Here is a 58,503-nt window from a genome sequence, read left to right on the forward strand (position 1 = left end):
CCATGTTGGCCAGGCTGGTCTTGAACTCCTGGGCTCAAGCAATCCACCTGCCTCAGCTCCCAAAGTGCTGGGATTACAGGTGCAAGCCACCTCACCCGGCCAGCTTCATTGTTTTTAAGATGCAATTCTAAGAACACGTTTTCTATAGACAGAATTGCTATCCCCGTTTACTCTTACTTCTATATGCATTCTGCCAACCAGGCAGAGCTGCAAGGGAAAATATTTTAAATTAATAGAATACATAATTTTTCTCCTGCCAGGAAGGTGTGCGTATCCAGGCAGCAGGCTTCGAGAACAAGGACAGCTCTACTTATCCTGGAGCTTTCATGTGGTGGGAGAGGCGCAGTGCTGTGTCTGTCCCAGAGCAGAGCACAGAGCAGGGCAGGCTGCCCCTCTGGAGGTACGTGCTGCTGCCTTTGTTTGCTTCTCAACTGGATCCTCGTGTGTGATTGGGGTCTCTGATTTGTAGTACACTCTCTACCGTACAACAATACTCCCTTATTCAATTGTCAGCATAAAAATTCATCTCATTACTACATATGAGTCTCTCTCTCTCTCTCTCTCTCTCTCTTTCTTTTTGACAGAATCTTCCTCTGTCACCCAGGCTGGAGTGCAGTGGTGTGATCTTGGCTCACTGTAACCACCACCTCCTGGGTTCAGGCGATTCTCCTACCTCAGCCTCCTGAGTAGCTGGGATTACAGGCACCCATCACCTCACATGGCTGATTTTTGTATTTTTAGTAGAGACGGGTTTTTGCCATGTTGGCCAGGCTGGTCTCAAACTACTGACCTCAGGTGATCCGCCTGCCTTGGCCTCCCAAAGCACTGGGATTACAGGCATGAGCCACCGTGCCCGGCCCATACGAGTGTTTTCATATTCTCTACTATTTTGTTGAGTTTTTTTCCCCTACAGTATTGACTGATAACTGATTCTTGGTATACTAATTGAGTTATGCATTTATTTAATATTGATTATAATAATAGCTGGTATTTATTGAGCCAAATGCTGGACGGAGCACGGAGGTCATTTTATCTAATCTTCATGACTATCCCACAGGCTGCTGTGTACAGCTGTGCAGTTTGTGCCTGGCTGAGGGAGGTACAGGAGACTTGGTGGGGCTAAAATCTACTCTGGTCCCCACCCACGATGCTGTGTGCTGGGGGAGAGGATACACCCCCCTGGTGGGAAGGAGACGTTTTCTTCTCATAAAGGAGGCATCCAGAAGTGGTCCATTTGGAGCCTTGGTTACCCATGAAATAGACATATTACTATCCCCATTAGGCAGATTAAGAAACTGAGATACAAAGAAATTAAGAAACTTCCCTGGGTCACACAGCTGGCAGTAGATAGAAGGAGGAACTCAGACCAGGAAGCCTGATTCAGATACAGGTGCTTAGCCTCAATGCTGTTGGGATGATGTCTTTTCTGCTGCCTGGGAACATTCAGTCTTACTCTGTAAGCACCTGGAAGACAGGCACCAACGTCCACAGGATTCGCCTTAGGTTCTGTACAGCACAATCTGCCAGTGAGTGTGTGGAATGCATTCTTGACACTAAAGGAATCGTTGTTCAGATTCTATGGACAGAGAGCTCCAGCTACCACACCCAGCTGCTTGGGATTTCACAGTGCAGAGAGGTGGCACTGAGAATGGTCAGAGAAGTGATCTGCTGAAAAAATCAAGCCCTGGATTCTCTTTTCTAGGATGCACATGGTTCTAGAGTCTGGAAATCAGGCAGCTACGCTTGCTCAGAGGAAGGATTTGAGCATCAACTGTCCATCCTCCCATCTCCCACACACCCACCCCTCACATCTTTGTGGAGCTCTGAAAGATCAGCATGTCCATAAAATCTATCTCCCTTCTAAATGTGTGACCAAAGTTTCACCATTTAATGCCTTTCCTTGGGTTATCATTGCCCCACCTGCCACCATCACCCTCCCATTTCTCCCCACTTGTTCCTTGATGCCTGAAATTCCTTTAATATGAAACAAAGCCTTTCATTTCATAAAGGGTGATGAGGCTTAACATGCAAGCACCCCTCAGAAAGGCAGTGCATTGATTTAAATTCACACCATGTAACTTAGGTATAAATGAGTGATCAGGTTTTTCTCTGAGAGAATGTTTTGATGGGGAAAGGCAGAGAAGGGAATAAGGACACTAGAAAATGCAGGGTTGGAGGAAGTGCAGTCTAGAGAGAGAAATGCGCAGAAAGGACAGGCTAGGCCCGCCCAAGATGAATCTCTGTGGCATCAGCTGACACCTAGCGCCTCTGCCTCCACTGCTCCCTGAGTGGCTCCTGTGACGCTCCTGTGGTGCTGGAGAGAGGCGTGGCCTTCATAGGGAGTCAGATCCTGATTTGATGCCCAGCTGTGTAGCCCTAGCAAGGCACCTAACTTCTCTGTGCCTGGATTTCCTCACCTGGGGAATAAGAGTAATAAAACGTATCTTGCACATCTGCTTTGGGATTGTTTTTTAAATGTGATGAAATACACAGAAAATTTACCATCTCAACCATTTTAAGTTGTACAATTCAGTGGGATTAAGCACATTCCCATTGTTGCATAACCATCACCACAATCCATCTCCAGAACTCTTTTCATCTTGCAAACGGAAACTCCATACCTGCTGAACAATAACTCCCCATTTTCCTCCTCCCTAGCCCCTGGCAACCACCGCTGACTTTCTGTCTGTGAATGTGACTACTCTAGGTACCTTATATAAGCAGATCATGCAGTATTTGTCCCTCGTCACTTATTTCACTTAGCATAATGTCAAGGTTCATCTGTGTTGTAGCATGTGTCAGAACTTCCTTCCTTTTCAAGGCTGAATAATATTCCATTGTATGTTGGGACCACATTTTGTGTATCCATTCATCTGATGATAAACACTGGATTGTTTCTACCTCTTGGTTGTTACAAATAATGCTGTTATGAACATAGGTGTACAGAGAGCTGTTTGAGCCTCTGCTTTCGTTTCTTTGGGGTGTATATATACATGTATATTCAGAAGCAAAATTGTTGGATCCTATGGTAATTCTGGTTTTAATTTCGGAGGAACTGTCATTGTGTTTTCCATAGCAGCTGGAGCATTTTCCGTTCCCACCAACGGTGCGCAAGTGTGCCAGTTTCTCCATATCCTTTCCAACACTTGATGTTTTCTGGGACTTTTTATACTAAACATCCTCATTTTAAAATAAGAGCTAAATAAAGCTGTCCATGGACACATCCAAAAGTCATACTGGGTAAATCCAACTAGAGAAAACTTGAAGAAGAATGTCCAACTTTATGATAGATTGTCCTGAAGGGCACAAGGATTGATGTAATGAGTCACGCAGCAAACATGTTGAAGTTCCTCCCTGTCCTTTCTACTGTTGCTGCCACCCTGTTCCACAAAGTCTGTCACTGCCACACTGCCACACTCCTCCCCCTCCTCTGCTGGCCCCATGCTACGCTGTCATGGCCCCTGTATCCCTTTCCAAACACACCCTCTCATCTGACCCGCCTATTCACCTGATTTTTGAAGAGAAATTCTGGAATTCTGGTGAGCAAATTTCTCCACTTCATTATACAGATGGTGAAAATCACCTTGCACATATTAGATGCTCAGTGAAAGGTAGCTGATCTCATAGTACCTGCTTCATGGAGGTGTTGTCAACAGTAAACAAGTGACTGCATGCAAAGTGCTCAGAACCCTGCGGGCGCTCACTAAGTGCTCTCTCGAGCTTAGCTACTTCTACTGTGGTGGAAGTCACGGGGAGCCTAGTGTAGAGAGCCTAATCACTTTTTAACAAGAAAAGTTGCCAAGTGACCTTTGGGTCCAGGTGACCACGGAGAGTCAGTCGTCTCAGAACAGATCATCTTGAACTTTTCCTGAAACTTGAGAGTGCTCCCCGAGTAAGTATGCAAGTGTCAGGTGAACAGGCATCCATTGCTTAACAGGATCTTTTGTGAGTTGACAAAGCCTGTTGTCCTCAGTATTCCCCTTAGTAGGGGAAGGAGGTTAATAAATTTGTACGGGGGGCTGGGCACAGTGGCTCACATCTGTACTCCCAGCACTTTGGGAGGCTAAGGCAGGTGAATCACCTGAGGTCAGGAGTTCAAGACCAGCCATGGCAAAACACCATCTCTACTAAAAATACAAAAATTAGCCAGGCATGGTAGCGGGTGCCTGTATCTCAGCTACTCGGGAGGCTGAGGCAGGAGAATCTCTTGAACCCGGGAGGTGGTGGTTGCAGTGAGCCAAGATCATGCCACTGCACTCCAGCCTCGGCTACAGAACGAGACTCTGTCTCAAAATAAATAGATAGATAGATAGATAGATAGATAGATAGATAGATAGATAGATAGATAAATTTGTACTGGAATCAAGGAATCTCTTGGACAGAAAAAACAAATTGAGAGCTAACTCTTCCATTTTGAGACTCCATGCTATCAGGACTTCTATTCAGAAGGTCCCCTGACTGAATCTGATGACAGAACAAGACCCCGTTCCAGAGAGGAGCTCACCCAAAGGGAAGGGTCACTAGGAAAGCAGAGCAGGGTCCAGGGGCTCGGCAGGAGATGAAGGAGGACGGTGGCGGTCAGTTCTGGTATCTTCCAGGGCCCTGCAGGGCAGCCTCTCCAGACTGGAAGCAGCCCACAAAAGCAGTGGAACAGAAGCAACTGGTGGATTCTCTAGCTTTGTCTAGCAGCCAGTTTGGAACTGCTTGCATCACCAGTTTTTGCTTCTGAAAGAGACATGTTGAGAATCTTTCCATTTACATGCCTAACACTAAGCACATGCCTGGAATAAGGCAGGTACTCACTGCAGTCTGTGGGACAAGAGTGGGTCTGGTGTGGAGGACCCGACAATGGGAGCCTGAGCATTTCTTCTCTTCCTATCTCTGCCCCAGCAGCAATTCCTTTGTGGCTATCTCAGTCTGTTCTGGTTGCTATAACAAAATACTTTAAACAAGTAATTTATAAACAACAGAAATGTAGTGCTCACTGTTCTGGAGGTTGGGAAGTCCAAGATCAAGGTGCTAGCAGATCTGGTGTCTGGTGAGGGCCTGTTCCTTACAGATGGTGCCTTCTATGTGTCCTCACATGGTAGAAGGGGCCAGGAGGCTCCCTTGGGACTGTTTTAAAGGGCACTAATCCCATGCCTGAGGGCTCCACCCTCATGACCTAATCACCTCCTACAGTCCCCATGTCTTAATACCATCACATTGCAGATAGGGTTTTCAACGTAGATTTTGGGGGGACACAGACATTTGGACCCTAGCAGTGACTGTCCACTGAAGGGCTGTGGGGAGAGTTAGCCTGTTGGTATTTGAGCACACCGGACCCTTTGGACAAGGGCCCTTCTCAGAGAAGAACACGATGGTAATTGTCTTCTCGTCCACATGAAATGTCATAGTTTCACTCTGCTTTTTTAGTGCTTGAAATTATAGTTTTTAAAAATGTAAAATCAAGGTTTGTCCAAGGAATAAATCCTTTCCCTTTTCATTTCTTTCCATATATTAATGCTATAGAATAGAGAGTTTCTAAGCATTAGATCCAAATGGTTTGGTCAGTTTTGTTTATGGGAGTGGGATAAGATATTCTCTATCTTCTTATGCCTTTTTAAAAAATACTAAGTGATATGGTTTGGCTGTGTCCCCGCCCAAATCTCATCTTGAATTTTCACATGTTGTGGAAGGGACCTGGTGGGAGATTATTGAATCATGGAGGCAGGTTTTTCCCATGCTATTCTCATGACAGTGAATAAGTCTCATGAGATCTGATGGTTTTAAAAAGGGGAGTTTCCCTGCACAAGCCCTCTCTTTGCCAGTTGCCATCCATGTAAGATGTGATTTGCTCCTCGCCTTCTGCCATGATTGTGAGGCCTCCCCAGCCTCATGGAACTATAAGTTCATTAAACCCCTTTCACTCTATAAATTACCCGATGCTGGGTATATCTTTATCAGCAGTGTGAAAATGGACTAATACACTAAGTATTATAGACTGAATGTTTTATCCCCCCAAAATTCATATATTGAAAACCCAACCCCCAATATAATGGTATCAGGAGGTAGGGCTTTTGGGAGGTAATTAAGTCATGAGGTGGAGACCTCATGAATGAGATCGGTGTCCTTATAAAAGAGACCTCAGAGAACTCTTCAGCCCCTTTTCTACCATGTGAGGACACAATGAGAAGATGGCCACTATGAACCAGGAGGTGACACTTCACCAGACACCAGATTTTCCAGTGCCTTGATCTTGGACTTTCCAGCCTCCTGAACTATGAGAAATAAACGTGCGCTGTTTAAGCCACCCGGTCAATGGTATTCTGTTACAGCAGCTGGAATGGACAATGACACTGAGTGTGATGGTTACGTATTAACTTGGCTGGATTAAGGAATGTTTGGAAACCTGGTAAAGCATTCATTTTGGGTGTGCCTGTGAGGGTATTTCCAGAGGAGATTAGCATGCGAGTCTGAGTGGAGTAAGTGGGGAAGAGCCACACTGAATGTGAGTGGGTACTATTCAATCTGCTAGGGGTCCAGAGAGAACAAAATCAGAGAAAAGGTGAATGGGTCAATCTGTCTGCTGGAACTGAGTTATACTCTTCCTCTCCTGTTATTGGACAAGGACTCCAGGCTCTCAAGCCTTTGGACTCCAGCATTTACACCAGTGGCCTCTGGGTTTTCAGGCCTTTGCCCTTGGCCTGAGAGTTACACCATCAACTCTCCTGGTCCTGAGGCCTTCAAACTGGGATTAAGCCACGCTACCAGCATCCTGGGGTATCTGGCTCACAGACAGCCTGTCACAGTACTTCTCGGCCTCCATAATCACGGAGGTAATCCTATTGATTCTCTCTGTGCAGAACCCTGACGAATTCACTGAGCAAACTCTAGGACCTGGCAAACACACATGCTCCCCTTCTAGATTTCTAACAGCGTGGAGAAGGCTGACCCACATCTTGACTATTCTATTTATTATCTGTACAGCAACCCTTACCATATAAACACAGCACCAGGCTGTGGCACAGTCACAACCCCATCCTTTTATTGTTTACACCTTTTTTTCCCTTCTTGAGAGTTGTCAAGAGTTGTGCAAAGAAAGCAAGTTACCTGTGTCCCACCCAAGCATGTAGAAAGAACAGATGGCAACAGGGCAAAGGAGGGTAGGGGTTGGGGGGCTGTGGCGGGGCACAGGGAGGGGGCAGTAGTAACATCCACCTGGAAGGGAGACTGCTCTGGGCTTGACTCCTCCACAGATGAGCTGTGTGACCTTGTAGAAGTTACTCAGTATCTCTGAGCTTCAGAGTCCTCAAAGGTAAAGTGGGAATGACAGTACACACACTTCACAGGACTGTTTGGAGGATGAGATGCGCTCAGAGGGAGTGTAGGGTAGGTCCTTAGTGAAGAGTTGCTCTCCTGTGACGGCAACTCAAAAGCTGTATGCGTTCACCTGGGCCACCTGTGTTTCACCGTAACTGCCTCAGGCAGGTTCAGAGGCGGTTTCTCCTGTCCAGGACACCTTCTCTAAACAGTGTCCATCCTCAGGCTGCTTTTCAGCCTGGGGCCCCAGCAGAGGCTTCTAGGAGGGAGCCACGAACTCATTCCCTGAAGCGCCTGCCTTTCTGCTCATGATAAATTTAGACAGGAGGCGAGTGGATCACCTGAGGTCAGGTGTTAGGGATCAGCCTGGCTAACATGGTGAAACCTTGTCTCTACTTAAAATACAGAAAATTAGCTGGGTGTGGTGGCGGGTACCTGTAATCCCAGCTATTTGGGAGGCTGAGGTGGGAGAATTGCTTGAACCTAGGAGGCAGATGTTGCAGTGATCGTGCCACTGCACTCCAGCCTGGGTGACAAAGTGAGACTGTCTCAAAAAAAAAAAAAAAAGGTAGACAAGAGGAAGGCCCAGCCAACAGCAGCACTGAAAAGCAGCACTTCAGCACCTGGTGTTCTTCCTACAGGGCCCTCAGGTCGCACACCCAGGAAAATAGTTGGTGGAGAACTGGAGAAAAGTTTCCCTTCGTTCTCCCTGGCAGGCTGTATTTCGGAGCTGGTACTCGGCAGAGCATCTTCAGGCCTTTCCCAATCCATTTAAGGACAACAAAGAGAAATGAAAACTATTTCTGCTCCCGCTCCCCTTGCTCTCCCTCCTAGCTCCTCCCCTTGCCATTCTTCTTTGCTTTTCTGTTCCCATTTCCTAACTCCAGTAGCTCTTTCAAAGTATCCTGGTACCAACTAGACCACAGAAAATGTTATTTTTTCCTACTCTCCAAAAGATGACTCTAATAATAATTTTGAAGCAGAAACTTCAAAGCCAACGTAATACATTTTTAAAAAAAGCTTCATTCTTTTAAATGAAAAAGTCCTATATGTTATTGTGAAAAAAGGAATCAAATAGTCCATATGTATATATCATAAAGCCCTCCATCCTCACTTATTTTCCCCAATTGCATTCCCTTGAAGTGAGCACCACTAAACAGTTTGGCGTACATCTTTCCAGATATTTCTAACTTGGTCACTGAACAGATACACAGTGATTGCCTACAATATTCTAGGCAGGGCAGTGTGCTAGGTCCCCTGGGGCCCAGTGGTGAGCAAACACAAATCTATATGTTGGGCTGGGTGCAATGATGCACACCTGTAATCCCAGCACTTTGGGAGGCTGAGGTGGGAGGATCCCTTGAGACCAGGAGTTCAAGACCAACCTCAGCAACACAGGGAGATCCCGTCTCTAGAAAAAATAAAAAAATTAGCCAGGTGTGGTGGTGTGCACCTGTAGTCCCAGCTACCCAGGAGACTGAGGCAAGAGGATTGTTTGGGCCCAGGAGGTCAAGGCTGCAGTGAGCTATGATTGCACCACTGCACTCCAGCCTGGGCAACAGACTGAGACCCTGTCTCTTAAAAAAATCGATATACATATCTATGTGTGTGTGTGTATGTCACATATATTAGCAAAAAATAAGATAATACTTTTCATTAAATAATATATCTGAGTCACTTTTTCATGTTAGTGGCTCAGATAATACATATTGATGATTTTTAATAGCCGCATCATATTCTGTTGTAAGGATATACCAAAATGCAAACAACCTGTGTATACTGTGTTAACAACGAGCTGCATTCTCTCTGCTTGTGGAATGTTGAGCAACCTGCTTCCTGTATCCTGTTTGAGCAGAACCTGGTACAGTCTGAACAGGGATGCTCTGGGGCCTGTCCCCAGAGTAGAGAGATAGCCGGTTGAGTGGACTGACATTTGGACCCCTTCAACAGGCAGACAAGTCCAGCACCAGGTGCCTGCCCAGGGCGCCCAGCTGGCCAGTGACATGGCTGAGTTCGTACCCAGGTCCTCCTGACTCCAAAGCTCCAGCTAACACCGCTCCCATCACCCCCTGCTGCCCGGAAAGGCAGTTGTGTCTTCTCTCTCTCTCTCTCTCTTCACATCGCTGGGTATCATCCTGCCTGCCGCGCTCCTTCATGCAATACATTCTGCAGGCTACTGATTAAACAATGGGAAGGGAAGGGGAGAAAATAAACTGGAGGTCAGGAAAATGCAGCCAGAGGTTAGAGTGCATGCGTGCATGTGTATGTATGTGTGTGTGTGTTCTTAAAATTAACCACTTTTTTTGTGCCTGACAATAGGGTGGCCCGTGCACAGGCCACAGGCATGTGTGTACACGTGTGTCCAGGGGCATGGTCAGTGAGCCCCCCGCTCAGTGGTTATAGGCAGCAAATACTGATGTTTTAAGCAGTTAGAGGAGATGCAAGAAGCTCCGCTCCCTCTTCCTCCCCATTATCTGCCCCCAATCCCCTCTTTGATGCTGCTAATGATTAGTCATTCTTAACCCTCAAGTTCAATATCCTGCCGGAGATACCCTCCCAGGCGAGGGCACTGCGACTACACTGAGGTTCGGCCCACTCCTGGGCAGCTTCTTAGCTGGGTGGCGAAAACAAAAATGCCGCCTAATTGGTCACTGGCCCTTTCTCATGAATGAAGGAGGTTTCTGTTTTAAGAAATAGTGACTCCTCAGCCGTTGATTCACTGCCCACAGGGAGATTTTGAGCAGAGGCTTCCTAGGCTCCGTAGAAATTTGCATACAGCTTCCACTTCCTGCTTCAGAGCCTGTTCTTCTACTTACCTGGGCCGGGAGAGGGCGGAGGGAGGCCCAGGGCGACCCAAGGTGGAGAGAGACGAGAAGCCGCCGAGAGCCGACCACTCTCCGGGCCCGGTCTGTCTGTCCGTGGTGGTTCTAAGGTAAGTTTCTCGGAGTTACCACTTGCCTGGTCTTATTTCGTCACCTCTGACCTATTTTCCAAAGCACGCTGTTTCTCCTTTACTGAGACGTTCTGCCTCTACTTTTCTCTGTCTTCCTCTCCCCTCCTTTAACTTGTTCGCACAGAGACCATCTTAGCTGAGAAAATGACAGTGGAGTTTGTGCTGCAAGGATGCGTTGCTGGTATAGTATTTCAGGCCAGCGAGCCCCGCCGAGTTAACCCTTTGAGGAGACGAGGCTCGCACACGGGGACAGCTCGGAGCTGCCTGGGAACCATTCGTTTGGGTACTTAGTGTCCCCACACGTTTCTATCAAGAATTCAAGCCCCACTTCTCCAAGGAGAGAGCCAGGGATGGCAAAGATTAAGTAATTGGCTTTCAGCCCCAGAACACGTCAGTGGCAGAGTTTTCTCGAGCCCTGTTTCGTGCAGGGGGAAAAAAAAAAATCAACAGCACATTCTTGGGCCAGGAAGTTCTGCTGAGCTCTGTGCTGGCTCTGAGCCGCCTCCCGGCCCCTCTCCGCAGCCGCCCTCCAGTCTTCCCAGGCTGGCGCTGGACGGAGCCTTTGGGAAAAGGGGAAGAAATGCCAGAACTTGATCTTAGAAGCTAATCAAGCTTCTTGTGACTTTCAAGTTCAAGATGCTATCTTACAATAGGGGGCTTTTTTTTTTTTTTTTTTTTTAAGGAACAGGAGAACAAGAGGCCAATTTTTTTTTTTAAAAGGACAAGAAACTTGGTTTCAAGTTCTTCACTTCTTGTGGTTCCATGACTTAGGCAATTCACTCTGACTCCACTAAGCCTGGATTTCTTCATCAGTAAATTGATGGGGGGTGGTGATCTAACACGAGTGTGTCGAATTCCCTATAAAACAAAGCCAGGATAGTCCCAGAGGGGTAGTGGTAATGGGTGGTCTTCAAGACTTGTTTTGTTTACTGATTATTCGCATATTTTAATTTTACCTCCCACTACCAGTTGGTTACCCCCTTGAGGAAAGGACTTTTGTTTCCTGATATTTTTCTACCCCCCAGAATTCAGCATGCTACCAAATGCCTAGTAGCACCCCGCTTCCATGTCAACTGCTTTGATTTCTGTTTCACTCGTCTGCTCTCAAGGCAAAAGGTAAAGCAGCAGTCAGGGTGAAAGTCCGGGAGAGGCTGGGGGACACGTGTCTCTGCCAGAGGGCTGCCTGGAATTGAGGCCTTATGATTGGCTCTAGCCAAATAGGAGAAAACAGGGAGTTTCTCGAATTAGTTCATGTCCCATTTGGGTTACCCAGGAAGGATAGTCCGTGCTATTCCCAACAGAGTCAAGGCAGGCCAGAGAACTGGCAGACAAGCCCAGCTCCAGAAGCCAGAGTTACTGCTGTAGCTGGACCTGGAAACCACTCCTCAGTTGGACCAGTCACTGTGTGTGGGGCCTTTAATGGGAGGGGAAGGGAAACTGTGAAACACATCCTTATACCATGTAAGGGTGATGACACTGATTAGAGACATTATTAGATGGCGGATACACAGAATCCTTAACTTTTTCCAGACCGTGACTTAAAAAAAAAAAGTTATTGTTTCTTTTTGGCAATTACCTGCCGTCAATACAGTTCAAGTAGGCCCTAGCTGACCGGGATGGGCTGGTGCAGAGCTTTTGGTATTGCTAATCTGTTTTTGTGGGATGTCCTGGTGTAGTCCATGTCATGTTTTTAGGCATTTCTCTCTATTCCCCTGGGATGAAAGGACAGGAATTTCAAGATAGTTCACCTGCAATGAGTTCCTGATTTTATTTTCAAACAATGATGCACCATTATCTGAAAGCAGGCTAACTGTTGTGCACTTGCCAGCCTCGCTCTAATCCTTAAAGGCCACACACCACAGTCATTCTTAATCTGCTGCTGCAGCTACCAGTCACCCCATGACGGAGCATCAAAAGATGGATAATGTAGTTACTCTGCTCTGTTCATTGCGTGGGGTGGGCTAAACAGGAGTGAGGTCTGGGTAATGTACCAACATGTCGGATAGAAAGGTTCTTAACTCAGGGTTACTCATTTTTGGAGGGTGTAGGGACAGGAAATGTTAAAGCCTGCTTCTCCCGGGATTAAGGAGTTAGTGACTTTCAAATGCTCTGAAAATAAAAAGAAGAGGAGAAGACAGTCATATTTGCAGGCATTCTTCCAACAGGCATTCAGAAAGATTATGGTGGGGTAGTTTGTCTAAATTAAATCTATGTTTTACACATTGCAGAATGGCAATCTCAGGAATATCCTGAATTCAAATCATTTTTCTGCTGCAGGCAATTTTAGATTAGCTTCTAAAAACATATATGAATTGCAGGCAACTGCTGCAGGAGAAAAAGAGAACACAGATGAGGCACATTCAACTTTAAATTCCTTTCAGATCCAACGAAATGACCCCTAATGTTTGATCACATTTCCTTATCAAAACAATCCTGCAGTCTGAAGGGTTTTTCCGTGAGAAAGTGTCTGAGGACTGGAATCGAGAAGCTGCCCCCTGGGCCTCTCCTGTTTCTTCCGAGTGCGTTGTCACCAAGATATTTTTAGTTCATGAAACCCAGGCTGTCCTTTCTCCCACTGACAGTCTTTGCCTCCCGTGTCCAGCAGGCCTCCTAGGAGCACACACGTGCTTGGCCGTGACTAAGCTCACTCTGTAGCTGTGTGTACACACCTTGTGTGTGTGCGCGCGCACCTTGTGTGTGCACAGACTTTCCCGGATACCAGAAGTCGTAGACTGGCTGAAGAAGGGTGGGCTTCCATCCGTGGGGTGATCCTTAGGTCTGTGCTGGTTTGGCTTGGCTCCCTGATAAGGCAGCTGAACTCAAGCGGAGGGCCAGGACTGACTGAAGTTCCCAGCCTGTGCCCCTCTCCTCGCACCCCTCAGACCGAGGCTGCCTGGGTCTTGGCAGCCCCTCAGCAATGAGGGATACTGGTCTCCGCTGTCTCATTGTTTCCCTGCAGTCAGGATGCCAATGTTTTTTCCCTTTCCCCTTCCCAGAGTCAACAGGTCTCCCTCCCAGCTCTGAACTCTCTTCCTACTCTGAGCTGTCTGTCCAAACTCTTCCTGGCCTCCCAGCTTACCCTATGATCCTCTTGCCTTTTACCTATATTCATTCTTTCCCTTCCCTTCCAACTGCCCCTTCTCATACCCAGCACTACATACAAATTACAAGTTAATTAAGTGTCTCTCCTACACCAATAAAAGGCAAATACAAAAAAATCCTTCAGCATTTCCCCACTTTCCTTACTTCTCTTCCATTCTCCTTCCTTCCTTTCTCTCCCTTCCTCTTCCTCTCTTGATTCTTCCTTTCTGCCCCTTCCTCTCCTTCACTCCGTGGCTGGGGCTGAATTTGGGATCACACGTGTGCTTAGAGAAACCATCTTATCTGAAGAAACAAAAAACCAAAAACCAAAACAATGACAATGACAAAACAAAACAAAAAACAAACAAAAAACATGGACTGGTTTGAGGTTGTTCTGTAAATGTTTATTATAACTTCTGATGTGATGGAGTCAGTGTGTTCCCATTAGTCCTTCTCCTCCTCATTTAGTAGCTCAGAGGAGTCCCAGAGCAAACTTCCTCAAATCAGGTCGGTTCACACTGCACTGCCTTCAGCCTGATGTGAGTCTTACTGTGCTGGGTTATGTCCAAGGGCCAGTAAATGTTCCCTTCCTTCCAGGGCTCACCACTGTTTGAAGTCCTCTGGCAAGCCCAGTGGAAGAACTTCTCTGTTTGGGAAATTCTGCAAGTAAACTTGGAAGTATTTGTTCACTGGAGTTTGAATCTGAGCCAAACAGTTTACTCAAAACCAACCTTCCACTCAACAAAACAGCGTTATGAAAGTTTGCATGCATTTGGGCAGTAAACAAAGGACATTAATGAGTTTAAATACATACATTTTTAAATCCATGACTTTTGGACATTTATTAAAAAGATTACTCTCTGGGGAATGAAGTAAGGCCTTGGGAACCTTGTAATTGAAAGTTTCTGATCGAAAGTAGATCTCAGGATCCTCCTAGCTGTAAATGTATAGATTTCTTTTTAATGTCCACCTGAAATATTCATGCTGTGTGTCTCCAGGACTCTTCAAACCTATTCCTGACTCAAAAAAACCTTAAGAAAAAATCCAAGCAGTTGTGATCACCAAGGCCTGATTATGGAGGAGCTGTTAATACGGTTTATTAATTACTCAGGCTGCTCACTCCTGCCCTTCCTCTGTTCCTTGCTGCGCTATTTGTCTTCTTCTGGGGACATAACACCTTCATTAAATCCCATCCGTCCTTGCCTTAGAGTTGTCCCCTGGAAGATAGCTCCCCTCTAGATGCATCACCATTTATCATCACCCTTTGTTGGTGCTCTGTCAACCAGTTTTCAATTTATTTTGAATTCAGTTTATGATTAAAATTTAATGAGATCCAATCAAATGCTTTTCTCAAATCAAGATGCCTCTGCAGCCTCATCTGTATCCTGTATTGTAATGGCGTGAAGGAAAGCCATGGCAGATTTCCAGCCTGGTGATGCTGTACAGAACACAGGTGGCCTGCTTCCATGCCTCCTCAGCTTCAAGGCAAATGGCTCTGAAGCATATTTATTCCAGAATCTGCTAGGGGTTATGCGGGTGGCTTCCCCATCCCCTTTTTTCCCTCCCAATAGCTGAACCAGTCAGTGCTCCCAACCGAGATGCAAGCAGTTAAGTGCACAGGCTCTGGTGCCAAACCGCTTAGATTTGAATCACAGCTCTGCTACGGAATAGCCATGTGACCTTGGAAAAGTTACTTACCTTCTCTATACCTCGCTTTTCCCTTTTCCCATCTGTAAAATAAGTCTGACAATAGTACCTAGGAAATTAGAGTGGGTGTGAGGATTAAGTAAATTAATACATCTATCATACTTGGAACAGCATTTCCCACATAGTAACCGTTCAATAAATATTAGCAATGATTGCTAACAAAGAGTAAAGTTTCTTAAGTATGTCAGTTTCATTAGGTTTGTATTTTGGCTTATCAGCATACAATCTGTATCAACAGTAAACTACAACCCTAGAGCCAATGGTTACCATGACCTGTTTTTAGCACCAGCCTGTTGCTCAGAATGGTTTTTATATATTTAAAGGGTGTTTTTTCTTAAAAAAAATAAAAATAAAAAAGGAGCAGAATATGAAACAGACACAGCATGTGGCCCATAAGGCGTAAGCTATTTACTATCTGTCCCCTTTGCAGAAACAGTTTGCCAACCCCTGATTTATATGGCTTAATGGAAAGAGCTTGGAGATCTAAAGGCTTGATTTGGCTTCACCCATCACTTGTTAAGTGACTATGGAAAAGCTTCTCAATGTGTCTAAGCCTCTGTAAAACAGGAATGGCAAAGTGGTAACACTTACCCTGCTTATGGCCTAGGCTTGTTTTAAGGACCGAAGGAGATGATGTGTATCAAATGTGCAGGAAATGACTCATATATATACATGTTTGTTAAAAAGATATGGTCTCTATACATTAGCTTCAAAGAATAGTATTAGCACCTGGGTGTATTAGCACCAGGGAATACTGTCTTTAAAAAGAGAGCTCCAAAGCCAGATAATAACTGCAGTTGTAGCTGCATTAAAAATAACAAAATGGCCATTGCTTTTTGAAAGCTTGATATGGGCCCGGCTCTACATTCAACACTTCATTTACATCTACTCTTTATCCTCACCACACCCCTAAGGAGAAGTGTTGCTCTTTTCCCTATTTTGCAGATGAGAAAAGTGAGGCCCAGAGACGTCAGATAACTTTGTCAAGATCACAAATCTAACCATGCAGCTAGCTGGCACAGGGAGAATTTAACCCTAGGGAGTCTGAACCCAGAGCCTTTGCATTTAAGTATTGCATATTTTCCCACATCCTAGGAATATGTGTCAATTTAGGGTAAGCCCATCTGGAAGGCAGAAGCCACAGTTCACTGTGGATGTGGGCATGAAGCCTGTTCATGTGTGCCCTGGGAGAGACTTGCTTCCCACACAGGCCACGGTGGAGTCTAATGGACCTGAAGAAAGGGAGGCAGGCATGATGGGCGAAAAGCTTTTTGATGAACTGTGAGATCAGAAAGGTAGCGTTGTGAAGACTAAGAGGCTCTGATTCAAAAAACTGGTAAGTTAAGGAAGATTGTGCTAGAAGAGGAAAAGATTGCTAGAAACAGACATGAGCAAAGAGTTGGAGGCAGCTCAGGGGGGTTGACTGAGAGCTGTGTACAGAAAAATTAAAAAAGAGAGAAGGTGAAGCATGGGAAAATCTGTCAGTGGGACGCCAAGGGAGCATTGTCACATGGAAGTCAGGCTGCTGACATCTGGATGTGATATTATTCGCAAAACTAGGCAGCTTGGGGCAGAGTAGAGGAGCCCAGAGAAAGGTCTCAGGCCCGAGGAGGCAAAAAGGAAGACAAAGCGAGGGACCTGGAGAGAGAAACTGACAGATTTGAGGAAAGATGCCTGTCCGATCCAAAAGTTAGAACCACAGCTCACAGTCCAAATGGTGATGAGAGTCCAGAGATGAAAAGCTCCTGTCAGGGTGGGTGCAGTGGCTCATGCCTGTAATCTCAGCACTTTGGAAGGCCGAGGCAGAAGGATTGCTTGAGTCCAGGAGTTTGAGACTAGCCTGGGCAACATGGCGAGACTCCGTCTCTACAAAAAAAAAAATTAACCAGGCGTGGTGGTGCATGCCTGTGGTCCCAGCAACATGGGAGGCTAAGGTGGGAGGAATACCTGATCCCAGGGGGGCAAGGTGACAGTGAACTGTGATTGCGCCACTGGGCAACAAAACCTTGTCTCAAAAAAAAAAAAAAAAAAAAGCCAGAAAGAAAAGCTACTGTCGTCTTTGGGGTTTAGTTGTGTGTCCCTGGGAATCACCTCTGTCCCCAGCTCACGCGCACCCATGCTTACCCCAGGCACGTGTTCTCAGCCTCTCCTGAATGGTTTTTGATATTTGAAGAGACATGTTCACTCTCTCCTGGGCGGTCTCATGAGTTCCTCATTCGCATTGGTTCTTAATGTTTGTGAGCATCAGAATCACGAGCAGAGCCTTTCCTTTTCATTTTTTATCTTTTAAGTCAATATAGGCGCCCTTGTGACAAAACTTAAATGGTATAAAATGTTCTGAAAAGCAAACCTCTTTCCTACCGCATTCCTAGCCATCCAGTTCCCTTCCCAGAGGCAACCACTGTTCCTCATTTGAGATGGGCAGATATACGACCTTTTATCATACAAAGGAGGGCATACCCTCCTTTGTGCTACTCTTGGATTTTTTTAACTTAATACATCTTAGAGATAGTTCCATTTCAGTTCACACAGCCCTTCCTCATTCTTAAAGGATGTGGAGTGCTCATTGTACAGATACACTACAGTTTTAAACATCAGAACCTTTAGACATGTGGGTTGTGTCCGGTCTTTGCTATTATAAACACTGCGGCGTTGGCTGTTTTCATAGCCTCTTCATTTCATACAAGGTATACATACCTCTGCAGGGGAAATTCTTAGAAGTGAAATTACTAGGTCAAAGGGCATACGCTTTTAAAATTCTGATAGTTACTGCCAAATTGCACAGATTACATTTCCCTTGACAAAGTATGAGAGAACTTGTTTACCTGTGAGACTTAAACAAAAATACACTAGTCTTTTACATACGATAAACAAAAATCCTCAGAGTCTCTGGGTGTGGGGCCTGGGCATCTGTATCGGGAGCCTCAGAGAGGGATTCGGAGCCAGGAACGCTTCTGGGTTTCCTCCCCCTCCAGCCCTGCTTTCCCCCGAGGATTTGCTGGTGAGCCTGAGACGACACAGGGCACTGCCAACATGGAGGCTCCCAGGGTCCTAGTTGGCAGGTCTCCTGTTCCCCTGAGGAGTCGGTGCTTGCTCCCTGGGTCATGGCTGGAAAACAGGGCTTTTCCACTTCAATCCAGGTGCCGCCCTCTGGTCATGCTGGAGCAAAGGTCATGCCAGAGTTACAAGCACGTAAATATGGAGAAAGCCTGGAACAAAAAAAGGAAAAACAGAAAAATGGGTCAGGTCAGAACAAGAAAGAACCAGGCTCACATGCACAGCTGTTCCATCCAGTTGTATATCCCCAGGACTCACCTCTGTCCCCAGTTCATGCCCACCTGTGCGTACCCGGAGTACACGCTTTACCCTCTGCTGAATGGTTTTTTGTATTTTAAAAACACAGTGGTGAGATACCGAGTGTTTTGTTTTTTTTTTTTAATGTTTAGTATTTTTACACTATTGTCATTAAAGATAAAACAGATAAAACTGCCATCCCTGACATAACCCATTAATCTGTCTGTGGCCCCCTGACGTGGCATTTGTAATTGTTCTCTATGACTGCCTAAGGAGAGTTGGCAGAGTTGCCCATTTTCTGCCAGTTCAGGCAGGGGTCTGAGGCCGGAAGGGGCCGTGTGGTAGCGGCAGGCATGCCCCACCCTTTTCTGTTCTGGGCGGAGCTCTGCAGAGGCACAAAGACCAGCACCTCCCTGCCTGCAATCTAAGAGTAGATGCTCCCATCATGACTGATGGCATCTCCTTTATTCTGCAAGTAAGGATTGTGGCCAATCCTGCCCATGGGCAGGACCTTTGGGCATGGCCCAGACCTAACTTTGGTGCTTGACACATAGTGGGCACTTAACCAATGTTCTTGAGAGGAAAATAAAAGGAGAGGGAAGGGTCGGTCACCCATGTGGCATAATTTTAAGAACTCTGAGGACCAGGCCCACCAGATACTCCTTGCTCCCCAACATTGTTGTTGATGACATTCTCGTTGTCACTGATCCAGCTACATGGACCTGTCTGTCCCCTCTCTGAAACAGGCATCAATTATTTATTCATTCAATGAATCTTTATTGAGCACCTACTATGTGCCAGGTGCAGTTGTAGGTGCTGACAATATAGCTGTAAATAGAACAGTCAAAAATAATGCTCCTAGGCCAGATGTGGTGGCTCACTTACAATCCCAGCACTTTGGGAGGCTGAGGTAGGAGGACTGCTTGAGGTAAAGAGTTCAATACCAGTTGGGGTAGCATAGTGAGACCTCATCTCCACAAAAAAATTTTAAAAGTCAGGCACGCTGACCAGCACAGTGGCTCACGCCTGTAATCCCAGCACTTTGGGAGGCCGAGGCAGGCGGATCACCTGAGATCAGGAGTTTGAGAGCAGCCTGGCCAACATGGTGAAACTGTTTCTACTAAAAATACAAAAATTAGCTGGACGCAGTGGCGCACACCTGTAATCACAGCTACTCAGGAGGCTGAGGCACAAGAATCGCTTGAACCTGGGAGGCAGAGGTTGCAGTGAGCCGAGATTGTGCCACTGCACTCCAGCCTGGGCGACACAGCAAGACTCCATCTCAAAAAAAAAAAAAAAATTAGGCACAATGGCGTGCACCTGTAGTCCTAGCTACTTGTGAGGCTGACATGGGAGGATCCTTGAGCTCAGGAGTTTGAGGCTGCAGCGAACCATGATCTAGGTACTGCACTCCAGCCTGGGTGACAGAGCAAGATCCCCATATCACAAAGAAAAAGAAAAGAGAAAACTGCACCCTTAGGAAGTTTATATTCTGGGAGAAGGGAGAGGTGATGAGCAAACAAGAGATAATTAGATATTTGTGTGTATCATATACATTTGGGTGATATATAAGTCAGTGATAACTGCTGGAGAATAAGGTAAAGCAGGGAAGGGAGATGGGAATGAGAGAGCACGACCAGCGAGACCTCCTTGAGGTGACAGCCAAGGAAAGACCTCACGGAGAAAGGAAGCCAGCCATGCCGCTGTGTGGGGGAAGGGTACTCAGCCCAGTTTTTTTAAAAATTATTTTTATCTTTTGAGACAGGGTCTCGCTCTGTCACTCAGGCTGGAGTGCTGCGGCACGATCTCGTCTCACTGAAGGCTGGACCTCCAGGGCTCAAGTGACCTCTCACCTCAGCCTCTCAAGTAGCTGGGGCTACAGGCGCACACCACCGCACCTGGCTAATTTGTTTCATTTTTTTGTAGAGACAGGGCCTCATGATGTTGCCAAGGCTGGTCTTGAACTCTTGGGCTTAAGTAATCCTCCTGCCTCAGCCTCCAAAGTGCTGGGGTTACAGGCGTGAGCCACCACGCCTAGCCCCAGACCAGTTTTAACTGCAGAATTCCCACCAGAGGATGACCTCAGATTTCCAGTTCTGTGAGATGACTGCCCTCATCGCTTTTTTTTTAAAGCCTCCTCCAAGCCCCCTGATGGCTCCTCAGCTAGAAGAGTGGAATATGCGACTTTTTTTAATGTGGGTGGAAAAGCACTTCTAAGGTATTCACATGGGAAAACCCAGGGAGAATGTAAATAGTTGTACCTGAATGGGATTGAAAGCGAATCCCATGACAATAGAGTACAGGAATTAATCCTGCTAGTCAGCTCACTTTTTGCATCTCTTTGCCTCGCGTTCAGCTGTGGGCCCACAAGTGCGTGCAGAAGATGACACAACACTCAGCTAGGCCTTGAAAAAATACTTTTGTTTTCCGACCAGCTGAAGAGCATGTTGTGTGGCACATCCAATTTCATAACTGTGGAAAAATTGCAAGAAAGAATGGGAAAAAATGGTGAACTTTTTTTTTTTTTTTTGAGATAGGGTCTCGCTCTTGTTGCCCAGGCTGGAGTGCAGTGGCGCAATCTCAGCTCACTGCAACCTCCACCTCCCGGGTTCAAGCGATTCTCCTGCCTCAGCCTCCTCAGTATGGGATTACAGGCACGTCCCACCATGCCCAGCTAATTTTTGTACTTTTAGTAGAGACGGGGTTTTGCCATGTTGGCCAGGCTGGTCTCGAATACCGACTTAGCCTCCCAAAGTGCTGGGATTACAGGCCTGAGCCACTGCGCTCAGCCGAACATTTTTAAAATAATAAACAGTTGCGATATTTACTGGTGTTTTTGGTAGGCTCTTGTTCATTTTTATAAGGTCCGCTCACTTTAGCTGATGAGGTCCCCTTTTCTGCAGAACCAACGAGCAGAGGACATACACAGCCTGAAAAGGACAAGGACAGGGAAAGGGAGAGATGGAGGGAAGGAGGGAAGGCCAGCCCGAAATTAGAAGTTGAGTTTTCTGTTGTGTCGGAAAATGGAGCAAGGGTCGTCGTGCGGCAGGTGGGTAAGTTTGATACCAAGTGGGAGAAGAGTGTCAAAGAGCATTCATTTGGCAGGGAGTGGAGAGGTATCTTTCTGGAGGCCGTTAAGTACATTTGGTGGCAAACTGCTGGCCCCATCTGTGTGTAAGGGGAGCATTTCAAGATGCATGCTGTCATGATCGCATTGGATTGGGTACAAGGGCCAAGAGAAAGTGAATTCATGCCCTCCGAAACTTGTCTTAGAACCATAATTTGTGTAACCTGACTTTAGGCACAGTGAGCCCTCAGTCAGTGTTTGTGGTTGAAATGCGACATGGATCCAAAGTAGGAATTTTTAAATCCAGACACAATCCCTTTTCTCCCTCTGGTATTTGAAGTATGCTATGTACTAGCCTTGCATAGAATAACCCTCTGGGATTTCTTCTTTTTCACTTGCTTGCTCTTTTACAACCCCTGCTCTGCAGCCTCCTGCAAACCCCCAGTTGCTCCTGTGCAGTCCTGTGGACTGCCTTCTTCCTCCCCGTCCAGTCAAGGCATCACCTCAACCAGTTTAATGATGAGAGAGGGCTGGTTTTCTTTCTCATTGTGTTAGGTTAATTAAGAGTTGTTCTTCTTACAGCTAAAAGCAGTATTGCCTGGACTGTGGGCTAAATGCTCTGCAGGCTAAGGTCTAGTTTAGCGAGCCTTGCTGGTTCAACTACATCACAAACCAGATGGTCACGGCTACCTTTGTTGCAGGCATAGTGCCCAGAGGGAATTAAGTCCTCCAAATGACCTAAAATTAGGTAGAAAATGTCACTCTGACCTTTTTTCGATATGTTTTAAACTTGGGCTTTCTTTCTTTGCTTAAAAGAAAACACTTTTCTTTTTTAAAATTAGGCAATAGTCAAATGGAACAAAATTATAAAAGTTCAAAAGGTGAAAACTTCCTCCCACTGCTCTCCCCCAGCTTAATTCCATCCTCAAAGGCAACCAGTGTAGCAATGTCTATGATTCTTCCACACGTTTTATACATACGCAAGCAGATACTGCACATACAAACACACACACATTCTCCTCTCATTTTTTACACAAAATAGCAGCATAGTATGCACACTGCTCTGTGCGTGGCTTTTAGAAAAAACTCACTTAATACATCTTAGCCATCATTCCATATCAGTTACTAAGATTTACTTCATCATGTATTCCAAGCACACACGAAGGAGCCCACATTATGATAATTTCTCTTTCCTCAATACTTGGCAGTTGATTTTCATCTGTGTTTTCCCCTTGCTGGTGAATGATTTCTACCACAGGATGGTCCCATCATATTCTTTGAATTGCCTTCCAGATAAAATATCTTAATAAGCATTAGTGCTTTTGCCTGGAGGATAAGTAAACAATTTTATGGATTAGGGCTCTGCAGGCACATTGGTGTCTCAATGTTAATTTAAACCACATCCTGAATGAGGTCCCTTAAGGTCATAAAGTGAGGACTCCAAGAATTGATCTGTCTTCTAAGGCTATGGCATGTTTTCTCTTGTTGCAGAAACTAGAATGAACCGAAGCATTCCTGTGGAGGTCGATGAATCAGAACCATACCCAAGTCAGTTGCTGAAACCAATCCCAGAATATTCCCTGGAAGAGGAATCAGAACCACCTGCTCCAAATACAAGGAACATGGCACCCAACAGCTTGTCTGTACCCACAACGCCTCACAACTCCTCCAGGGACTTTTCTCAAGCTCACGCAACCCTGAAGCTTGCAAATCACCCGCGGCCTGTATCCCAGCAGGTCACCTGCCTGCGCGCTCAAGTTCTGGAGGACAGTGAAGACAGCTTCTGCAGGAGACACCCAGGCCCAGGCAAAGCTTTCCCGTCTGGGTGCTCTGCAGTCAGCGAGCCCGAGTCTGAGTCTGTGGTTGGAGTCCTCCCTGCAGAGCATCAGTTTTCATTTATGGAAAAACGTAATCAATGGCTGGGATCTCAGCTTTCAGCAGCTTCTCCTGACACTGGCCATGACTCAGACAAATCAGACCAAAGTTTACCTAATGCCTCAGCAGACTCCTCGGGCAGTAGCCAGGCGATGGTACAGCGGCCCCAGCCTCACAGGAACCGAGCAGGCCTGGATCTGCCAACCATAGACACGGGATATGATTCCCAGCCCCAGGATGTCCTGGGCATCAGGCAGCTGGAAAGGCCCCTGCCCCTCACCTCCGTGTGTTACCTCCAGGACCTCCCCAGACCTCTCAGGTCCAGGGAGTTCCCTCAGTTTGAACCTCAGAGGTATCCAGCATGTGCACTGCCTCCCAATCTTTCCCCACATGCTCCATGGAACTATCATTACCATTGTCCTGGAAGTCCCGATCACCAGGTGCCATGTAAGTGATCTTTACCTCCTCAGGGCGTTCTGGGCTGGGTGACTGAAGAAACAAGGGCCTCACATCAATGCTTTGTGTCACTAGACTGGGATGAACAGATCAGAATGCAGGGAGGGCATTCTGCTTCACCTAGGGGCTTTCCATGTGTGGTTGGATTTGCAAAGGGCCTTCAGAGAATGCTTTTTCTCTCTTTTTTTTTTTTTGAGACAGTGTCTCGCTGTCACCCAGGCTGGAGTGCAGTGGTACAATCTTGGCTCACTGCAGGCTCCGCCTCCTGGGTTCACGCCATTCTCCTGCCTCAGCCTCCTGAGTAGCTGGGACTACAGGCACCTGCCACCACGCCCGGCTAATTTTTTGGTATTTTTAGTAGAGACGGGGTTTCACCATGGTGAGATCAGGATGGTCTCGATCTCCTGAGCTCGTGATCTACCCTCCTCCGCCTCCCAAAGTGTTGGGATTACAGGCGTGAGCCAGCGCGCCTGGCCGAGAATGCTTTTTCTTAGCCTAAAGCCTGTCCCACTGGAGTCTTCTTCTCTAGGGACCTTTAAGGACAAAACAGGTTCCTCTGTCTGGATTAGTTTAACAAACCTGCCTAGAAGCAGAGAGATGACCCAAGTGAGTTCTAGAAAATGTATTTTTTGTTCTGATCTTTGGGCATGTGGGTTCTTCCTTCTCTTCATGTTTCTTCCCCATCTTAGATTTGGCAGAGAAAGGGCTTTTAGTGAAAAACAAAGCAAAACAAAACAAAAAACCAGAAGATGCCCAGAATGTCATTGAGACTCTGGGATTCGGGCCATTACATGAAAATGAGGTTGCGTCTGTGATTTTGCTGCTTAAACCCTTTTGGACACTTGAGCCATCCACAGCTACCCTACATTCCAGCCACTCTAAGACTGGCAGTCCCCCTACTTGTGATGGTTCACATCTCCATGTGTTTGCCAGGCTCTTCTCTCTATCCGGGATGTTCTGCTCCCTCTGGTGTGTCTGACCCAGTTTCGATATACCTTTTAAAAAAACTGCTTTATCGAGATCTAATTTACATACTGTAAGGTTTATCCTTAACCCATTTTAAATACAAAATTCAATAAATTTTAGTATTTTCACAGAGTTATGCAACCACCATCATACACATTTTTTGAGACTTAGCTCAAGCGTCCCTCTGAAAACCTCCCCAGATCACGTTCTCCTTCAGGTCCTCTCTCTCCCTCCTGCTCTGGTCCTGTTGGGACACCTAACACCAGCATGGCATCTGATTATATACTTGTCTCCTCTCCTTCCAGACTGCAAGCTTTTGTGCATCTGCAAATGCAAACATGTACGTACAATTCGTAATTCCCCAGCATTTAAGCACAGTGTCTGGCACATACTAGACTCTCAATAAACTACTTCTGAAATAATAATATGTACCAGTGCAGTAAGCATCTCTGAAAGTGATGAAATCTTAGATTGAGATAAAAGATTCTATCACCTTTTTTTTTTTTCCCTACCACCATTCTTGATGTTAAATCTCCGCTGAGGCCCCTGGAAAATAACAATAGGGCTTTACAGATGAAACACAGATGTGATATTTTTCTTAGCAAATAAACGCTAGACATAAAGTAGGTCAAAGAGTGTAAGAAGTGCCTGACCAAAGGCCTGATGCACAGCTTTAAAATAAATTATAGAAATAATTACAAATGCTGTAATCAACCATAATTTACATACTAGTACATGTATACTAAGTATAAAGCTTCCTAAAGTGAAGAGAGCAACACAGTAATTCATAACTCAAAAAAGGAAAAAACAACAAAGAGGAGATAGAGAAATGTAACTTAGAAGATGCTTGGAAGAAATAGGTAAGAATGAATGTGAGATCAGGAATGAGGGTGGGGGCTGGGGAAGCAGGAGGGTGTGAGGAGAATGGGGCCTTGGGCTGGAGAGGGAGAAAGAGCCCGTGATGCCTAAAACTGGGACGTGGTGTATAAATGTTGGGAAGTCAACAGGGTGGGAGCACATGGATGCCACCGCCTGCTCTAAGCGCCCAGTCATAGGGTGGGTGTGGTGGTGGATTCCCTTAAGTATGAATCACTGAGAACTGAATGTTGGCAAGGTCAAGGCTGTATTTCTCAGTGATTGCCAGGTTTAAAAGGAATAATTTGTGAGAATAATACCATAAACTACTTTTTAACATTCTGTTAATCTGCATTTAAAGGTAAGTTTTCACCACGCATGGTGGCTCATGCATGGTGGCTCACGCCTGTAATCCCAGCGCTTTGGGAGGCCGAGGTGGGTGGATCACTTGAGGTCAGGAGTTTGAGACTAGCCTGGCCAACATGGTGAAACCCTGTCTCTGCTAAAAATACAAAAAAAATTAGCCAGGTGTTGTGGCAGGTGCCTGTAATCCCAGCTACTCGGGAGACTGAGGCACGAGAATTGCCTGAACCCGGGAGGCAGAGGTTTCAGTGAGCCGAGATTGCGCCTGGGCGATGACAGAGTGAGACTCCATCTCAAAAAAAAATTTTTTTTTCTGATCATTATAATATTTGGTCACTCCTAAAATTGAAATAATGCCCAGAAGTTCAAAAAAGAAAAAAAAAAAGTTTTCATATTTCTGCCACCCAAATAAAATTCCCTATTAGGGTTTTGACATATTAATTTTCAGTGTTTTTTTTCTTTTCATATATTTTTAATCTGAAATTAAAATAATTTTCAGTGACATTGAGTGTACTTATTCCAGAATCATTTAAAACTGCTTCATCATATTTCATCAGATGAATCTACCAAATTATTATTAACCTGTTCTTTATTGTCAGACATTTAAAATAGTTTCCAGTTTTCTGATCCAGTAAGCAATGATGTGGCCAACATTGCATACATACGTTTTTAACTGCACTTCCGATTAACCGCTTAGATTAATGCAAAGAAGTGTGAATACTTAAGTCAAGGCTTTGTGATACAGTCCCAAGCAGCTGACTTTGACTACTAGCAAGGGAAAGCCTCATTGTGATAGACAAAAACAGCACTGACTCATTGTTATAATGGACCCTCTGGAAAATACTTCCCACTGGAAAATACTTTTCCTGTTGTTGGAGCTGAAACGGCGCCATTGGCAATCCAGTTTTTGGAGGTGAGCGTTGTCCCGTTGGGGCAGGTTCCTTTAAAAGGCAAACACTCCTGACTGGGAACACTTTTTGTCTCTATTGCCCCAGGACCCGCTTTCTTTCAGCATTTCACCATCCCCTTGCTCTCTGTATTATTTCCTTCTGTTAAGGGGTTGGGGAGAGACATGTAGGATCCTGGGGGCAAAAAGAGGTGTTGAAAGGCAGAGGGAAGAGAATGGGGATAGGAGAGGGGAATAATTTACAGAAGATATACAAATAGCCAATATGAGAATTAAACCAAGCTCAGCATTATTAGATTTAAGAAGTGCAAAATTCTAAAATATACCTTTTCCCTGATTCATTGTGCAAAAATTAAAAACTTTGGACAACATCCAGTGTTGGTGGAGTTACAGAGAAATGAATATTCCCAGTCACTCTTGATAGGAGTGTAAATTGGTGCAATCTCCCAGAAGGCAATTTCCCTATCAAAATTTTATATGTGCTTCCTCTTTGGCCCAGCAGTTTCACTTACAGGAATCTATCCCATAGAAACATTAAACAAGCACATACAAATACAAGAACAAGAATGTTTATGAAAGCATTGTTGCATTAGAGTAAAAACAAAAACAACTACAATGCCTAGCAATAAGGGGCCAGATAAGTCATTTGTGATTTATGTATACAATGGACTACTAGGCCCATGTTGCACTGAATACACCTTCTGACATCAAAAAGATTAAGTTTAAAGGCAATAGCTGCAGTGATGATCCCATCCATATATATATATTTTAAACTATCTATGTTTATATATACGTATTAAGTCTAGCAGGATCTAGTGGTGATCTTGGTGGGGAGGGGAGCAGGGAATTAAGAGGAGATAGGTATATTTTCCTTCTAATTTCATATACTTTTGTTGATTTTTAAAAATAGCAAATGGCTGGGTGCGGTGCCTCACACCTGTAATCCCGACACCTTGGGAGGCAGAGGAGGGCAGATCACTTGAGGTCAGGAGTTCGAGACCAGCCTAGCCAATATGATGAAATGTTGTCTACTAAAAATACAAAAATTAGCCGGGCATGGTGGCATGTGCCTGTAATCTCAGCTACTCAGGGAGGCTGAGGCATGAGAATCACTTGAACCCAGAAGGTGGAGGTTGCAGTGAGCTGAGATCGTGCCACTGCACTCCAGCCTGGGCAACAGAATGAGAGTCAGTCTTAAAAACAAAAACAAAACCACATAAAAAATATAAAAATAAAAATAGCAAACAGGTATTACTTCTATAATTAAGAAATGAGTCAGGACTGAAAAGAACAAAGGAAAACTGAGCACGTACAGAAGGCAAGCTTGCCCCAATTCACCTTGCATGTCCCTTGGCCCTGGCTCCCATCTCACCACAGAGAAGCGGGTCAGGGTTGCCTGTGCTGATGGCATTTTTGCAGGGCATTGCAACCCTAGAATATTTATGAGGCCTCCAGCAGCAATGACTCCCATGAAGGTTGCTGTGAGGATTAAATGAGATAATGTATTAAAGGCACTAGGAAAGTGGCTGGCTGGTGGTAAGCCCTCAATACTAACAGCTTTTAGTTATTATTGTTATTATTTAAATGCATCCTGCAGCCCAGTTCTGCAGGGTGCTCCTCTACTTCCAGATCCCACTCACTGGCACAGATTTTAAGCATTCAGGGCAGGTGTACAAATGCTTAGTTTCATGTCAGGGCTATAACTGCACTTAATTGCCAACAAAACCACTTCAAAAGAGCTGTTCACCTAAGGGATGCTTGTGCAGTTGGAAACCATGGCTACGTGGCTCTACTCGGCTTTAGAAGAGCATTACTTCCTTACCCATTAATGAATATATAAATAAATAATAATCACCATGCAAATGGCATATCTAAGCTTTTTGCAAGGTAAAGCAAAAATGGTTATTGGTCACCTCTTTCATGTGAAAAAAAAAAAAAAAGGTTTTCAAAGTAGGTGAAAATAAGAAAGGGAATAAGCCTGTGTTTTCTCCTCACCCCACCCCCTGGAAAAGTCGGCCTCCTGCTGCCTCCGAATCCTTCCACTGAAGGTCACCAGCATGGAGTTCATGGCTGTGCAATCAAATGAAACTCATGATGCAAATATTTGGGAAAAGAGGGAATTAAGTCTAGAGAGCCCTCATTTTATTATAAAATTATTGCTTTCTCTACCAAGGAGACTGAATAGAATAAAATTATGGGTACATGGGTACAATTGTACCTGTGGACCAAAAAAAAAAAAAAAAAAAGGGATGATTTGTATGCTGGAATGCATGCACAATTAAAGTGAGGGAAAAAAAGAAACCAGATGGAAGAAATGATAAAGAAGGAGTTGCCTTTCAGGAACCACAGCTGCTTACAGCTGTGGGAGTTCCTGCAACAGTTTATATTGGCCATTTTGTTTCCTGGCTAAACTGATTGCATTATATCACGATGTTTTTTTGACAACTTGAAAATCAGATTTTATTTCTCTCTCATAAACTCTTTTAATACCATTCTTAATAAGGAAGAAAAATGTTGCATGTTGCGACTGATAAATGGAAAACCTCATTTAGGATTTGGTTTCCACATTCCAAGTGGTAAAAGCTCAGTAACACGAGGATCGTGTGTACTCAGGCCAAGAAGATCACAGGATTGACAAATAACATACAGTCCTGGGCGCCCATTCGTGATTGTGCAAGATTTTCATTTCTGCTTTGTGATTAACACTGCCTCTGAACTGAGGAGTTACCATGCTAGCAAATCATTTGTCTGTCACGTCACCCACCTTCCCGCTCCTACAGAATAAACTCTCTTGATGGAATTGTAGGCACTGGGGACAAGTCCGCAGGAAAGCTATTTTTGAACAGGGATTCTCAAGTAGGTGGCTGTCGACTCATATGTCTCCCCTTCTCACACACTAACTAGTGTGGGTTTGTGTTTAAAAACAGACACCCACAGACAGGCAGATTTTCTTTCTCTCTCCATTTATTTTGAGGTACTCCCAAGGGAACTGTATCCTATTTATCTTTGTTCGCCAAGTGCCTGGCCATCGAAGTTCAATAAATATTTGTTGAATGAATAAAAAGAAATCTGTTCTCTACTTCCTGGGGAAAGGAGTGAGCCTTAATCATGAGTAGAGTCTTTGTGATATGAAGCCTTGGAAAAGCCATTTTTTTTTTTTTTTTTTTTTTGGTCTGGGAGGGAAGCAAAGAAGGGAGTCAGTGAAATTTGGAAACAGAACCTGTCCATCCACTTATCACTTTATTCAGCAAATAGTCATACACGGTCCTTGTTTTCATGGAATTCACAGTCTACTGGAGAGATGGATAAGAAATAGAAGTCAAAAACAGAATGACAAATTATAAGTGCTATTAGGGAAGTAACTGTTGGAATAGACATTAATAGACAGGTTGGCCAGAGAATGTCTCTTTAAGCAGACATCTGAGCTGAAACCTAAAGGATGAGAAGGTCAAGGAAGCAAGGAGCTAAGGAAGCAGGGAGCTTGATGTCATTAAGATATCAAAAGCAAGCCAGTGCGGCCTAGCAGAGTGAGCAAGGAGAGAATGGTGTGCTAGAAGATGAAGGCTACACAGGCCGTGGTGAGGAATCTGGATTTTTATTCTGAGTTAAACTTCTTTACGGAAATGGAAAATTGAACTCTATAATTCTCAATACGGAACTTAGAACAGTACTTGACGTGTAGCAAGTGATCAATAAATGTTAGCCCTTATTTTATATGTATAGTATCCAAGTAAATTAGCAAGCCTTCGTCATAGTAATTGGAAAAAAATGATTAAAGCTTGAGCAATGAAAAAAATGATTAAAGCTTGAGCAATGAAAAAGATGATCATTTACCTGATAAACATAGTTTTTATTTAGCAACTTTTCTTTTTTTTGTGTGTGTGTATTTCTTTTTTTGTAGAGATGGGATTTCACCTTGTTGCTCAGGCTAGTCTTAAACTCCTGGGCTCAACAGATCCAACCACCTAGGCCTCCCAAAGTGCTAGGATTACAGGCATGTCCAGCCTATTTGGGAACCTTTTCCATACAACCAGTCAAATTCCAGACAAAGCTGGTCAGATTCCACTTACAAAAGGGAATGCTCATTTTTTATTGATCCATTGATATTCAGTTTTCCTTTGTTTTCAACAATAAAAGGACAGCATGGAAGACTATATTGTCAGTACCCTAATTTTAGAAATTGATGAGGTATATCATTTTCATCTGCTCACATAAACTGGCATAACTTTTTACCACAGGTGGCCGTTTCTGAAATGAAAGTTACAGCTAATCAAACACTTAGCCCCACATGCCTTGGTGATTTTAATGATATGATTTGTTGCTATGAGACAAAAACATGTTGTGCGGGAAATAATCTGTTAGAAATCATATGACCTTGATTCAAAGGCTTTTGATTAACAGCACTAACATCCGCTTTCTGGAAAAGAAATAAACCCTGTGATTAGAGCTTGGTAGTCCTTTTAAAGCAAATAAAACAGTATTAGCCATTCATTAATGGATATAGGAAGCAAAAATGGCTTCAAACATTAAAAACTTCCCAAGATACTTTCAGCTCTTTCCTCTTAAACGCTTTTAAGGCCACTGGCAAAGTTTCTCCTCTTTTACTTTGTCTTTCTCCTTCCTACTTCTGGAGGGAGACACCAGTTAAACCAAAAAACCCCCAAAACAGATGGACAGCAGAAGAGAATTAAGATAGTCTAGAGCAGTGGTCCCCAACCTTTTTGGCACCAGGGACCAGTTTCATGGAAGACAATTTTTCCACGGACTGGGGAGGGGGATGGTTTGGGGACGATTCAAGTGCATTACATTTATTGTGTACTTTATTTCTATTATTGTTACATTGTAATATATAATGAAATAATTATACAACTCATCATAATGTAGAATCAGTGGGAGCCCTCAGCTTGTTTTCCAGCAGCTAGATCTGGGGGCGATGGAAGACAGTGACAGATCATCAGGCCTTGGATTCTCATAAGGAGCATGCAGCCTAGATCCCTCATGTGCGCAGTTCACAACAGGGTCTGCGCTCCTATGAGAATCTAATGCCGCTGCCGATCTGACAGGGGGCAGAGCTCAGGTGGTAATGCAAGTGGTGGGGAGCGGCTGTAAATACAGACAGAGCTTCACTTGCTCACCCATTGCTCACCTCCCACTGTGTGGCCTGGTTCCTAACAGGCAACAGACTGATACCAGCCTGTGGCCTGGGAGTTGGGGGCTCCTAGTATAGGAGACCCGTGCCCTAGAAAGTATTAATAGATTGTGCAGTCCTAAATGGCTTCTCTTTTTCTGTAAGTCGGCTTTGTAACTATTGAGCCTTCGTTCATTCATCTATTGAGCGTCCCCTGGGTGCCGGTGCTATCCTTGGAGACATGGTAGCAAGAGGACACAGTGTATGTTTTCACAGAGCTTATGTTCTAGTAGGGAAGGCAGGCACGAAGTTGACAGGTAAAAGTCATGCTTACTTATGCAAACCCATGATGGGAACTATGAAGGAAGCAAAATAGGGAATGGGATAAAGTAACTGGGCGAGGAGGCAGGCCTCTTTGGACAGGTGATATTTGGGCTGAGTTCTGAATGGCAAGAAGTCAGTCTGAAAATCTAGGGCAAAAACATTGTGGACAAAGAGGGTGGCAAACTCAGGATCCCAAAGGAGAGGACAAGTTTGGGATATTCAAGATGAAGCCAGAGCTTACTGGGCCAGTGAGAGTGTCGTGGGAGGCAAGATCTATAGGGGCTGGAACCTGATCAAGCAGGGTAGATTGTAAGTGCAGTCCACCAAGACAGTTCTATCTACAGCTGGGTTTGTAAAGGGTCTGCTCACACAAGGCTCATCAAAAAGCAGGGCTGGCCCCTACCTGGGGGCCTGATAGCAGTGGCATTTTTTGCTTTTTTTTTTTTTTTGAGATGGAATCTCGTCCTGTTGCCCAGGCTGGAGTGCCGTGGTGCCATCTCGGCTCACTGCAAGCTCTGCCTCCGGGGTTCACGCCATTCTCCTGCCTCAGCCTCCTGAGTAGCTGGGACTACAGGCGCCCACCACCACGCCCGGCTGATTTTTTGTATTTTTAGTAGAGACAGGGTTTCACCGTGTTAGCCAGAATGGTCTTGATCTCCTGACCTTGTGATCCGCCCGCCTCAGCCTCCCAAAGTGCTGGGATTATAGGTGTGAGCCACCGCGCCTGGCCGTTTTTTGCTATTTTTTAAACTGAGGGAAAGGAGCAGTGGTGACCTGCCCTGTTGCCCTGAAACTGCAACTGGTGATCTGGACCCCTTGGAATATATCCGCCCTGCCCTAAGAAGGCTGCCAAGGTGAAGCCTGTGCAGTAGACCTTGTCCTAGACCATAGGAGTCTCTGTGGGCCTGTCTTCCATTCTGAGAGCAGTCCCTTCAAGTCCTGGTCTCCTTTGTCATCCAGGTGCAGGGATAGACCTACGTGGATTCGTTTCTCCTCCTCCCCCTCTTTAAACCCCTACTACTTGTCATGACCAGGCCTAAGCAATATCAGGGCAAGGGTCACGGGGTCCTGCCAGGAGGCAGTCTGGGTTGGAGGGGCATGGTCACTTTTGCCAGAAGCAGCATGATCGGAAGGACCCAGGTGGTGTCATGGGTCAAAGGAGACAATAATAGATTGAGTCCAGGGAATCTGACCACACTTGAGAGACTAGCTTGGGCACGTCGCCAGGTCACCCAAACAGTTTCCTGAGTCTAGGCAATGAGAACCTGGAGGAGGCCACACTAGTGAACGTACACATTATTTGTCTTTTGTTCTGTACTTGAGGCCATCATTCCTCTGAATGTCCCTTTGAAAATGTAGATGGCTCCTGACTGCTTTACCAAACTAAGAATACAGTTCTTTTTTTTTTGTTTTTGAGACGGAGTCTTGCCCTTTTGCCCAGGTCGGAATGCAATGGCACAATCTCAGCTCACTGCAGCCTCCATCTCCCAAGTTCAAGGGATTCTCCTGCCTCAGCCTCCCAAGTAGCTCGGGTTACAGGTGTGTGCCATGACACCCAGCTAATTTTTGTATTTTTAGTAGAGATGGGGTTTCACCATGATGGCCAGGCTGGTCTCGAACTCCTGAACTCAGGTGATCCGTCCACCTCGGCCACCTGAAGTGCTGGGATTACAGGTGTGAGCCACCGTGCCTGGCCTTAAGAATCAATTCTTAGCCACATTCTCACCCTTCCCATTTTGATTTCAACCTACCAGTCACTTTTTTGTTTACTTGCCAGTTTTATTTTGCTGTACATCCCTATATGTATCCTATCTACATGGCAGGCAAACTTGATTATTACTTTTATAATCAGCAAAAGAATTTTAAGATCAATGAGGGTTAATCTTAAAAGAATCAAAAGAATTTTAAGATCAATGAGGGTTTTTTAAAAAAATAAACAAAACCACTTCCTTCTTGTCCTAACTAGTTATGCCTCCTCCTGGATCGTCTTATGCTTATGTGGGTAGCAGGGGCAGTGCTTGGATCACTAGGAGGTGCTCATTGTTCATCTTGCAGGGCTACCATTTGGCTCTTTTCAGTCCTCTTGCATCTCTCACATTTCCCAACACCTTACCCTCTTTGGGCCTGGGCCATTCCCTCAGAGCTCTTCCCTCTCACCCTTACTTGGTTCCCTGCATCTCTCCTCTGGGCTTTTAGTTCTATTCTTTTGCCTAGTCAGGCAGGCTGCCCTTCCCTGGGGACCCTGCTGCTCCTGGTCCTGGCTGGGACCCACTTTTTCCCAGGTTGCACATTCACATAAGTCACTGCCAGCTCTGGCTTTGCTCTGAGCCCAGCCCTCTTCAAACAGCCCTGGCTCCAATTGCAGGTAGGCTCTAGCAGGAGAGGACCAAGGAAGTTGGAGGATGTTGCCAATGGGTTGGCTAGTTCCCAGGAGGATGAGCGAAGTTTTCATTCATTTACCTCTTCTTAAGAGGGAGTGGGGGCCGGGCGCGGTGGCTCAAGCCTGTAATCCCAGCACTTTGGGAGGCCGAGATGGGCGGATCATGAGGTCAGGAGATCGAGACCATCCTGGCTAACACAAAAAATACAAAAAACTAGCCGGGCGAGGTGGCGAGCGCCTGTAGTCCCAGCTACTCGGGAAGCTGAGGCAGGAGAATGGCGTGAACCCGGGAGGCGGAGCTTGCAGTGAGCCGAGATCGCACCACTGCACTCCAGCCTGGGCGACAGAGCGAGACTCCGTCTCAAAAAAAAAAAAAAGAGGGAGTGGGGTGTGTGTGTGTGGGCACATGCACGTGTGTGTCCACTTGGGGGAGGAAAGGACAGAGCAGTGATTCTATATCTATCATACAGATAATTTTTCCTAGCCTTGGATTTGGGACATGAAGGAAATTATGGTAGGAATGGTGGTGTGAAAGAGGTTCTTCATGGTTGGATTTTCCTAAGAATCTTACGAAAAGAGGAGCCTGTGTAGAGTTTTTTGAACAGTTTTTTGAGCTTTCCAGTTAGAATACCAAACTGGTGATTTCACATATGTTTTTATTTAGGACAAAAAAAAGTGAATTTTGTGAAAACAGTCAAGTAATCAACAACAGAGAAATATGGCAAACATCGCAGAGGTGGTAACAGATGTCTGGACCCCTCAGCTGGTATCAAGACACAAATGAGCATGGAGCTTACGACTCCTTTCACACGAAGGAGCTAGAGTTGATGTTCCCTGTTCTCTTTGTCGTCTTCATCTACAGATGGCCATGACTACCCTCGAGCAGCCTACCAGCAAGTGATCCAGCCGGCTCTGCCTGGGCAGCCGCTGCCTGGAGCCAGTGTGAGAGGCCTGCACCCTGTGCAGAAGGTTATCCTGAATTATCCCAGCCCCTGGGACCAAGAAGAGAGGCCCGCACAGAGGGACTGCTCCTTTCTGGGGCTTCCAAGGCACCAGTAAGTATGACAGGCCCAATCTTCAGGCATTTTTTACATGGAAAGGAATTATGCCAATGCAAGGAAGATGTAACAGAATTCTCTATAGGTTTGCTAATCCACGTTAGTGAGCAAGTCACACAGTGGAACGCCCAATATAGACTTTTCAGGTCAGGAGGAAATGGAAGCTGATTGACAAGGATCTCTATCAGACACAGAGAGCCACTAGTGACTAGTCGAAATTCTGTTGAAGGAAAGGTTCTTCAGATGTTCTCCAAGTCACACCCCTTTCTTTTATTTTCAGATCATCTGAATTTTTAATCCACAAAATAGATTTTTGTTTTTACTATGACTGACTTCCACTGTAGCCAGTTCTTTATATATCTAGTGTCTATTCCTGTTTAAGCCTATTTCTTACTTTAAAATGTTAAATTCAATTAATTTTTGGTCAAAATTTAAAATGACCTGTTCTTTTCTTTTTTTGAGACAGCGTCTTGCTCTGTCACCCAGGCTGGCGTGCAGTGGTGCAAACTTGACTCACTGCAACCTGTACCTTACAGGTTCAAGCGATCCTCCCACCTCAGCTTCCTAAGTAGCTGGGACTAGAAGCACGCGCCACCATGCCCAGCTAACTTTTGTATATTTTGTAGTGATGGGATCTCCTTATGTTGCCCAGCTGGACTTGAACTCCTGGGCTCAAGTGATCCACCCACCTTGGCCTTCCAAAGTGCTGGTATTACAGGCATGAGCCACTGCGCCTGGCTTATTATTTTCTTTTGTAATAAAAACATTCATACATGTTGAGTACCATTATTAGGTCTCTCCTATGCTGCTTTAGAAAAACAACTCTGTATTTTCATAATTTCAGTTGTCTAACTCTTCAATCTTTTTTTTTTTTTTTTTTGAGACGGAGCCTTGCTCTGTCGCCCAGGCTGGAATGCAGTGGCATGATCTTGGCTCACTGCAACCTCTGCCTCCTGGGTTCAAGCTATTCTCCTGCCTCAGCCTCCCAGGTAGCTGCATGCCACCACATCTGGCTAATTTTTGTATTTTTAGTAGAGATGAGATTTCACCATATTGGCCAGGCTAGTCTCGAACTCCTGACCTTGTGATCTGCCCGCCTAGGCCTCCCAAAGTGCTAGGATTGCAGGCGTGAGCCACCATGCCCTGCCTCTTTCATCATTTTTTCCCCTTATTCTCTTTGGATTTTCCTTTTCTCTTAATTTATGGATCTAAAATATATAGATAAAACTCATGTAAATGGAGCGTCCTGATTTATGACAATATTTGGAAGAAAGTAGATTAAATGTTTACTTTTGCTCAAAAACAACTTTTATATACCACTGTAAAACTAGATTCTGTTTTTACTGCATAGACTAAAATACGAAGTTACTATTAGAGTGGATTTTTCAGAAATACAGAAAGTGGTAATTAGTTTGAAAATTTCATTGAAAGAAAAAAAGTCCACTTTATTAACAATGGTGAAGAGGCACATATCTGCTTTCTCTTTTGCTCAGAAGCCCACAAACCCTCATATTTTCTTTCAAGACAGATCCCTTTTTTCTCTTTTTCTTTTGAGACAGAATCTGGCCCTGTCACTCAGGGTGGAGTGCAGTGGTGCGATCTCGACTCATTGAAACCTCTGCCTCCGGTGCTCAAGCCATCTTCCAACCTCAGCCTCCCAAGAGTAGCTGGAACTACAGGTGCCTGCTACCATACCCAGCTAATTTTTTTTATTTTTTGTAGAGAAGGGGTCTCACTTTGTTGCCCAGGCTGGTTTCAAACTCCTGGCCTCAAGTGATCCACCCACATCAGCCTCCCAAAGTGCTGGGATTACGGGTGTGAGCCACCGTGCCGGGCCAGATCCCTTATTTTTCTAAACCATAAATACATGGAGTTTAAACAATGAAATTAGGTAAAATGTGATTTTACAGCAGGATAGGCACTCTTACAGAAGAAATATCTAAAATTCCAGGGAAATAAATAAAACGTTAGCATCTTTATGAAATAAGTTTGGTGTTGAATAGGAAAGAGAATAGTAATTTTTAAAATAAACTTTTATTTTGAAACAATTTTAGACTTACAAAAGAGTTGCAAAGATAATATAGAGTAATTGGTTTTGTAGCATCAATTTAAGCCCGCTCTGGTCTTCTTGATCTATTTTATCATTTTAGGATAATGAAAAATAAGTTCAGGTAAAGGAGCTAGGCTGGGCATGGTGGCTCACACCTGTAATCCCAGCACTTTGGGAGGCAGAGGTGGGTGGATTGTTTGAGCCCAGGAATTTGAGACCAGCCTGGGCAACATAGCGAAAATCCATCTCTACAAAAAAATGCAAAAATTAGCCTGGTGTGGTGGCACATACCTGTGGTTCTAGCTACTCAGGAAGCTGAGGCAGAAGAATTGCCTGAACCCAAGAGATCAAGGCTGCAGTGAGCTGTGATTGTGCCACTGCACTCCAGCCTGGGTGACAGAGTGAGACTCTGTCTCAAAAACTAACAAACAAACAAAACATACATACACATACACACAAACCCATCCAACTGAGGCTGGGCATGGTGGCTCATGCCTGTAATCCCAGTACTTTGGGAGGCCAAGGCAGGAAGATCGCTTGAGGCCAGGAGTTCGTGACCAGCTTGGGCAACATGGTGAAACCCCATCTCTACCAAAATAATACAAAAATTAGCCAGGCGTGGTAGCTCATGCCTGTGGTCCCAGCTACTCAGGAGGCTAAGGTGGGAAAATCACCCAAGCCCAGGAGGCTGCAGTGAGCTGTGATTGAGCCTGGGTGACAGAGCAAGAACCTGTCCCCAAAAAAAAAAAAAAAAAAAAAAAAAAGAAAAGGCAAAGATGAGTTCTTACTATGTTGCCCAGGCTGGTCTTGAACTCCGAGGCTGTAGTGAGCCGAGATTGCGCCACTGCACTCCAGCCTGGCAACAGAGCAAGACTCCGTCTCAAATAAAAAAAAAAAAAAAAAAAAGAAGAGAAGCTAGCTAAGTCTCCTCTTACTGATAGTTTGAAAGAGAACTTTAATTCGGAAAGTTTACTCTGTCATTAATTTCCATGGTGTTGTTTTTATACAGAAGTTTTTGAATATTATCAAGGCTTTAACATTTCTTTATCATATAAGCAATCATCTTCTATAACAACTAAGCAACTTTTGAAAGTTTTTTTGGTATAAAATAATTTAATGCAAAATAACTGGAATGGGTTTTTCTTGGAGAAATAAAAAAAAGAAAAAGAGAAAAAAAAATGGAATGGGATCCCCCCATTAGATGAAAGCTTATGTTATAGAAATTATTTTCTCTATATTAATAAAAATATGAAATAAAAATAATCTTAAGCATTCATATTTTCAAAATATAGTACAGTTGAGATTCTGTGTAATTTTATTTCAAATCCTGTTACATAAGACTTTTAGAATTCCCGATTACTCTTTGGGTAAAAATATGAAAAGCATAAGCAACAATCTATAAAAACCGGGCGTATACATAGAGATTTTGTAGTCAAAACATTTTTTTAAAATTTATAATATGACACAATTTCAAACACACAACAAATAACAACATCCATGTTCCCACTACCCAGATTTTAAGAATGTTAACATATTGTCACATTTGCTTCAGAATTTTTTTAAAGAAATAAAACATTATAGAGACAGTTTTAGTCCTACCACCGGTTCACGCAACACCACAGAACAGGGCCACTAAAGAGCCTGCCTCCTCTGGCAGCCAGGAAGGTGGAGAATCAGAAAGCAACACCGCTGTGACCACTGCAATGGTTGGATCAGTTCTGTGCCAGATAGATCTCCACTGGCGAACAATGGATACCCATGCCCTGCCCTCGATGCTTGTGAAGCTGGTAACAGGACACTGGGAGGCTTTCTGGGGAAAACCCAGCACCTCATCACCGTGCTTACCAACAAAAACCACAGAAGCAGCAGAAGCGTGCTCTCCATTTCCTTCTGCCCTGCAAATCTCACACGAGGGCATCTGATTGTTCATCTCAGCAGAATGCTCGTGGGAATACTGGCAACCAAAATAATAAAGATGCTATCTAATATGGTAACAACTTCTTTAAAGGGTCTTCAAAATCAGATTTCCATTTATATGTCAACAGTACAAATACTTCTAAATCTACATGGCCCTCTTTACCTTTTGATACATAATTGAATGTTACCTATTATGAGCTAAAAGTCATGTCTTTTTATCTGAATGCCTATAACATCAACCATCTGTGTCACCTGTCATACTACTTTGTTTTGTTGGTGACCTTGTCTGCCCTGTGCATGAGACTTGTTTTTCCAATTAAACAAATCTTGAATAGAGAAATCAAATCCTGCTTCCCTCTTTGGAGTCAGAGCACAGGCCTTCACATGTGGCAGCCAGCTGAATTGCTTATTGACTAAAACTCCATGGAGCTCCCTTCTTCCTTCTGTCTCAGATAAGAAATAGAGGCAGAGGAGAGATAGCCCACTGAGATCTTCCCATAGTTCTAAAAGGCTTTCTGTCCCTGAAGGTTTGCCTTTGTAAAGAATGAAAATTGACTGTAAATGTATTCCTTTCTAGGGAACAGCTGCATCACCAGCCACCTAATAGAGCTGGCACTCCTGGGGAGTCCTTGGAGTGCCCTGCAGAGCTGAGACCACAGGTTCCCCAGCCTCCGTCCCCAGCTGCTGTGCCTAGACCTCCTAGCAACCCTCCAGCCAGAGGAACTCTAAAAACAAGCAATTTGCCAGAAGAATTGCGTAAGTTGTTTGCAACATTGTTCTCTCCTTCTTCTTGTGAGGTCTTGTACTTTGTGATGGCTGGATGATCACTCGTCCCTAATCTCAGATTTTTTTTTTTTTTTTTTTTTTTTTGAGACGGAGTCTCGCGCTGTCGCCCACTCCTGTCGCCTAGGCTGGAGTGCAGTGGTGTGATCATGGCTAACTGCAGCCTCAACCTCCTGGGCTCAGGTGATTCTCCCACCTCAGCCTCCTGAATAGCTGGGGTTACAGGTGCACACCACCACACCCAGCTAATTTGCTTATACTTTTACTAGAGACGGGGTTTTGCCATGTTGCCCAGGCTGGTCTCGAACTGCTGGACTCAAGCGATCCACCCGCCTTGGCCTCCCAAAGTGCTAGGATTACAGGTGTGAGCTACTGTACCTGGCCTCATAACCTCAGCTATTTCTTATATACACAGTAAAATAAAATGTACTTTTTTTGCTTTTTGCTTAAAAAGTAACCAGCATTTTGTATGAATGTTTTTAGTGACTCTGACACCACTAGTAACGCTCAAAAACTGCTTACCTCTAGATTTCCTTAAGCACATACTCCAAAAACAAATAACCCCAATGCCTTTTCCCTCTTCTAAATGATGCTTTTGAGTGGACTTGTCCCTGGGTAAATTGATTGGATGTCCATGTGGTATTGGACAGGGACCCAGCCTCTCACCATAAGTTAGCAGCAGCCATCAGGAACGAGGTCATTTCCTGTAGGAATGAGCAATCTTGTTTGGAAAAAACCGTCTCACATTCTCCATAGTGCATCACAACCAAATGCAAAGTAAGCCTTTTATTTAAAGAAACATTCGACTAAGCGTAAGGTGATGATTCTTTTTCCACATTTTGCTGCCAGAACCAGAAATGTTGAAATATCACCAAAATGTTCTCATATTAAGGTCAATCAGGACAGTAATTTCCAGAAATCTTAAGAAAACAGCCACTGTTTGTGAGATTATTATATGATGTGCTTGCTAGAGAAGCTCAGGTAATTCTAATATGCATTTTCCAAATCTGGGAACCTCTTTGAACCAAACCTGAAACAAAGCCTTTTGCATCTGCTAATTCCTTTTGGGGCATCTGTGCTGTTTAGTCATTGACAACTCTGAAAGATTTCTATGACAATGATTCATTGCTGTTTTCATTCAAAACATTTTATTTCTGAACATTTTCTTAAGATCGTAATCATTTTAATTTTGAGCATTTCTGGAGAACAGATGCTGCCCCGCATACGTTATAGTCCTGATATCAGTCTATAGATCATATATATCTTACCACAATCTATAAAGGAAGTCCTAAAATACGTAAGAATTGGGTGAATGTTAGGTGTTCAGAAGAAAATTGAGTGCCATCAATATATCTAGCTGCTTAAATGTATAATATGACCATTATACACACGTCCATTTGGAAGGTGTGTTTCAAAAAACCTCAGAGTAGATACAGATTCGTATTTTCTCTCCAGCCCCCCTTTCTTCTCCATCCTCTGCCCCAAGGGCTTCCTGAGATTTAACTGGTCCATTCCAGACTAAAAGCCAACACACAGAGATTATTCAGCTTTCACATTAAAATGCTAGTCAGACAATTTCCCTAAGACTTTAGCCTGAGAAAACACTGGTTCATCCTGACTGGGTTAAGCTTGTCCAAACGGTACTGTCTGCTGCTCTAAGCTGACCCAGAGATGAGTGACGGAGTCTGTGATGTTGGACTGCCCAGAGGCAGTGTCTCTCCTTCAAGCTGCTGAAGTTTTTTTTTTGTTTTTTTTTTTTAACTAACATTTCTGAGCTGTGCTTTGGTCTACTCCAAACTTCCTGGCCTTTCTCCAAAAGTGAGTGGATTGCGGGGAAGAAGGGAGCGGGGGAACCACTTTCTCACTCTCCTCCCACTTGCTCTTGTCAGAAGAGTGAGCTTTCAGGGCAGCGGAGAGCATCAGGAGATCAAAAGGAGACACTGCTGGGTGGCCCCTTAGCAAGTTTTAGCTTCTTCGCCTGCTGCGAGAGTATTCCTTGGGCACAGTGCCAAGTGTCTCTAAGAAACTAGGCGGTGCCTGATCTTAAGGACTCCGGGAGTCTGGGTGGTAGATTTCTTGTTAACGCCTCGCGGTTTTTCAGAAGCCCCCTTAGGCTTGTCTGAGCCTGCCAGTGCTCTCCTCTGTCGCTCTGATTTCCATTCACGCTGAGCAGTCTGCACTCCCTTGGACAGACCTGCTGGCATTTTGGGCCTGAGGAGCTGTGCCCTGAGGACAGCAACCCATACAATGCAGGCATAAGCTCTTAGAGCACCCCCAGCCCAAGGTTTCCCCTTATTATTCCAGAAGGACAAAAGATATTACATATAATGTAGAAGTTTGTTTAGAATAGAATAATTTGACCGGTTTCTAATAAATGTAAACATTTTCTCTTAGGGAAAGTCTTTATCACTTATTCGATGGACACAGCTATGGAGGTGGTGAAATTCGTGAACTTTTTGTTGGTAAATGGCTTCCAAACTGCAGTAAGTATTTTGTCCAAATAGATAACTGAACAGTTAGAGTGAGTACAATGGAGAGAAAAGCAGCAGAAGAAAAAGTGTAATAGCTTTTGGTGTTTTAAATGATATTATTTGATTTACGTGATTATGCATTGAATGTTTATAGATTTAGGTAATAATTATTTTCTAGATTTTAAACTATCTGAAGTCTCCAGCATTTTTTCCCTGTATGCTGTTTGAGTGACCCCACGTACCTCTGAACAGCAAGATCAGCGCTAATGCTGACCATATATGCAGCTAGCCCCTGGCCTGAAGGAAACGCCGGGCTCTTGCTGCACTTTGTACCTTTGTCCTTTCTCACCAATCATCCCCACTTTGGTTGAGCTTCTCATAATGCAGGAAGCTGCAGGCTTCACCATGGTCACCTGCTTATTTAACAAAGTCCTTTTGTTCTGCACTGGGTTATGAAGTTTGAAGTAGAACCCTACAGCCTGCATCCCCCACTGCACACAGCTGCTGTTTCCACACCTTGACACAGTGATGCTTCTGGATGGGCGATACTGGCCAGGTTTGGGGCTGGTCTAATCCAGTTCCAGGGGAGGCTGACCTAACCCAGCCCTGCAGGTCCACTGTGATCCTGGTCCCAGAAATCTCAGGAAACAGACGCTGCGCCTGTCGCCCTGCGGTCCCTTGACACAGTACAGCTTAAAGCCATGTAAATTTTTCTCTATGATAAATAAAATACCACACGATGCTACTCAGGGGACTGGCTTTCCTCAAACACTGAGATAACTTCTTTTCCTTTCCAGAGCCCTCTTCTAGGCCTCTTCTAGTGAATTCTAGAGAGTGGTGAAAAATTAACAGAAATATGAATATAAATGTCTATGGGTAAAGAGGGATACTTAGTAACTAAATATCCACTTTTAAAGTTATTTAATATTCTTTAACAGGAGTTTTTATTTGAAGTTTTCTTTATTCTATAAGATAATTTTTTTTTTTCTTTTTGAGACAGAGTCTCGAACTGTTGCCCGGGCTGGTGTGCAGTGGCGCAATCTTGGCTCACTGCAACCTCCGCCTCCCAGGTTCAGCCTCCCAAGTAGCTAGGATTACAGGTGCCCACCACCATGCCCAGTTAATTAAAAAAATTTTATTTTTATTTTTATTTTTAGTAGAGATGGGGTTTCACTATCTTGGCCAGGCTGATCTCAAACTCCTGACCTCATAATCTGCCCGGCTCGGCCTCCCAAAGTGCTGGGAATACAGGTGTGAGCCACCACACTCGGCCAAAACAATTTTTTAAAAAAATGAAAATGAAAGTGCTTTTTTTAAAAAAGCATACAACTTATACAATCCAACTCCATAATTATATAGAGACTAATATTTCCCTTACTAATTTCTGGTATAAGAAAGCACTGTAGTGGCCAAGTGTGGCTCATGCCTGTTATCCTAGCACTTTGGGAGGCCAAGGCGGGCAAATTGCCTGAGCTCAGGAGTTCGAGACAAGCCTAGGCAACATGGAGAAACCCCATCTCTACTAAAATACAAAATATGGCCAGGTGCAGTGGCTCACACCTGTAATACTAGCACTCTGTAAGGCTGAGGCAGGCAGATCACCTGAGGTCGGGAGTTCAAGACCAGCCTGGACAACATAGTGAAACCCTGTGTCTACAAAAAATACAAAAAAATTAGCCGAGTGTGGTGGCACACGCCTGTAGTCCCAGCTACTTGGGAGGCTGAGGAAGGAGAATTGCTTGAATCCTGGAGGTGAAGGTTGTAGTGAGCTGAGATCTTGTCACTGTATTCCAGCCTGGGTGACAGAGCAAGGCTCTGTCTCAAAAAAAAAAAAAAAGCTGGCATGCTGGTGTGCACCTGTAGTCCCAGCTACTTGGGAGGCTGAGGCACAAGAATTGCTTGAATCTGGGCAGGTGGAAGTTGCAGTGAGCCGGGATCACACCACTGCACTCCAATCCAGCCTGGGTGATAGAGCAAGACTCTGTCTCCAAAAAAAAATAGAAAAAAAGAAAGCACTGTGGCAACTGTGACATAAAATCAAATTACACTGGGTGCGGTGGTGTGCGCCTGTAGTCCCAGCTACTTGGGAGGCAGAGGTGTGAGGATCACTTGAGTCCAGGAGTTGGAGGCTGGCCTGGGCCATATAGCAAGACCAGGTCTGTGATATAAATAAATAAGAAGACATTAGGCCAGCATTTCAGAAAAGATATTACTTTTTGTCATTTCCAAAGACACATACTGATTGCCCCTGGAGAAGAGCTTAGGTTTTGTTTGTTTGTTTATCTTAGCAACCAGGGGCTGCTTAGGCAGAATTTAAATCTGTCCCTGACCCTCATCTCTATGTAGACTTGTGGTAGAAATCACAGAGCCCAGTCCTGGACAGCTAAGTTATTATGGAGACATCCAGATCCCCTTAGTGGAAAGAAACACTTAATGAGTAATTTAAGGAGAGTGTAATAAAGGGCCTATTACAAAGCTTTGGGTAGGTTTTAGAGAATCCAATTTTATTGGGGATAGTGCAGTATGCTGGCACTAGGAAAAGCAGGGAGTTGTTACTGCCCCTAGTTCTAAAGAGGCAAAGGAGGAATTCTCACTGGAACATGAAGAGGATGGCTATAGTAGTTTGCTAGGATTCCCATAAAGTACTACAGACTGGATGGCTTAAGTGTAGAAATTTATTTTTGCACAGTTCTGGAGGCTGGAAGTCCAAGATCAAAGTTTCAGCAGGGTTGATTTCATCCTGAGGCATTTCTCCTTGACTGGTAGCTGGCTGTCTTCTCCTTCTGTCCTCACATGGTCTGTCCTCTGTGTGGACACATGTCTGTGTTCTAACCGTGGACACCAGTCCTACTGGATTAGGGCCCACACATATCACCTCTTTTTACCCTAATTACTTCTCTAAAGGTCCTATCTCCAAATACAGTCACATTCTGAGGTACTGGGAGATAGGGCTTCAACATAGGAATTTTGGGAGCACAATTCAGCCCCTAATAGTAGCTGTGTGGAGGAATGATCATGACAGGAGCTATGAACTTTGGGAGAGACTTGGAGAAACAAATGGAAGATATCTAGCTCATTGCACTACCCAGGATGTCCACCTCAGTAGCTGGGAATAATTTAGAGTGCTTGAATAATAACAATAATCACCATTTTTTATTTATTTAATTTTTTGAGACGGGGTCTTGCTCTGTCACCCAGGCTGGGGTGCAGTGGCATGATCTCAGCTCACTGCAACCTCCGCCTCCCAGGCTCAAGCAATTCTTCTGCCCCAGCCTCCTGCGTAACTGGGATTACAGGGCCTGCCACCAAGCTCAGCTAATTTTTTTTTGTTTTTGTATTTTTAGTAGAGACAGGGTTTCACCATATTGGCCAGGCTGGTCTCATACTCCTAACCTCAAGTGATCTGCCTGCCTCAGCCTCCCAAAGTGCTGGGATTACAGGCGTGAGCCATCATGCCCGGCCAATTATCACCATTTATTGAGTGCTCATTTCCTGCCTGGCATTATGATAGGCCTTTTCCATGTTAACTCATTTAAGTCCTCACAACCACCCTAGGAAGTCAGTTTATTAACCACATATTACAAGTGAAGATAAAATTTAGCGAGTTCTAGTAACATTTCCAAAGTCATGCAGGTGGGAAGTGGCAAAGCCAAGATAGAACCCAAGCTGTCCATTTCTTCTCAACCCTAACACTATATTGCTTCTCTCCCATATAATATCAATGGATTAGCAACACAGTCACAGAAAACTACAAGAGCGTTCTCAAGAGTAGTCACTGGCCATCACACATTTGAAAACAGGAGTCATCTAAACCAAAATAACAGCCATTCCATTTTTCATGTAAAGACACATATTCTGAACTCTGTACTCTACGTATGTGATAGTTTGGCGTACACAGGGCATGGTCTCTTTCCGTAGGAAGCTTAGCATCAGGTTGAAAAGACACAGCAGACATAAATGAAACATGTCCTGAATAAAAGAATGTTATCATATGTGTTAATTGTCCAGTATCATTAGTGGTCACAATGGGGTAGAGTTAGGTAAAGTGAGGAAGAGGAGGAGATTGGCGTGTAGGAAGGATTCACAGAGCAGGGGGGTTTGTGCTCTGCTTTTAGGATACAGGGGACACCAGTGTGGGGAGTAAAGTAGACAGGATATGTGGGGAAAAGAGAGGCGAGGCTGGATCATGGATGGCACAGAAAGCCTGTTGAAGGGCTGGGACTTGACTTGATCAGTCCTAAACAGTGGAGTGACATTTATTTTTTATTTTTTATTTTTGAGACAGGGTCTTGTTCTTTTGCTCAGGCTGGAATGCAGTGGCATGGCCACAGCTCACTGCAGCCTCTACCTCCCATGCTTAACCCATCTTCCTGCCTCACCCTCCCGGGTAGCTGGGACTACAGGTTCATGTCACCATGTCCGGCTAATTTTTTGTATTTTTTGTAGAGATGGAGTCTCACCATATTTCCCAGGCTGGTCTCGAACTCTTGGGTTCAAGTGATCTGCCTGCCACAGCCTCTCAAGTGCTGGGAATACAGGCATGAGCCACCGTGCCTGGCCTGGAGTGACATTTAGGACAAGTAATCTGGGAGCAGTGCAGCTGAATCACATAACCCCTCCCCAGGGACACTCTCCCTGAGTCACCCATTCCAGTATATGATCCTTCTTCCCATCAAGAGCACCTCGTGAATACACACGTACACACACACACACACACACACACACACACACACACACACACGGCAGTATAAGCCTGAGCCCAAGAAGGGCCTTCTTATTTGGTTTCTTATAAAATAAAAAAGAACTGATCTTTCTCCTTTTAAAATATCCCTTCAAAAACTTGAACACTGATAGTAAATATCAGTCTTTTCAAGGCCTAAGAGTTCTACTTCTGACTTTCATCATAAACTTCTTCCCTACCATTTCAGTAATTGTTTTTGTGACTGTTCCCTGGCTCTGCTCCAAGTTTCATACAATCCTTTTGAAACATATAGATCGAAACTGGACATAATACCATAATAATGACCTCACTAATGCCAGTAAAGCACCACAATTGTATCTCAGTTACTTGTATGCCACACATCCATTAAAATGTTCCAGAATTATGTTTGCCTTTCAAATTTCTAAATTACAGATATATAATGTATGTATATTGCTGGCTTATATCCAACTTAGTGGTATACTGTGTCACTCAGATTTTTAAAAACCTGATTATTGTGTAGCCATAGATATATTTTGATGTGTATCAGAATATCCTAATTACGGACATAATATTAACTACTTAAATGCCTACTAATGTTGAAATAGGGAATATTTTCAGAAAATTATATTTTGTTTTTTAGACCTATGTGCTCCTCCTTGCAAAAAGCATTCGTTAAGTTTTGGAGCTTGAAATGTATCTAGTATCGTGTTTTCTTCTGCTCTGCATCTTGAGAGAACCTCTCAGTAAGGGCCAGCTCCCTCATCTTTTTCTTGCAGATTGACATATTTGAGGATAGAATCCGAGGCATTGATATCATTAAATGGATGGAGCGCTACCTTAGGGATGTAAGTACATTCCAAAAATCAGAGGTTGTTTTCTGGTGAGAAAGACAATGAGCTTACGAAGTTGTTTTATGAAAGAAACCCTGGCATACCCACCTAAGTCGGAAGCTGAGAAAGCCCCAACAAAGCCTCCCTTGTTGGAAGCTGTGCAAAGACTTGGAAAGGAAGGATGGGGTCGCCCTCTTGGACATGCACAGGCAGGAAATAACGGTCAAACCAGACACAGGTGGTTGATAACAATCAGAGGAAACAATCTTTTGACGAGAATAGGAAAGAAGGAAATGAAGGCGGAGAGTGGGGAGAGAGCAGCAGAATTCAATTTAATCTGAGGCCACCCCAAGTGTTTTGTAGAACTGGGCGGAAGAGGTTTCCCAGGCAGCCTCGCAGGCTGCACAGCACACCACCCCCGAGGTGCCCACGCGCAGCCCCGTGATTTGTTCTCCACTGACAGGATCTATACCGGCCACTGGGACACGTTGTGCTTTAACAAGATCGAAATTGATTGCTGCCAGCGTGTCCGTGTCGGCTGCTTCTTTCGGAGGGAGCTGGTGGGGGACGGGAGTCTCAGCAGGCTGGGGTTTTGCACTTTTCCTTTTGTCTGCAGCCTGACGTCTGCTTTGTGCTGAAGGGTCTGTTCCTACCGACTGTGCTAATGTGTACACGCAGAAGACAGGGCAGTCAAGAGTGCAGTGACGGGCAGCTCAGAACCAGCTGGGGGGAGGAAGGGTGCTTCTCACCGTTGGTGTCGCAGTGCCTTTTTGCCACGACGCAGACTCCCTCAGTGATTCGGGCTTTCATTAGAGGTTCATTAATGATGGTTGTGGACAATGGTAGGCAAAAGCACATCTCTTTGGGAGAGCCTCTCTCTGAACCATTTGCTCTGCATGTTCGAGGTGGGGCTGGGCTGGAGACGGAGGGAGAAGCAGAGACAAGAGTCTGCCTGAGTGGGGGCCAGTGCTTCTCTTTCTATGGAGGATGAGCCTGGCCCTCTGTCCCCAGTGTGTCAGAGAATGCCCACAGTCCTGCTGGCCAGTTTCCAGCCCGCCTTCACCAAACGGACCACACTTTACACTCCCATAAACATGCCTTTCTCCCTCTCATTAACAGAAGACCGTGATGATAATCGTAGCAATCAGCCCCAAATACAAACAGGATGTGGAAGGCGCTGAGTCGCAGCTGGACGAGGATGAGCATGGCTTACATACTAAGTACATTCATCGAATGGTGAGTGGGGAGGAGATCACAGCACCTCACTGTCCCCTGCGGATGGATACCTTGTCCAGGGAAGTCCCATTCTTCCCCAGAGACCAACTGAAGGCAGCATGATGCTGGGTGAAGAGCACCAGGCCTGCAGTGTCAGGAGAGGGGCTGTTGTTTCTGGCTCCATCTACCTTAGGGACTGTGGGCAAGGCACTGCACCTCTGGGACTCAGTTGTTCCTATCAGTTGCAAGGGGAGAGCAATCTGTGATCTCTAGGATCCAAGATTCTGGAAAGACGTGCTCTGCTGGCTTAGCTGTTTACCAGCAACTATGAAGTCCTACGAGGCGGGAGACAGGGCAGTGAGGAGGGCTGGCTCCTGCAGCTGTATCATGTTCTGTGCCCTACCTTTTCAGAAAGGCAGGTGGCGTAGTGAAAGGGACACCTGCTGTTGCATCACGTGGGCCTGGTTAAAGTTGGCTTCCTCACGTACAGGCTGTGTGATCATGGCTCCACTGCTTAAACTCTTTGTGCCTCAATGTCCCTATTCGCAAAATGGGTTGCTAATACTTACAGGGTTGTCGTGAAGATGAAATGAAATCATGTTTTCAAAATATCTGGTGCATATCAGATGCTCAAACAAGGGAAGGGAGTGTTCTTAGCTCATGACAGGTGGGGAACTATGGGGCCTGGTTATACTCAAATCAGTGGGAGACATTGATGATATTCAACTTGCTCAGCATGGGATCAAACTAGAACATTTGACCGAAACAATCACCCAGCTTTGGAACTGGCTGTCTTATGGGCTACCACTCCTCCTGCTCCCCGTGATCATAGAGACGCTGTGAAGACAGTTTCTGCTTGACTGGGATACATTGCTACACTTGTGATTTTTCAGGCTGTCCTGTGGAGTTCCCAATGGGTGTCCATACGTGCTGGAGGAGGGGCTGGGTCTGTGCCTCCCACCCCCACCTCAGCCAGAGCTGGTTCGTACTTCTCAGGCTTGTTAGTTGACCGAGGATTCTGAGATTTTAAAAGGCTTGGAAAATCACTGGACTAGAACTGATAAGCTCCATTTCAGCTCTAACACTCCATGAGGCGGAAGGCACCTGGAATGGGCATAGAGTGTCACTAAGACGGGAAGATGGGGAGGACACAGTCAGGCTGTCTCGGGGCACACAGCTTTATCTCAGGGGAAGCAGACATAGGTCCCAGGTCTGTCCTGTGGGTCAGCAGCGTGGGAAAGGAGCAGGGTGGGTGTTCCCATCTGAGTTTTCACGGTCTCTGTCTCCCTTTCCACCAAGTGCAGACCACTCATGTGAGCTCATACCCAAGCCGAAGGAAGAGCCGAGGCAAGGGGACGAGGTTAAAAAATGAGGCCAGGGAGTCAGGAGATAAGGCTCCCTCCTCTTCTGGTCTCAACCAGTCTCACAGCCCTTGTACAGTGCTCCGGAAAGGTATCATTTCTGGGAGTAAACTGCCTTAAAAGGTCCTGGCTGGCTCTGGGTGCTGCCGGCCCCTGGTTGTCTGATGCACGACTGCATGGCCTCAGAGCGCCCGATGTCCTGTCTGCATCTCTAGCAACCTGCCAGTCCCAGAAGCTGACAGCTGGTGCGTGGGAAGGGCTTGAGGCCTCAGCCAGTTCCTAAGGAAACCTGTCTAGCTCTGTGGGTGTGTGGTGTAGCCAGGCAGTAATACACAGCTTGGCCTCAGAGCTTGTCTGACTGTACCAACTGGAACCAGACTGTCTCCAAACTTGGTTTCTTGGGCCACAATGTCTTGGGCCCTTACTCATCACAGAAGGGGTCGAAGAGGTCAGATACAGAAGTGCCTTCCTGCCTGCCTGGCTGACTTCCTGGACCCCTCTAGGCAACAGAAAACCCTGGAACAATAAGAACTTGGCCATGACAGAGGTAGTGCAGAGGTACTGATGAGTAACTGCATCATAGAGTGAATTAGTTTACAGAAACTCAGTATCTGGAAGGATGAGAGAAAATAAAAATGCACTGCTGCTGGCTGGCCCCTCCACAGGCTGGGCAGCCTAGTGCACAAGCCAAACTTCACAGTATACGGAGTCCTTCACAGTATACAGAGTCCTTCACAGTATACGGAGTCCTAGAAGTCAGACAAAACTCAGCGCTTCACTTGTAACTAACTTATGTACTCCATCCCCTTCCTTTCCTGTGTACTTGGTGCTGGAGTGGTGGGTGCTTCTAGCTGCACAGTACTTGGGTCATTTTAAAATATGTTCTTGGTGTTATCTTCTGGTTTTTGGAGAGAGGTGATTCTGAGAACACACCCTGTGGAGGATTTGTGTGTGTTGTGTGATCGTGTATGTGTGTGTGTGTATGCGAGTATGTGAGTGTGTGTGTTTATGAGGGGTTTCCATGGTGATTTCAATAATGGCCATCACCACTGTCACTTTCTTCTCTGTTCTGTTATTTCCATGCACAATGAAAACTTCTCAGTTATAAAAATGAATTGGAAGATGAAATGGTTGGAAACACATAATTCCTCATCTCCTCCCCATCAGATGACCGAAAGCTTTGTGCTGGTCACAGGATTTGGAAGACTCTAACTCCTATTGAAAATTCTGATTTTTGAGAGAGCTCTTGGTAGCTAAATCCTCTTGGGCTACCGCAGTGTCAGAGCATATTGGAACTGGTGTGAGAAACCTAGAGCATGGCAGACGGAGCTCTTCACAGTTGACAGCCCCTCTCTGCCAAGCCCATCTTGTGCTCCAGCCACAGTGCATTAGTAGCTGGTCCCAACCACATCAACACACTTTCACACCTCCAGACATTTGCTCATGCTGTTGCTTCTGCTATGAAGGTCCTTCTCCTTGCCTCTATTCTCCCTACTTGACCAAACTATTTTCTTTCAGTGCCCAAATGAACCCTCTTTTGTAATTGTCCTTCCAGTCTCCGATGTAGAATGGATGGCCCCCACTCTGGGCTTCTGGAGCAGTTGTTCATACTTTTCACCCTGCACTTTGGTTGGTCATTTCCCTTTCTGCCTGCCCACTAGACTGCTGGCTTTGTGAAGATAGGGACTGTATCTGTGGTGTTCTGCTAAGCTGGCTCTCCTGATTTATAGCACTTACCTACTTCCATGGTATAAATACTCTCCAATACCATCGCCAGTTTCAAGCTATCAGTGTAAAGTCACTGAACACAGAATTAGGAAGAGATGCACACAACCAGCTTTTGTGAGCTGCTGCAAGCCAGTTCCAGCATACCCTGGAGGTGTATCCTAATCCTTCAAACCCAAAGTCGGACATAGAATGTGACTTCTAATAGGCCACCAATAATCGACTGATGAGTGAATGGAATAGATGTGTAATGGGGAGGCCTTAAAATGCTAAGTGTGTGGCACTCAAGTATGGAATCAGAAGAAAAATGCCATGGGACGTGCGTGATTATGGGTACCATTAACTCCTCATCCTCATTCCTGAAATTAAACCTTCACATTTGTTTGGTTTCAGATGCAGATTGAGTTCATAAAACAAGGAAGCATGAATTTCAGATTCATCCCTGTGCTCTTCCCAAATGCTAAGAAGGTAAACAAACAAAGAAACAAAATCCTCATAATTCAATCTTTGGTTTTCTTTGCCATCTGGGATTTTAAGTGGAAAACATTGTCCATTGTTTTTTTCTTTCTTTTCTTTTTTCTCTTTTTGATATGGAGTCTCGATGTGTTGCCCAGCCTGGAGTGCAATGGCACAACCTTGGCTCACTGCAACCTCTGCCTCCTGGGTTCAAGTGATTCTCCTTCTTCAGCTTCCCAAGTAGCTGGGATTACAGGTCCCCGCCATCACACCTGGCTAATTTTTGTATTTTTAGTAGAGATGGGGTTTCACCATGTTAGCCAGGCTGGTCTTGAACTCCTGACCTCAGGTGATCTGCCTGCCTCAGCCTCCCAAAGTGCTGGGATGACAGGCGTGAAACACCGTGTCTGCCGTCGATTCTTTATCAATCCTTAAAGATAACAATGTTACCAGAAAGCTCAACAAGTTGTACCACTCAGTTTAGCAGCATGAATCTGAAAGGTTTTAAAGCTATCTGATAGGATCACTGCTGTCCTAATTGTTCAAAGAACCACTGCACACAAAGTTTCTGTTGTAACTCGAGAGAAAAAGAGAAGGTTCATGTGATACTTCTTATCTCTTGTACATCAAAGTTAAGATGTGTATGGTTTTTGCTGGCTGTTCCAGGGAGGCATTTCACTGCACATAATTCAGCTCTCAAAGCTAATGATTATAGGAATTAAATCTACAGTTACCAGAGTGAACTTTGCTATGATTCATATGAGGCTTTTCACACCAGAAGGGTCTGCCAGTAAGTTTGGAGAATGAGGGCAAAACCATCTGAGGCCACATTCCAGGTTTGGCAAAGGGAAGGCGGTGGTGGAGTAAACATGCTGAGAATCAGACCACAGCACCCTCAACTCAGACCCTGTTTCACCTGGAGGGATCCTCAGATATCAAGACTGCACTGAGACCTCTGCCCTGGATGAGGGAGGCTCCAGTTTATGGGAATGGGACACTCAGGCTGTATGATGCACAGTCTGTACAATGGCACACCTTTCTATCCTCCCTGCGCTGCCTCTGCCCAGAGTTTCACTGCTCTCGCTTACCTTTGAGTCTCCTTACTGGTCTCATCTCCACTTTGACCTTGTGCTAGCCATCCTCTGCTCTGCCATCAAAGACGAACATCCAAAATGTAGGTCTGATCTATTTCTTGGTAGCTTAAAAATTGTGTGCTGTTTTCCCATTGACTACAAGATCATATCCACCTTTCTTAGCATGAGCTATGAGACCTCTCAGAAGAGGACTGTGTCCCCTTGCGTAGATCTCTCTCATCATTCTCTGTAGATGCTCTGTGCTCTGGTCACCCTGGACCACTTCAGCATGCTCTCACACATGCTGTGTTCTTTTGTATCTCTGTGCCTTTGCCTTTTCTGTTCCATCTGCTTGTGATGCCCTTCCCTAACTCGCCTGCCTAGTGAACTCTTACTTACCCTTATATCACCCAATCTCTCTAGCCTCCCCAACACCTCTTTTGCTTGTTTGTTTGTTTGTTTGTTTGTTTTGAGACGGGGTCTTGCTCTGTCCGCAGGCTGGAGTGCAGTGGTGTGATCTTGGCTCACTGCAACCTCCGCCTCCCGGATTCAAGCGATTCTCCTCTCACACAGCCTCTCAAGTAGCTGGGACTACAGGGACATGCCACTACGCCCAGCTAATTTTTGTGTTTTTCGTGGAGACAGGGTTTCACCATGTTGGACAGGATGGTCTCGTTCTCTTGACCTTGTGATCCACCCGCCTAGGCCTCCCAAAGTGTTTCTTTCTTTCTTTCTTTTTTTTTTTTTTGAGAAAGGGTCTTGCTCTGTCACCCAGGCTGGAGTGCAATGGTGCAATCTTGGCTCACTGCAACCTCCACCTCCCAGGTTCAAGCAATTCTCCTGCCTCAGCCTCCCAAGTAGCTGGGGTTATAGGCGCTCGCCACCATGCCTGGCTAATTTTTGTATGTTTAGTAGAGACAGGGTTTCACCATGTTGGCCAGGCTGGTCTTGGACTCCTGATCTCAGGTAATCCACTTTCCTTAGCCTCCCAAGTGCTGGGATTACAGGCGTGAGCCACTGCGCCCTGCCCTGACACCTCTTTATCTCCATGCTGATATATTTCATTGTCCTTTTCTTAAGAGCGCTTAATTCTAGCACCTTGGATCAATGGTATGTGTTTGGGTTGAGGGTACTGGGAATGATTGTTTAGAATTATTAGAGCATGGTGGTATAAAAAATAGACCAAATTTTCATTGGTTTTGTTATTATTTTTAAATGTCCTTCAGAGAATGCCCATATTGCCTGAGCTCAGCACAGGCCGCTCTCACCACCTGTCCCCTTGGTCCACTATTGACTAGAAAATCGTTTGTTGACATTTTGCTTTCATCCTAAGATTTGAAGTCCTCAAGGCAGTCCCTGCGTCCTTTTCATTTGGGCATCCTCAGTACTCAGCATGATGCCTGCCATGCAGCAGGTGCTGCTTCTAAGCACATCCTACAGTACCTAGAGGAGTCCCGCCCTATAGTCCCTGGGAGTTAGACTCAAAAGCAAAGGCCTTACCGAGGCCTACAGGGTGCTATCCGATACAGCCCCTTCTACTTCCTCCGCACGTACTCACTCTGCTCTACTCACTGTAGCCTTGTTGCTTGTGACCAGGCCCAACACACTCCCTCCACAGGGCCTTCACGCTGGCTCTTCTAGCTGCCTGGACCCAGACAACCACAGAGCTTGCTTCTTCCACTCTTTTAGGTCTTTGCTCCTTTTCTCAGTGAGACCTCTCCTAAGCACCCTATTTAAAACTGCAAATCTTTCACCCTTGCCCCAGCACTCCCTGTCCCCTTTCTTGTTTAATTCTTCTCCACAGCGTGCGTCACCGTTGAACACACTATCCATTTTACTTGTGATCTGCCTCTCCCCACCAGAATATCCACTCCATGAGGGCAGTCTGACACTGCACCCCCAGGATACCTGGCTAACAGTTTCTGCCTCTGCCTCATCACTGAGGTCTGATGGGCTCCCTCTACTGCAGGCCAGACCTGGGGCTGGAGTGAAAGGGCAATTAATTGATTTAAGCCTACAGCCCTGGCATACTTCTTCTGAAGTCACAGGGGAATTCACATTACTCTGTGTGACCTCTGTCCTACCCCTTTTATGTGAGGGTGGTGAAAAGCACGTTGAAATGCGAAGGGTAGGTAGCCTGGGAGACTGACAGAAAATGCTGTGCACATGTGGTTTTTATAATGAGATATACAGCTTGTACCCGGAGCCAAGAACATTTCACATGCTAAACCTTTCCAAAAGCAAAACAGCACAACTCCCAGGATAGTTTGGTAGGAAACGCCCATGTAGGGAAAGCCAGAAATATTTGGGAACGGAGCCTGGGATCTGGAATCCAGGTTTTTCTCTAATGACCTTTGCTCCTGTCATTCTGTCTCCCATAGGAGCATGTGCCCACCTGGCTTCAGAACACTCACGTCTACAGCTGGCCCAAGAATAAAAAAAACATCCTGCTGCGGCTGCTGAGAGAGGAAGAGTATGTGGCTCCTCCACGGGGGCCTCTGCCCACCCTTCAGGTGGTTCCCTTGTGACACTGTTCATCCCCAGATCACTGAGGCTAGGCCATGTTTGGGGCCCTGTTCTGACAGCATTCTAGCTGAGGCTGGTCGGTAGCACTCCTGGCTGGTGTTTTCTCTGTTCCTCCCCGAGAGGCCCTCTGGCCCCCAGGAAACCTGTTGTGCAGAGTTCTTCCCCGGAGACCTCCACATACCCTGGCTTTGAAGTAGAGTCTGCGGCTGCTCTGCATTCTCTGCTTTTAAAAAACCCATTGCAGGTGCCAGGGTCCCACATGTTCCTCCTGACAGTTTGATGTGTCCATTCTGGGCCGCTCAGTGCTTAGCAAGTAGATAATGCAAGGGATGTGGCAGCAAATGGAAATGACTACGAACACTCTCCTATCACTTCAGGCTACTTTTATGAGTTAGCCAGATGCTTGTATATCCTCAGACCAAACTGATTCATGTACAAATAATAAAATGTTTACTCTTTTGTAAGATTATGTTTTACTTATCTCAAAGGAGATAGATACATATAATTTATAATGATACGGTTGCTTCCAGGGACATCAACAAAACTGCTTAGATATAATATTAGATAAATATAACAGACCACTCTGTATTAAAGGATTAAAGCCAGCTAGTTAAACAACCCTTTTTAACCATAATCATAGAAGGTTTATTCTTGCAATAAAGACTTTTAGGCTGGGCGCAGTGGCTCACACCTGTAATCCCAGCACTTTCGGAAGCTGAGGCAGGCAGATCATTTGAGGTCAGGAGTTTGAGACCAGCCTGGCCACCATGTTGAAACCCCATCTCTGCTAAAAATACAAAAAAGTTAGCTGGGCATGATGGTGTGCACCTGTAATCCCAGCTACTTGGGAGGCTGAGGCAGGAGAATAGCTTGAACCTGGGAGGCAGAGGTTGCAGTGAGCCGAGATCATGCCACTGCACTCTAGCTTGGGAGACACAGCGAGACTCCGTCTCAAACAAACAAACAAAAACACCCATTTTTAACAAAACAACTTTATATAGCATATAACCATGATTCTAAATAGTATGATTATGGTTCTCAGGATCTGACTACATAGGTAAAAATATTTGCATATGTATATGAAGTGACAGGGAATGTAGGCTAGAATTATAGTCTGTGTTCTAATTTTGGTTCTACCACCAATTAGCTGTGTGACCTTTAGCAAGTCCTTTCACTTTTCTTAGATTCCAGGGACTCATTTATAAAATGACACGGACAAAAGAATCTCTAATCACTCTAAAAGATTTGAAGTCTAAATTCTAAATATTCTTTTGAGGAGTGACTGAGTTTTCATTTTCATAATTATGTCTTTCAGAGGATAAATTTACATTTTCTTAACAGAGACATTTTCTTCTTCTTTTTTTTTTTTTTTTGAGACAGTCTCACTCTGTAGTCCAAGCTGCAGTGCAGTGGTGCAATCTCGGCTCACTGCAACCTGCACCTCCTGGGTTCAAGTGATTCTTCTGCCTCAACCTTCCGAGTAGCTGGGCCTACAGGCGCCTGCCACCATGCCCGGCTAAGTTTTGTATTTTTAGTAGAGACGGGGTTTCATATTGGCCAGACCGGTCTCAAACTCCTGACCTTGTGATCCGCCCGCCTCAGCCTCCCAAAGTGCTGGGATTACAGGTGTGAGCCACTATGCCCAGCCAACATATTCCTCTTTTAAAAAATGTCTTCT

The 58,503-nt window shown here is 45.1% G+C and overlaps 1 protein-coding gene across 6 annotated transcripts; it reads left to right on the top strand.

Moving 5' to 3' along the window:
- The first annotated feature begins 10,157 nt into the window (after positions 1 to 10,157).
- On the top strand, positions 10,158 to 57,289 carry TRAF3IP2 (TRAF3 interacting protein 2). 6 transcript variants are annotated; one of them, XM_011970622.1, is made up of 10 exons: positions 10,158 to 10,234; positions 14,709 to 14,821; positions 22,896 to 23,726; positions 35,521 to 35,713; positions 40,261 to 40,439; positions 42,861 to 42,949; positions 48,416 to 48,484; positions 49,589 to 49,705; positions 53,164 to 53,238; positions 56,681 to 57,289. In XM_011970622.1, the coding sequence occupies exons 2-10, from the start codon at positions 14,803 to 14,805 to the stop codon at positions 56,825 to 56,827; spliced, it is 1,719 nt and encodes a 572-aa protein (XP_011826012.1). In that variant the 5' UTR covers positions 10,158 to 10,234; positions 14,709 to 14,802; the 3' UTR covers positions 56,828 to 57,289. The 6 variants fall into 6 exon arrangements, with proteins under 6 accessions (XP_011826012.1, XP_011826013.1, XP_011826014.1 ...); XM_011970623.1 differs by lacking the exon at positions 14,709 to 14,821; XM_011970624.1 differs by lacking the exons at positions 10,158 to 10,234; positions 14,709 to 14,821; positions 22,896 to 23,726; positions 35,521 to 35,713; positions 40,261 to 40,439 and adding an exon at positions 41,805 to 42,284.
- The last annotated feature ends 1,214 nt before the right edge of the window (positions 57,290 to 58,503 follow it).

This window comes from Mandrillus leucophaeus, unplaced genomic scaffold, assembly GCF_000951045.1.
Source record: "Mandrillus leucophaeus isolate KB7577 unplaced genomic scaffold, Mleu.le_1.0 Scaffold96, whole genome shotgun sequence".
Lineage (NCBI taxonomy): Eukaryota > Metazoa > Chordata > Mammalia > Primates > Cercopithecidae > Mandrillus > Mandrillus leucophaeus.

Bases quoted from the DNA above. Each gene is read 5' to 3' on its own strand.
- TRAF3IP2 (XM_011970622.1), top strand. The intron at 40,440-42,860 runs GTAAGTTGTTTG...ATTTTCTCTTAG, and splicing joins CAATTTGCCAGAAGAATTGC to GGAAAGTCTTTATCACTTAT. The intron at 48,485-49,588 runs GTAAGTACATTC...TCTCATTAACAG, and splicing joins TGGAGCGCTACCTTAGGGAT to AAGACCGTGATGATAATCGT.